The 72089-nt window shown below is 32.5% G+C and overlaps 5 protein-coding genes, 2 long non-coding RNA genes and 1 other non-coding gene across 8 annotated transcripts; 5 read left to right on the forward strand and 3 right to left on the reverse strand.

The window, feature by feature from the left end:
• The first annotated feature begins 7399 nt into the window (after positions 1-7399).
• Positions 7400-7921, forward strand: LOC120580494 (uncharacterized). The gene is made up of 2 exons (XR_005646202.1): positions 7400-7535; positions 7636-7921. It is a non-coding gene; the product is annotated as an uncharacterized lncRNA (long non-coding RNA).
• Positions 7922-14757: 6836 nt separating this feature from the next.
• Positions 14758-15311, forward strand: LOC11435466 (uncharacterized). The gene is made up of 2 exons (XM_024783451.2): positions 14758-14833; positions 14920-15311. The coding sequence occupies exons 1-2, from the start codon at positions 14758-14760 to the stop codon at positions 15039-15041; spliced, it is 198 nt and encodes a 65-aa protein (XP_024639219.1). The 3' UTR covers positions 15042-15311.
• Positions 15312-17783: 2472 nt separating this feature from the next.
• LOC11429991 (uncharacterized) lies at positions 17784-18473 on the forward strand. The gene is made up of 2 exons (XR_003012032.2): positions 17784-18008; positions 18113-18473. It is a non-coding gene; the product is annotated as an uncharacterized protein (transcript).
• Positions 18474-24550: 6077 nt separating this feature from the next.
• Positions 24551-25164, forward strand: LOC120575759 (uncharacterized). Its single transcript, XR_003012031.2, has 2 exons — positions 24551-24755; positions 24860-25164. It is a non-coding gene; the product is annotated as an uncharacterized lncRNA (long non-coding RNA).
• A 3201-nt stretch (positions 25165-28365) lies between these two features.
• LOC112422131 (uncharacterized) lies at positions 28366-30462 on the reverse strand. The gene has a single exon (XM_024784898.1). The coding sequence runs from the start codon at positions 30460-30462 to the stop codon at positions 28366-28368; it is 2097 nt and encodes a 698-aa protein (XP_024640666.1).
• Positions 30463-33248: 2786 nt separating this feature from the next.
• Positions 33249-33798, reverse strand: LOC11433555 (histone H4). The gene has a single exon (XM_003615044.4). The coding sequence runs from the start codon at positions 33716-33718 to the stop codon at positions 33407-33409; it is 312 nt and encodes a 103-aa protein (XP_003615092.1). The 5' UTR covers positions 33719-33798; the 3' UTR covers positions 33249-33406.
• Positions 33799-54872: 21074 nt separating this feature from the next.
• LOC11429992 (putative pumilio homolog 10) lies at positions 54873-59693 on the forward strand. Its single transcript, XM_003615046.3, has 5 exons — positions 54873-56364; positions 57057-57219; positions 57917-58080; positions 58488-58743; positions 59089-59693. Exons 1-5 carry the CDS (start codon positions 54914-54916, stop codon positions 59191-59193), a joined length of 2139 nt encoding a protein of 712 aa, XP_003615094.3. The 5' UTR covers positions 54873-54913; the 3' UTR covers positions 59194-59693.
• Positions 59694-63967: 4274 nt separating this feature from the next.
• Positions 63968-66477, reverse strand: LOC11433048 (annexin D1). The gene is made up of 5 exons (XM_003615048.4): positions 66316-66477; positions 65858-66003; positions 65024-65242; positions 64593-64805; positions 63968-64504 (listed from the first exon to the last, which is right to left on the reverse strand). The coding sequence occupies exons 1-5, from the start codon at positions 66389-66391 to the stop codon at positions 64208-64210; spliced, it is 951 nt and encodes a 316-aa protein (XP_003615096.1). The 5' UTR covers positions 66392-66477; the 3' UTR covers positions 63968-64207.
• Between the last annotated feature and the right edge of the window lie 5612 nt (positions 66478-72089).

The raw sequence follows: 72089 nt of genomic DNA on the forward strand, positions 1-72089 counted from the left end.
CCATCAATATCAGATGTTTCATTATATTTTAAGGAGTGTTCAAGGTTAAGACAAGATTCTTTTATACTTCCAATATTTAAAGACTTTAATTTCTGAATGCTAAATAGAAAGCCAAACATATCTTGATATATTTTAAATTGTTCAAATTTACTTTGAAAAGAACCAATTGCTTGATCTATATGATGTACAAAAAGTAGTCGAATTTAAATGATTATTCGGGAGATTTTAAAACTTTATTGTACTGCAATCTCATCAAATTATTTCTTTCTATGAATAATACGTTTTTCACGAAACTTGGGTTCTATATCCATTTCACGAAATTTATTTCTTTCAAATTCATCTTCCCTATACTTTTCAAAAAGAGCTAGTAAGGATAAAGAATGTTAGTCTAATTGATTAAGGGACGTATAACTTGTTGGCTAAATTATACCAAAGATTCTTTAAATTATTTAATTATAATAAGTTGATTCTTTAAGTCTTTCAAAAAAAAAAGTTGATCCTTTAAGTTTTTTCGTATTAATTACGTGCTTTAAATTATTTAATTGCAACAAGTTAGTCATTTAAGTATTTATTGTAACACTTAAATCCTTTAAATTATTTAATTATAACTTTAGATCCTGAATAACTTATATTTTTAATATTTGAAATCCTTATTCTTTCAACAAAAAAAAATTCTGAAATCTTCAAAGTTGTCATGGTTAAATAACTTAAAGGCTTCATTAGTACGAAAATAACTTAAAGGATCAACTTATCATAATTTATTCACGTAAAAAAACTCAGTGGTACGAAAAAAATTTAAAGGACTAATTTAATACAATTAAATAACTTAAAGGATCTCTAATGCAATTTAGTTTAACTTATATTAGTTGTTGTTGTATTGTTCTTCTTGAGATGGGGAGGTTTCCAATGTCGATTCTTAATTGTAGAATTTCTTCTTGAGCTGATGTGTAGTAACGAAATTTAAGTCCAAGTAGGATAGATTAACTTAGCATGAGATTCAACCGAGAATTGTAGAATTTCTTCTTGAGCTGGTTGTGTAATGCATACTTTGTATCAGATATCCATTCAAGGCAAGATTTATGTTTGTTTCAGGGGATCATTGTGTTGATTAAATTGTTGTTGTTATACAGAAAGTGTAATTGGTGTTCATATAGCTTGTATTTTGTGACTTTTGGCATGCCTTGTGCCTTCTATCTTGTTATTTAATAAAATCTTTTCTTTGCTTTTTTTTTTTTTTTTCTATAGAAAAAAGAAAAAGAAGATGAATATTAGATAATATAATGTAGCTAAGTTGTTAGAATTTCTCTCTCAATTTACCTAATGGGTTGAAGTTAATGTTGTATTAACTATGCCCAAAAAGATAAGATTTTAGTGATTTTATAAATGATAATATTGTTGGAAGGTGACAAATCTTAACTATGCCCGAATGTTGATAAATGTTATAAATGAGATTTATGGATTTAGGGATTTGGGAATTTCTAACTCCATCTTTCATTTTAATCCATGTCCTTTAATTCGGTTTAGTTTCTTTCACTTTAGTCCCTAGGATATATCACGCATCTTGCTAGTATAAAACATGTGTCACCTCATCATGGGCGGATCCAGTTTGCAACATGGTGTGGCAGTTGCCACACCACACCAGATTATTTCCCAATTTTTTTTTCATACACTGGACTTAAATAATTATATATATAATATAAGTCGCTAACATATCATAAGTTTCTCTCTTGGCCTAGTGGTTTTATGCTTGATGGGTGATTTGTATGACTTGTATTCAACTCCGGCCGAGTATGTTAAAATGCTCTCACGCAAACCATTTTTCTATATTGTTTAAAGTGTCAATGTTCTACTTTGTTAATATACATAGTTTCTTTGAAAGTTTTGCTACACCAATATCAAATGTCTAGATCCGCCTCTGCACCTCATCAGTTAACAGAAATTTTTAACGTCAAGGACTAAACTGATTACGGAAGTGCACATCCAAGGGTTATTTTATATTTAATCCTGAGTCAGGAGCCCTTATGACAACGAGGTGCAGAGTCAGTGACCAAAATAACTATTTATGGAACAAAAAATATATGAATATGGTGACCAATGGTTTACGATGTTAGTGTTTTAATTATGTATTAATTCATTAGTTGTATACCGTCTGATCAATTGTGATTAGTAGAATTGTTAGTATATACACCCTCTGATCATAATTATAAGAAAAAAATGTATGTTTTACCTAATTTATTGAATGAACCTAAAATGCGGATTTTGCTTTTATAATAATGACCAGATGATATAGTTTATTTAATTTTCCATCCAATTGTGATTCCTCTCTCCATCCCATAATAAGTAAGTCTTTTGTGAAAAAAAATTGTCCTAAAATAACTTATTCATTTCACTTTTCAATGTAATACTACCTCCGGTCTTATTTATAAGAAAAAAATTAACTTTTTAGATTCATTCAATAATTGATGTACCTAATCTAAAAATAGACCAAATACATCAACTATTCAATAAATCAAAAAAGTAAATTCTTTCTTATATATAGAACCGGAGGGAGTATTAATTACTTTTTCCAATTATAGCTATAATTAAAACTCCCTCCGTTTATAATCTATCGATGTTTTACCTCTTTGCCACAATCTAAAAATATATACTTCCTAAAAAGGTAAACCAAATTAAACAAACTCCCTATTACTACTCTAAAAATCGCTACCCTATACTAAATAAAAGATAAAATCTGAAAAAGTTGATGAACGAAATTGACAAGTGCACCACATGGTAACAAGTAATAAAGTAAAGTAAAATTGAATAGAATTGTAGGGTTGAATTACCCTACCAAATGCAAGATTAGGTTTGTGATTCAGATAATTAACGGTGACTATGGAATCTTTTGAATCTCCCTTCGTCTTTGTTGGAATTAAACTTTAAGAAATAAACAGTTATGTGTGCTACTTATGATTTAATGAAACAAGCGAATAAAACTCTCACGAAACTTCTCACAACAACTATGTGTTGGACTAACCGAGGTTATGTACGACAATTGTCGAAAGAAGGCGGTATTAAAACGACCATAATTTAAACATGAACTTCCTAACCTCTATAAGAAGGGGTAATTAAAAAAAACCAATGGAATGAATAAATTTCCGGCTTGTCAGTGCCTAATTTTATCATAGGGATCATTCTTCATGATTACACACTTAGTTAACCAAAGCATTAAAGAACATGCCTAATCTAATTTAAATCGAGCACAATAAAAACATAAACTGAATGAAAACTTTATTTATAATATCCAACAAATAAGAAGGGGTTCATCATGAAACCTTAATCAAGAGGTTTAGTTGTGTTGGGTATTTATATTGGTTGCATTATTGCTAAAACAAATATTCATGTATGTGTTGTTGGAACCAATGTTCCAACATGTTACAGGTATCTATGTGAGATGTTGGATACGATGTTCCAACATCCCAATATGGTTCAGTGTGTCTGAGTTCATGCTTGTTTGTACGCGCGCCTTATCTTTAAAAGGAAACAACTTTTCCTTATCTTGTTGACCAAGTAACGCACATATCTTTATAGAATCAGTTGTGTAATATTCCTAAAGTTGTGATTATATTTTAGAAAATATTTAATGTTGTTTTGGACGCTCCTAAAGATGTTCTGACATTTTAGGACTTTCCATATTTGTCTCTGATTCTTGTTTTGCAGATCAGCTGGACGATCTGTTTTGTTCTGAAGCCCAACAATAATATTTGACCCTTGCTGCTTCGGTATAAAAGGAAGACATCAAGACCTAATGAACCATTCAAGCCGTCATTCTAAAGAGTTTAGCTTTTAGGGTTTTGAGTATACATGTGTTCTATTCTTGTATCATGTTGATGCAAGTTTAGTACCTTTTATTGTGAGCCTTTCTTGTATCGTTTGGGATACATGTTTAGGACTGTGTGTTGAGTTGTAAACACTTGTGTTCTACACCAAAGCTTTTAAGCAAGGTTGTAGTTTTTGTTTGATGGTAACTTCATCTTTGTGTTTGTTGTTTTTAGTCTAATAATCACAGGGGCTGTGGTTGATTGTTGGATAGTGAGATGGGATCTCAGATCTAGGAGTTCCTAGGTTGAAATCAATACGGGTAGGTCCTAGGTCTTTAGTGTAAACGAGGAGTTTGCTGAGAGCTATAGAATAAGGACTACACCAGTGGATTTCCTTCCTGGCTTGGTAGCTCACAGAGTAGGTGTGTTTATCACCGAACTGGGTCAACAAACTCACTGTGTTTTTACCTTCTTGTCATTTATTTTTCTTGTTTTTATTTCTGTTTACTTCATGATGTTGGAACATTGAGCATAACATTATAAACGTCGAACCATCTCATGGAACATATTAAAACAAGTACGCTAGAATTTCAAGTTATTCATGGCAACAAACATCATAACAAAACAATAGAAAAACATACCCTAGAGAGGATAAGAGAAGGAAGAAATCCTGCCTTGAAGCTCTAATGCTTGACCCTTGCCTTGAACCATTAGTGTTCTATATGGAAAATAATGAGTGCAAGGGCATCTATTTATAGCAAACGATTGGGTAGGGTTTAGGAGAAGAAAACTGAGCTTTTTGCACCGATCCAGCTTGGAAAACAAGTTGCAGGTAAAAAATCCACGCAGTCGGGCGCTACTGCCGCATGGAGTGGCACTAATGGTTCTCAGGGACGTAGCAACACTGCCTCAGGCGCTAATGGCTCTTGAGGCTGCCCCTGATGTGTGAAATCTTGCCTTTTTCTCCCGCTTTTGATCGTTCTTCCGTCTGAAAACTCCTAGGAACTTGAAATGAATTTTCTTCACTTTGTATTGTCTTAAAAAACCTTCTAAGGACCATTGACTTCAATCTTCATATCCTTGATCCTTCATGTGATGTCTTGATTTTTCAATTTACATGATTTCACTACAAAACACTCAAAACACCTATGAAGTTGCATGATCTAGGATAAAAGGGAATTACAACTGGCTCAAGTGAAAACAATACAATATATTCCTTAGACCATTGACAACTACTCCATCTCTCAACTTATTTGTCTTACAATGCAAAGAAAAGTACAACAAAAAAAAAAACATAGCGAAAAGTATCATATGATGCTTTGTCATCAGCGTACTACTTTCATCGCTTCAAATTCAATATATTCCACTTTGCATTTATGATAATGGTAAATGAACTAATACTTGACAAGAGTAGTTAAAACCTTGTCTCTCCTTCATTTATACATTTTTTTAATAAGTGTAAAATGAGCAAATGACTCACTTAATTTGGGACGGAAGGAGTAGTACAATTGGAAGTATGAATGTTAAACCAGTTAATTAAAATCTTGTAAAAAATAAATAAAAATTGTGAGGTTCAATTCCGGTAAAGTATTATTTTATTATATCTAACGCTTTACTAACATGTGGACACTGTTGGGTACCTTCTTGCTCAATAATATTCAAATCAGCTAAAAATGACCAAGATTAAATTGTGTGATTCACCTTTACTGTTATTAAAAAAATTATTTGTAAAAGATTGTAATTTATGTTTCGTAATGATTATTTTTTAAAGGGATAGTATTGATTATGATACTAATTATTCAGCAAAATGATACTACAGTAGTGACCGAATTTATGGTTGTAGTGAGGGAATTAATGAGTCTCATCCTACTCCTTTTTTTTTCTTCAGATAGATAAGTGGAGTTGTTGCGGCTGTAAAGATTTTCTCTTGAAGATTAGACTTGGAGATACTATTATTATATTTTTATATGTAACGAATGAATTTATTAATTTGTGTATACACTGATAACAGTATCTTGCACTTATGTTAAGGAAAGTATTTAATTTTCCTGTAATTCGACTCAGCTATGTTAAAAAAAAAACCGGTGAGTTTTGTTTGTGGTGATGATGTTGAGGAGCTCGTATGTTGCTTTTTAGTTGTGTTGGTTTGTGGTGCTTCGTGGTGGTTTCTATGGTGGTGTTGATATTGAGTCTTTTGTGGTGGTGTCCGTAATAGTTTTTGGTGGTGATGCTCGTGGTGGCTGATGTTGGTTTTAGGTGGTGATGCTCGTGGTGTCTGGTGCTTGTTTTTGGTGAGGATTAATGGTGGTTTTTGTGGTGGTTAATGGTAGTTTTGGTGGAGGTGGCGGTGCTTGTGGTGGCTAGTGGTGGTTATGCTTTTTGTGAATTTTCTTTTATGAGTTTGATGTGGCTTGTTTAAGGTGAGGTTACATGGATTTTTGGTAGGTTTGATGATTATTTTAGAGATGTTTTTCAACGATTTCGTACAAGATTTGTTTATGCTATTGCACAGACGTTTAGACTTTGGTTTTTGGAGATGACTTATTGGTTTGGTGTCTAGTTTTTATTGGTTTCGAGGGCCTCGGTGGTGGATGTTTTTGATTCGTTTGTAGAAGATTGTATTTGATACATGAGTGTTTGTTTGGATGTTCCGCATATATACGAAACACTTTTCCTTTGTATGTTGCTTTTTAAATCTCCTAGCCTAGCATTCCTTGTGCTTGCTAGGATTCTTTTATGAGTTTGATGTGGCTTGTTTAAGGTGCGGTTACATGAGTTTTTGGTAGGTTTGATGATTATTTTAGAGATGTTTTTCAACGATTTCGTACAAGATTTGTTTATGCTATTGCACAGACGTTTAGACTTTGGTTTTTGGAGATGACTTTATTGGTTTGGTGTCTAGTTTTTATTGGTTTCGAGGGCCTCGGTGGTGGGTGTTTTTGATTCGTTTGTAGAAGATTGTATTTGATACATGAGTGTTTGTTTGGATGTTCCGCATATATACGAAACACTTTTCCTTTGTATGTTGCTTTTTAAATCTCCTAGCCTAGCATTCCTTGTGCTTGCTAGGATTCTATTTGTTTTAAATAAATTTCATTTTAACTTCTTAAAAAAAACATCCTGTATAATATAATAAAAAATTATATTCTCTCCGTCTCAAATTATATTATGAGAGAGATAAATTAAAGAATTAAAGGCTCTCAAAAAAAGTAATAAACAGTTAAGAGTATAATAAGAAAAATAACATTAATATTTCACTAGTATTGTAAAACGACTTATAATTTGAGACAATTTTTTTTCTGCGACTTATAATTTGGGACGAAAGGAGTACAAAACATTATAAATTTAGTTTTAGGTCTCTTGAGTGGATTTGGTGGAAACTATTAACAAGAACAAATTTATTATAAAAATGAAAAGATATCAAAGTAATGTCATAAATCACTTTCGCTTAAAATTGTGACTTTCTTGTCATTTATGATAAACAACTCAAAATGTTTTCTTATACTACTAATGCAAATAAATACATTTAACAATAATTACAATTTTAAAAAAGGCTTCTTGGTACTCCGAAGTGCTAAAAACCATTAAATCGAAATCAACAGACCATGGAATTTTAGTTATAAAACAATAAAAAAAATTATTACATGTAAAGAAGGAAAAATATGGCTAAATTTTCCATGTTTGTTTATGCTTTGATCAACTTTCTTTCTCTATTTCTTGTTGAAACAGCAATAAGTATGCTATTTTTCACACCAATTTGCAATTCTAAAGTTTTTTTACCCATAATATTTTATCACCTTTTAGTAACATTTTTTTTCTTATATGTCATGTGTAGCTAATATTCGTTGTGTTTCTGATGATGATTGCCCAAAGGTAATAAAACCTCTAGTTATGAAGTGTATTGGTAATTATTGTTATTTCTTTATGATCTATGAGGGTCCATAATCACACAATTGAAACAAGGGGAGTAAAAATCAAACAATTGAGAAATATAAGGGGCGACTAGAACATTTAAGTCTATTATTTATAATAAGTCATAATATTTGTTTTGGTAAAAAAAAAAAATATTCATAATATTTGTATGTATTGCGCTCTTTTTCCTTCAACATGCTTTATGTCAATTGGTTGTTCTGTTAAGGTTTTTAATGAGGAAGATGTCGGTTTATGTTTAGCTTTGGCCTACTTCCGCCAAGGAGTCGTTACAATATTGTTTGAATGTTTGGTTACATTTGTTGTAAATGGAAGTACCGACAAATATTTATTACACACTAACACATCTTCCATAGCTGAGTAACTCCTTACTATAATATATCATATAAATGTTACTAAACATTGCTTCTAAATTTATTTTAATTTTACTAAAATAATTTAGTTAAGTTAGACCCAAAGAATAACAGTCGGGTAAATAAAGTTACCGCACAACAACTTACTAGTATACCAAGCGTAGTACTTCACAAAGGCAAACTCACATATTTCGATATTAGTTTTGAAGGACATTATTCTTTGGTTTGGAAAGCTAATTCACTTAATATTATACTTGAAATATTTTAATTAAGTTTGATATCACATATTCGTGTATGTTATACATGTGTTTCTTAAAATGCATGACATTAATGTTCGTAGATAACAAATATATAAAAGCATTTAAACACATATAAACTAATTAAACATATATTTTATGCATCACATTCATCAAATAATGATAAATTAGGTAGTATGATTATGATATCCTAACACGTAAGAATTAAATAAATTACATTCATATTCACAAATATCTTTTGAATATATTCAACGGATCATATCCAATATTGAAACTATTTCAAAATCAATAAGATCATAACAAATAAAGCTGAAAATTATGCAAAACTTTTAAAACTAATTCAAAAGATCATTTAGGATATATTGAAACTATTTAAAATCATGATCTTTTAAATTTAAATTAAGCTAAAATTTATGATAATATTTTGAATAATTTCAAAAGATCATATTGGATGTTGAAACTATTTCAAATCTTGATCTTTTAAATTTAAAACAAATGAAGCTAAAATTTATGGAGTTTTTTTTGAATAAATTCAAAACATCATATGAGATGTTGAAACTATTTCAAATCTCGATGTTTTAAATTTAAAACAAATTAAGATAAAATTGATGCAAATCTTCTTAATAAATTCAAAAGATCATATCAGATGTTGAAACTCTTCCACATCTTGATCTTTTAATGATCTTATAGATGTGTGTAACAATGTAATTCATTTCTCTGAGAATGATCTTTCATATTTGTCCATCTCTTTCTTAAGCACCAAGCAATATAAGAGGAATCCTTAAAAGCCTTAACAACCAGAATTGAATTAGTTTCTTGAAGAAAAAAAATTCCAATGGTTATCATAAGCAATTTCCATTGTTATTATAACACCAATAAATTTAGCTTGATAAGAGGATGTTAAGCCTGAAGGGTCATCAATGCAACCTAGAAAATCTGTATCATGACTTCTGAAAACACCTCCATAGGATGCCAAACCAGGGTTTCCATTTGAACCTCCATCACTATTACACTTTACCCAGTTAATGATAGGAGGATGCCAAAATATTTCCTTGATGATTTTGATTTTCACTTTTAAAGTCTTCCAAATAGTGAAACTTGTGATTGAGTTGGAAGAAGATTGGGTTGTGTAATTACATGATAAAGAAGCATTTGCAATTGTCAAGGAGATTGTTGATTTCTAGGGAATAAACTTGTCATTGAATATTTGTGGTTTATAGCGAACCATATGATGTTGATTAAGTTGATCAAAGCATACTTTATCACAACTTTGCATTGAGGGGACCACTTCAAGTCACAAATATTCCAAATATCCTCAATTTCAATGAATTGCAATATTCTGTTTACGGAATTTGCAAACCAAGACAAAATTTGAATTGCATAGGAACATTCAAAGAATATGTGAAAATATGATTCAACATGCTTGAGACAATGATTACACATAAATGGAATTTGGCATCCTTTCTCCATAAGCTTCTCATATGTGGGTACCTTATCTTGCACTAGTCTAGAGACAAATGATACTGTTAGGAGAAAATATCCTTACACAAAATAGCTTTAGACCATGGAAAATCTTGAAATTGTTGAAGCTCATATGCATCTCTTAACGCTCGCTCTCCATTTGTAGTGTGTTTCCTCAACAGTTGATCAATTTTAGGCTCTAGGAGAATGATGACTTACTGCACAAGTAAACGCTTAAAGGGGAACTTATGGAGTAATATGTTGGAACAAAATTGGATTTATACAATGCCTATAAAGTTTTGATGATAACAAATTATTAAAGAACAATTGGATATACTAATATATGTTCAAATATGAAGGACCATAGATTGAAATTCAACAAGATCTTAACATGTATATGAGCATCAGAAGCATAAGAGAAGCTAGAAGAATTGGTAGGAGATTTTAAGAAAGTTCAATCATGGGTCAACACTTCAGACCAGAAGAAAGGAAGTTACTCAGAAGCTGAAGATCTGCACCAGACTCTGAAGACCATCATACTCTGAAGGACATAAGACTTTGAGGGACCTAGAAGCAACAGTCAGATTTGTGTTCTTCTGAAGCTATCTCTATCAGACTCTGATAGTACAATTTGTCCTCTTCTGACCATGTGCAGATACAAATAAAGAACCTCAAGGACAAAAGAAATGAACGGATAATTCCAGTTGCAGCAAAGGAATTTCAAATGTCTTTTCAAGACATTATCCATATCAGAGAAGGATATGGGAGAGAAAAGAGAATCGGGAATATTCGTGGTGAACACCACCAACAAAGAAAGAAAGACAGAAGCAGGTTCTCTGCATACCTATGAAAAATGTCTTATGATTGGAGAAACCGAAACACCTCGAAGTATTTCATTCAGAATCAGAAAAAAGAAAGTCAAGACTACACTAAAAAGAATGAAATATAGAAAAATCATAAAGATATGCAGCAAAGACTATTATGAAGGAAGCTCTAATGATGACAAGCCAGCCTTGCCATAATAGAAAGTGGACCCTAGGCCATTCATTATACCTTGTCAAATAGGAGGAGTATTGGAAAAAGGGCAATATGTGATCTAGGATCCTTTATATATATATACTATGGCATTATCAACTTTTCAACGGGTCCAAGGATTAGAATTACAACCAGCCAGAATAAAGGTGGGGTTGGCAAATAGGAAGATTGCTCGACCATATCTGATGGTAGAAAACGTACCCATAAAGGTGAACAATTTATCCTTCTTGATGGAATTTTTTATATTAGAAATGAAGGAATATTGTTTTATACCAATACTGTTAGGAAGACTGTTCTTAGCCACAACAAGGGCAAATATAGATGTCGACAAAAAGGAACTGGAAAACGAAGTGGGAAAGAATACGAGATTTTTAAATTTCCGTCAATGAGTCGAGGAAAGATGAAGCATAAAAGCAACAACATGAGTACTAAAAAGCGGACCAGCCTGGATGATGAAGATGTAAAGGAAGACAAGGAGCCTGAAGGATAGGGGGCTCCCGAGTGCAAGTTGGACACAACCTATTTCGTCAAGCTAGTGAGCTGAAAGAGCTGAAGACACAACCTATTTCATCGCAACTGAGACGTAAAACAAGCAAGAGGCAACCCATCCATTTGTTTTTCTACATTTATTTTCCTTTTCAATAAATTGTTACGCGTCACTTGATGCTTGTTACACAAGCAACGGAAGCAGTTTCTGATTCTAGGGTTTATGTGAATATGTTATTTGTGAATTAGAGAGAATTGAGAGAAGAGAAGGTTATAGAATTGAAGAATGTAATTGTAATATTGATTCTAATGAAAATATACAAAGGAGGTAGCTTATATACAATGTCTAGTTAAGTTGCTTGAAGCACAAACAATGTAACAAACTCTAGATCTTATTTGCTAACCTCTAACAAACATGTAACAAACATCATAACAAACTAAAAACAAAATGTGATTAATCACCGATTGTGATTATCACTAAAATTAAACTTGAATTAAAACAAACTAACATCCTCCCTTAATTCAAGTTTCCACTTCCTTCATTCCAATCAAGCTTCTGAGCTTGATGAACCTGTCAACCTTCAATGCCTTAGTGAATATGTCTACAAGCTGCAGCTCAGTAGAGCAATGAAAAATCTGCAGTGCTCCCTTGTTCACCGATGACAGTACGTCATTACTAGTTTTTTAGTCATATTTGTGTCCTTTTTGTAATGTTTTGAGAGTCAAATGCTTGTATACATGGTTAAATCAGCTCAAGATTCATAAAAGATAAGTTTTGCACAAATTGGAAAAAAAATCAAAGAATTTAGCTACCGGATCGTGCCACGATGGACCTGAATTGTGGCACGTTTGAAGCGTGGAATTTACCTGAAGATACTGGAAAAATCGTGGCACGATGGATATGTAACGTGCCACGATGGTTTAGTAAATTTGCTGCCACGTCAGATTAATGAAGGAATCGTGCCACGATGGACGCGAAACGTGGCACGATGATGGGCTTTTCAGAAATCCTAATTCTTTGTCTATAAAAGTCAGATGCGACCAGAAGCTTAGGGGAGATTTTGGAGACCTAAATAGAGCATAGACGACACCAGGAAGCCGAAGAACACGCATTCGATCTCACCAAACTCATAGTTGGTTCTGGTTTATGTATGTTCACTATTTTCTATGTATTTGATTGTTTAGTTATGAGTAGCTAAACTCTTAGATTGATTAAGCCATGAGACGAGTCTTTGTGATTTGTCAACCATGTAATTTGTTAAGAACTCTCTTTGACATCAATGAAAACCTAGTCTTTATTCAGAATTATTTGTGTTTATTGCTTTTCGTATGATTGTATGAATGACTATTAACCCTAGTTTCTTTCAATCACATAAATTGATCTTAGGAATTGAATGACTACTAACCCTAGCTTTTAATCATGAAATAGTAATTCTGTTTAATTCAACATAAGAACCTAGAGATAGGAAATTGAGAGTTATGACTTATGAATTAACGTTCTGACATAACTTCCACGGTTATTCAATCGGCTTAAGAGATTAAAAGGTTATAACTTAGGAAAGGGTTTTGAGTCAAGAGATTGATCAAAACCACTTAGTTAATCCGTCGTAAACCTAGGTTATTTTCTTTGAGAGATAAGAGAGGCAAATTACTCACAGTGAGCAATAGAGGATTCGAAAGGCTTGATCATCTGTTTTAATCCAATTATCAAACCATTTTATTTTCTGTTATTTACTTTTTATTGCAACCAAATCCAACTGCCTAGGGCAACCCATAAATTTAATACATCCTTTATTCTAACGCTTTTAATTAAACACCAAGATTTGATTAAATAATTGATTTTACAACAAGTAAAAAGAATTTGAATTTACAGGGATTCAATGATTGGATTTCCCCTAAATCCCAAGACAAATAAGGGTTTATTCGCTCATGATCATATTAAACATGAATAATAAATACAATATGATTATAAATAAGATAAGAGAAAAATGAATTAGATTGAAGTTTCCAAATTGAAATTAGAAGAATTCAATAAAACCAAGGAGCTCCGTTCCCTTGAACTATTCAGTTGATAAAAACAATGCATAATATATACAAGGTATGGATTCGAACCCTGAACACCACCAAAAAAACCAATGAGTTCTCGATGTTTACTGGTGAAGAGTGGTGTCCAAACATAGCTATTTGGTGCCTTTCTATAGAAGAAGATGTCATAATACACGGGTGGCACTTCATTGACTTTGTGTTGGGTGATTTTGGTGACTTTAGTGTATTCTAGATGAAAGAGAAAACGGATCAAAATCGGAATATGAGCGTAATACCCCATTTATTAGGAATTCACAATACACCGATGGGAATCCTTTTTTGGAGAAACTAGAATCGTCAAATAAATATTAATGGGTTAAATATGTTTTTGGTCCCTATAAATATGTCAACTTTTCATTTTAGTCCCTCTAAAATTTTCCTTCAACTTTTAGTCCCTATAAAATTTTCAATCACTACTTTTGGTCCCTATTTTTAATTTAATTTTTTTTTTAATGAAATTGTGCAGAAATGTGTCAAATATTCTAAAAAAAATTAGATTTTTTTAACAAAACACAAATTAAATATGAATTTTTAACCATAAACAATATAAAAATTCATATTAAATTCATATTTTGTTAAAAAATTATTAATTTTTTTTGGAGTCATTCTTATAATATTTTGAATTATTCTGGAAAATTTTATTAAATAATATGAATTCTACATATGAGTTTACTTTAAAAGAGGGACCAAAAGTGAAGATTGAAACTTTATAGGGACTAAAAGTTGAAGGAAAATTTTAGAGGGACTAAAACAAAAAATTGACATATTTATAGGGACCAAAAGCATATTTAACCCAATATTAATTTATTGTGTATAAATGTGAATCAAAGAATTCATCTGGTTGGGAATGTTGAATAAATAATGCAACTAGAAAATTTTATACTCATACCCTATCGTTAAATAATTTTATAAATAAAAAATCCTACAACGTGTTCAACTCTTGCAAAACTATGTCATCTCCCTGATTTTATATTATTAATAGTGAATACTTTTCTATGTTCCAACTTTTTTTTAGTTTCTCTCAAAAAAAAAGTTTTTTTTTTAGTTTCCCCTTTCTATCATCAAAGGTTAAAATTTAATTTAAAAAAATAATTGTAATGATTAAAGTTTTTACGTTACCATTTTAGTAAGTTTGCTAAATGACAAAATGCAACATATTGATATACTTAAGAGACATTTAATAAGTATTCAAATTTTAGGGAGATTTATTTACAACTTTGTAAACGCTAAATTAATTAATTAATTTATATCAAAAAATCATTCGCTTTATACACTATAAAGTTATCAAATTATATTCAATTTGTTACATGCAAAGAGATAAAAATATGACTAAAACTTTCGATTTTGTGTATGCTACGATTATATTTAGTTTCTTATTTTTTGCTGAAAAGAACGTTGTTGGTAAGCTATTTTTCATACTTTTCAAGTTACTTTTTTACTTTGTAGTACGTATACAATATTTTATCTCATTTTAGTAATATTATTTTATCTTTTTTTTATTTTTTATTACAGCATATATTATTGAATGTAAAACCGATAATGATTGTCCAATAAGTCAATTGAAAATATATGCATGGAAGTGCGTTAAAAACGGATGCCATTTGTTTGATGTGATTCCAATGATGTATGAGTAATAGATCCAAGAGAGTACACATATTCCATGCAATGAAGAATGAGTTATTTCGACCAAAAAAAAAATGAGTTATCAAATGACAAAAAGATTTATGCAATGTGTATTGTGCTAGAATATTCCACAATTTCCATTTAGTTATTGTGATCGCACCCAATAATTGTATTTTTAATTTATTTTAATTTTCTTAATTTCACAAATCTTTTAATTATGTCTTTGTACTTTAAGATGTTGGTATTGAAATTAAATAAGAAACTAAACAATATTATAGTAAGATTATCGTTCCAACAAAAATTGGGGATTAATTATAAGAAACAGTTATCAAGGACTTACAAAGTTTGTTGGTGATAAAAAGCATAAAGACCATTTTGGAGTTTTTCCATGTTCAAGTTAAAACTAAAAGAATTTATGAAATAGGTCTTGGAAAATGAAAAATTAAATAATAAAAGTCAAATCAATCTTAAGACGTAACTTTGATTACATTTGTTGAGAGATACTTATATGGACACAACACCAAATCAAAATCTCCTAAGCACACAATCATTAAAATATATATCATTTAGTTATTTCTTTTTTATGTGTGTATGTCTAAATGACAAATATTTATGTTTTTGACCAAGCAAGTGCTATAACAAAATGAGTCAGAGAGAACTTGGTATGTTTTTCAACACATTCACCATGGCTCTCATGAAGGTTGTATTTCTTTACTATATATGTGTTCCTTAATGTATTTCTTTATTTAGGTTGTGGTGTATGAATCTGGCCTTTGTTTGTAACCATCAATAGTACATATTAATGAGAATCCTTTGTTTTCATTCGGATATTTATTTTGCAAGTGTTTCGCAAGTGATGTTTGTTCTTTACTTTATCGTATCTTAATGCAAGCTAGTCTACTTGTGGCAATCGGTTCATAGCCAAAGGTCGACTTCCCTCGACCCTACTATGGAGGCATTACCTGTAATATTCCAGACTGCTTTAAGCATTATCGAATAACGTTATAAACCAACACCAGTCTTTTAGACGTGTTTTGTCCTCACTCACATGTTTTCTGGGAAATTTTTCAAAAGGTCACCCATCCAAAGACTACTCCAAATCAAGCACACTTAAAGGTATGAGGATGTTCATCCCCCAATATGAGAATGGTCATGGAGATAACACTATGTTCAGTTCAATCGGGGGTGCTACATGCATATCTCCATGTTTTTGGCATTTGTCACATGTCTTAGCATATTCTTTAGAATTTGTGTTCATGCCACTAATAACCGGCTGATAAGTATTTCGTTGCCTAAGGTCATACACCCAAGTCTCTCACGACTATTCCTCCATGTGTTTCCTCGAGGACATTGTTACCTCCTTCCTTTATCAAGCATTTAAACAATGTTTTGGAGCGTCCTCTTTGGTACAGTTGTCCCTTAATAAAAAAAGAACATGATTGTCATTTGATGCAGGCAGCCACATTATACCATGGTGGTCCTCTTTGCAGACCTCTGCTATGAAACCATCTAGGATAGGATTCGACAAAGTCTCATGTATAACTATCTTGTTTTCACTTTTCCTTTTAGAACTTGCTATCTTAGAGAATTTGTCAGCCTTTAGGTTATTCTCTCGTGGAATGTGTCTGAGCCTTACCAACTTGAATCTTCAGATGATTTATTTAACGAGGCACAAATATCTTTGCATCTTTTGACCCATAGCCTTGTATTCCCTATTTATTTGAGAAATCACTACTTTTAAGTCCGACTTGAGCAGTATTTCTTGAGTCCCTATTTCTGCTACGTGTTGGAGTCTGGCTAGGCATGTTTTGTATTCAGACTGGTTATTTGTATTCACAAAATTGAAGCGGATGGAGACTTGGATTTTGATGACTCTGGCCCCACACCCCTTGACTCGATGTACACAATCTATCGATGGAATGATTATGGTTTTTCAGATGTCATCGTTGTCACGATGTCTGCCAGAACCAGAGCCTTAAGGACCTTTTGGATTCATACAACACATCAAATTTTGACAGTTAAATCGTCCATTTTGTAATCCTTCAGGCATGGTTTGGCATGAAAAACTTTTTCTGAACTGGTTGGTCGTTTCAGACCATTATCTGGTGGACCACACAGTACTGTTTGAGCCTTCGGTCCTGGTAGAACTTCACTGGAAGTAGATCGACTTCTGGACATCCAAAATCTTCCTAATAAGGGTTATGCTAACTATTTCTGCTGGAACTGGTTGGTAGAGAATTAGGGTTTCGTTAATATGGGAGGCATGGTTTCATCGTCCCTTAATTTAATTTCAGATAACGATTTCATCCTTTGTATTTTTCACGTCATTTTTGTCCTTTTGCATATAGACTTTCAAACATCAAAATTTAAAATTCATATGAAAACCTTGGTGAAAGACCATATATTTGGACACTAAGAGCTCATACTAAAATAAAATCATAGGCTTGAATTCATATAAAAATTGATCAAAAATATGAAAAATGCCGTAAAAAATATAAAGGATGAAATTGTTACCGTAGGTTAAGAGCAACAAGAGTAACTTTGCCTAGATATTTCTATTCCTATATTATAAAAATAAACGACAACACTCTCTGATTGTGCTATTTTCGAAAGGTTGAAAGTTAATTTTGCCTCTCATGAAAGGTTGAAAGTTAATTAAAAATGAATTATTTTTAATGATTGGCAAATTTTTTACCTTACCCCTTTAGTAAGCATGATAAAGTGACAAACACGATACATTGATCTACAAAAGAGACATTTAATAATGATTCTAATTTTAGGGAGACTTATTTACAACTCCTTAAGCACTAAAAATAATAATTGTTTTTAGGTCATCATGCTCTTTATAGACTATAAAGTGGTCTAATCATATTCTATTTTTTTTCCGGCAAAGAGAGAAAATATGGCTAAAACTTTAAATTTTGTGTGTGCAATGATTTTATTTATTTCCTTGTTTCTTGTTTCAAAGAACGTTGCTTGTAAGACATTTTACCCACTTTTAAAATTCTCTTCTTTACTTTTTAATTTGTATATATTTTATCTCATTTTAGTAACATCATTTTATCCTCTTTTTTCACTACAGTATATATTATTGAATGTAAAACTGATGCTGATTGTCCAATAAGTAAGTTAAATATGTATAACTGGAGATGCATTAAAAGTTCATGTCATCTGTATAAAGTCATTCAATTTATGGTATGAGTACCAGGACCAAGAGAATAAATTTACACCACGCAATGAAGAATGAATTCTTAAAATAGAGAGAAAAAAACAATTGTTGAATATGCTATTTCGCAATTGGCATTTAGTTATTATACTCTCACCCAATAAGTGTATTTTTTAATCATTTTTATTTTTCATAATTTCACAGACCTTGTAATTATTGTTTGTGCTTAAGATGTTGGAAATGAAATAAAATAAGACACTAAAGAATATTATAATTAGATTGTTCTCTTCTGTCTTAAATTTGGATATATCACCATGGCCTCCTTTTAAACATTTGACATTTTCTTTCCCAAAAAAAGTTAACCCAACCGAAGGAAATAATAATATAAGGTGCGGAAAAACTAGTATTTATATTAGTCCCTTTATTTCACATATTTTTTAATTTCTTTCTCCCATATTCATGTTTTGGATTTTATTTATGAGATGTCATATTCATTAGTCATGTAAAATTATGTTTGATAAACTGATATTTTTAATTTAGATCATAAACACTTTATAACTTTTTTTATTTGTTTTATTGATCAAATATAAACATATTATTTAGAAATCCGTTGTTTATGGTTCAAATAAAAAATGTCACATGATTATTGCAAGTCATAAAAAATAAGCCTCAAATAGAATTGTGTGAAAAAATATCAAAACTTGTGAAACATGGAATTAAAATATATTATTTAGAAATATTAAGACTAAAATTCTATTTCATTTAAAAGATGGAGGACCAAACCAAAACCCTTGCAAAAAACAAAAACACAAACGAAAAAGTAAAATTAAAGAGTCTTGTTTATACAGGTGTTTTTTGTAAACAAAAATGCTAGTTTTAAAATGTTACTTGCAGGATCAAACGAGAAATCTTAGGACATGTGTAATGTTTTTCCATAAATTGTTTGAGTGTTCATGATGTTCATAAGTTTAATGTAAAAAGATGAAGATAACTGTCTTGTTCGACATAGTCAATAAGGTTTTTAGAAACTAAGATAAACAAAAGCCTTACAAGATGAAGGTAAAGAGATATAAAAGAAAATAGTTTGCATTTCATTAATAAAGACGGTTCATCAAATCAGTTACATACGTTCTTTTGACTCTTTTCTCTCTACGCTTGGATAATTCGAGTGTGAAGAAATTTTGCATGTGATTTGTGACCCTAATTTCCTATTAAAAAAACTACTATATATACATAAGAAAATAATTTACAAACCAACGGTCCAAAACTATATGTCTTCGACAGACTTGACCTGCTTTTCATGTGTGTTGGACCTTTGATCTTGCCTCTTTATAGAGGATTTGAATTCCTTCCGGTCGAATCCTTGGACTTTGAAGAATGCTAAAATATATCCTATTGAATCACACTTATATTCAATCTACACTTGAAGGAACTTCCTTTTCGACAATAACTTTCTCCTGTTTAAAACAAACACTTGGAAATATAGGCTAACAAATTGCCCCCCAAAAGTGTCATTTTCGACTGAATTTTTAAATGAAAGAGAAGATTGACATTTTTGAAAACTTATGTTTCCAAGAGAATATAATGACATCATCCTAATCATTAATGTATTCAAACTTGTCCTTTCAACTCACATCCTACAAAAATCCCCTTTATGGCGCCACTTTCTCATAAAGCTAGTGGGACATGCCATCATTTCGAAAAACACAACTGTCATCAAATAGCTTCAGCATGCTACCAATATCTCTCAATATTCGACCACGTAGAATCTCCTTACTGGAGTAGAATTCAAAAGGCTCCTAAGTTTCTTTTTCTTCAGAAAGTATGAAATCCCACTTCTATTCCCTTTTTCGCTTTTCTTGCAATCTTATTTCTCTTGCTTCCTCTAAAAAACTCAAAGAACTCCATTGTTCCAGAAACCTATAAATCCTTTGAATCTTCCATTTTCTTCATAATCAAAAGTTATGGCATCATCATCTGCTCAAAACATTTTTGTTCCTATGAGGATGTTACCTATGATGAATTTTTTGATTCCGATGAAGAAGTTTGTCTTGAAAGAGAAAAACAAAAGAAGCTTATAATCAAACTAGAGCTTGAGGAGGGAAAAATTCTATCAACTGTTGTTGAGTTGCAAAATGAGTAAATGTTTTTGACTCGTAAACTAGAAAGCATGACCAAATCTATTAGGATGTTGAATAATGGTTCTGACATGCTAGATGAAATCCTTCTAGTTGGAAAAGGGTCTAAGAACTTTACAAGAGTAGGATTCAACTCTCAATCTCTAAACAAACAAGGTGAAACTTCTAAAAAGGTGTTTGTTTCTCCAGAAAGTAAAACTGAGTTCATAATGACTAATAATATGTATAAAGATCCTGTTTATTTGCAAAAGAAACAAAACAAAGCTAAGTTTGCACCTTGGAAGTGTCATTACTGTGGTAGGAATGGTCACATAAAACCCTATTGTTTTGAACTGTATGGTTACCCTAAACAACCGCTTCTACCTAAGTCTAAGCATGCTGAGGTTAAAGAATGGAGACCTAAAGTTGTCAATACTTGTCATAGATTTCACACAACAATACTTGTCATATAGTTCACACAACCCCTAGAACCTCAAAGAATCGGTACTTTGATAGTGGATTTCTAGGCACATGACTGGAATCAAGAAGTACTTGGTATACATTAAGCCTTATTTAACAAGTTTTGTCAATTTTGGTGATGGAGCTAGAGGTGAAATCAAGAGAGTTTGTAAGTTGGTTTGTACAGAACTTCCTAGACTTCCTAGACTTTATGATGTTCTACTTGTGAAAGGACTGACTGCCAATTTTATCAGCATCAACCAATTGTGTGACCAAGGACTAAAAGTTTTGTTCGCCAAGTCAGAATGTTTGGTGACTGATGAGAAAAATAATGTTCTCATGAGAGGAGAAAGGTCAAATGATAACTGCTATTTGTGGAGTCCTAAAGAAGAAAGTAAATTTTGTGAAGTATGCCAATTCAGAAAGCAAACCAAGATGGCATAACCAAAGTTGTGACATCAGACCACTTCAAAAGTTCTTTGAATTTCTTCTAGATCCAATTGGGGGTATTGAGTACTGGTAGAAAAAGAAACACTCATGACATGAGGTTGTTGATGGTTACTCAAGTTTTGATGAGATGAATTTTGCCAAAAACATGTGTTTGTTTGAAGATATTTATCAAAGACTTCTAAGAAGAACCGCTACTGCAAAGATCAGAAGAGACCATAAGAAAGATGTCATGATTCAAAAGTCATGGATAAATGCTTAGCATAAGGAACTTGAGCAGTTCATGACAAATAGGATGAGGAATTTGGGCCCTCAACCTAAGGATGTAAATGTGTTGTGGATTTACATGAACGGATCTGATGAAGATGATGCTGATATCAGAAACAATGATGTAAATGTGTTGTGGTTGTTGGAGAGAAGTTCATGGTCGCTCAAAAATATGTTGATAACATGTTAGGTAAAATGTTAGAACAATGTATTCAACATGTATTGTCTGAACTTGATATTGTTGATGTGCAGGCAAGACAAGTGGTTGACACTAGTCTTATTTCTCAAAGGTATGAGGATTGGATAGATAGTGCTAATGATATATGTCTTAGTGTTGAAATTAGTCCTAGCTTTTGGGTCAACAAGAAGCAAAATTGTGCATATTTGTGTTATGATTGTATTGCTAAAGGAAGCAGTTATCCTTATTTAATCTGGATAAAGTCTACATCACAAGAATATAATGTCAAGTTGGATGTTATGATATTATACTACCAAAATCTAGGAGTTGTCATCATCTCTGAAAAACTTTCTCTAACCAACAAGAGCCAACACTTTGACACCCGTCATCACTCTATCAGAGAGTTAACTGAAGAGAAGATTGTCATTAGAGCGTGCAACAGACACATTCTCTTCCCTCCATTTAGTGGTGCACGCTATTTTAGGGAAATCCTTAGAAGCTTTCCATAACTTCCTACCAACACGCCATCAACCTATTTTCACCTCTCTCTCTCCCCCCCCCCCCCCCCCCCTCCAAACTCAGAGAACTAATCTACATTCCTCCCAATCTCCAAACGCTCCCCCTCCCACATACTTCAAAACTCTCGTTTTTAATCAAGTTGATTTTTGTGATGGATCATGAAACCAAGATGTCTAAAGCGTGTGATTAAAATTCTAGCTAGAATCAAACTACCCCAACTCCTTCCATGACACGAGCTACCCATTCTATGGAAAAGGATGGTCCATCATAAGTTATGACCGATATTGTTCCTATTAGGGTTGTTCCAGGTCATGTTCCCACCAAGAAAATGACCAATACAACTACTGCAAAAAAGGCTAATCCTTCACATGTAAGTGAACCCTCTCATCACTTTGTGTCTGTTTAGTTGCTTACTAGAAAACATAAAAATGTTGTTTCACCTGTTAGTGTTAAGAGACCTCATTCTATGACTAGTTTGTAAGTTGATCCCTTGAGTATGCCTGATGTCAAATCAAATGCTGGTACTTCTGATAAAAATACTCTTGAGTCTGATGATATTGTTCAATCATTTGAAAAATACTCTGGATCTGTTGAAACCATAAGTCAGACAAATGTTGTTGAGAATTTGGTCATTGCATGCGTCGTGCCACACAGGAGCACGCCTCCTCGCTGGGATCACGCAACACGTGTTCTTCCCCGCTTCTAATCACACGTCGCATAACCCGGAGACGTTTATGGAAAACATGCGCCTATATAAGGGTGAACTTGCTTCACCCTCAAGGTACACAACACTTCTTACACTATCTCTTTTAGTTCCATTAATGACTTGAGCGTTGGAGTGCTAACGTGCCTGCAGACACCTTTCGTTCCACCGCAGAATATTCATCACTGTCGCACCGGAAGTCGTTACCAATCATCAGAGCATTCTCTACCATCGTTGCAACTCAACCCTTCTCACCGAAGATCATTGATCTTCCCAAAGTCTTCACTAATCTTCAGATGTCTTGATTTTCCAATTTGCATGATTTCTTCGTGAATTACATCAAAACCACCCTAGAATTGCTATTTTTTTGGAAGAATAGAATTACATACTCAAATATAGAAAACATTACAAATGTTCCGAAATCATAAGCAAATGTTATAATACTCCTCTGTTCTGTTGGTAAAATCTACTGGAAATGACTGAAAAACATACTAAGAATAACGTAAAATGACCTGTCATGAAGTCCTACCTAAGCGGTATTTATTGAGTCCCTATTTATGCTACGTGTTGGAGTCAAGATAGGCATGCTTTGTTTCATTTGGTTATTTGTACTCATAAAATTGAAGTTGAGGAAGACTTGGATTTTGATGCCTTTTTTTTTTTTTTTTCAATAAGACTCTGGCCCCGTACCCCTTGACTTTTTACGATCTGTATATGTACCGTACACATTCCATCGATGTAATGATTATGGTTTTCCGGATGTCGTTTTGTCAGGATGTCTGCCAGGACCAGAACCTGAAGGGCCTTTTGGGATTCATTCCACACATCAAATTCTGATAGTTAGATCGTCCATTTTGTAATCCTTCGGGCATGGTCTGGCCTTAAAAACTTTTTCCTAAGTGCTTGGTCGGTTCAGACCATTATCTGGTGGGCCACGAAGTACTGTTTGAGCTTCTTAGATGCAGTGATGAAATCAAAGGATAATTTTTTCTATATGTTGGTAGCATGCCTTCGGTCCTGGTATAACTTCACTGAGAAGTACACTGACTTTTGGACATCCTCAGTCTCCCTAATCAGGGTTGCGCTAACTATTTATGTTGGAACTGATAGGCAAAGGATTATGCTTTCCTCAATATGGGAGGTATGGTTTCTTCGTCCCTTAATTTAATTTCAGATAACATTTTCTTTCTTTATAGCTTTCGCATCATTTTTGTCCTTTTGCATATAGATTTTCAAGCTTCAAATCTAAAATTCATATGAAAACCTCAGTGAAAGACCATGTATTTGGACACTAAGAGCTCATACTAAAATAACACCATAGGCTTGAATCTTAAAAATTCATATAAAAATTGATCAAAAATATGAAAAATGTCGTACAAAAGATAAATAATGAAATCGTTACCGTAGGTTAAGGGCAACAATAGTAATTTTGCCTAGATATTTCTATTCAAATATTATAAAAATCAACGACAACACTCTCTGATTATGCTATGTTCGAGCTATTGAATTTTTAAATTTCTTCTTTATATCATGAATGGTTTAAAATTAATTAAAAATAAATTATTTTTAATGATTAGCAATTTTTTTACGTTACCCCTTAAGTATGATAAAGCGACAAACATAACACATTGATCTACAAAAGAGACGTTTAATAATGATTCTAATTTTAGGGGGGCTTATTTACAACTCCTTAAGCACTAAAAATAATAATTGTTTTCAGGACATCATGCTCTTTATATACTATAAAGTGGTCTAATCATATTTTATTTTTTTTACAGGCAAAAGAGAAAAATATGGCTAAAACTTTAAATTTTATGTTTGCTCTGATTTTATTTATTTCCTTGTTTCTTGTTTCAAAGAATGTTGCTAGTAAGACATTTTACCCACTTTTAAGATTCTCTTCTTTACTTTTTAGTTTGTACATTTTTTATCTCATTTTAGTAACACTATTTTATCCTCTTTTTTCACTACAGTTGATATTTTTGTATGTCAAACTGATGCTGATTGTCCAAAAAGTGAGTTAAGTATGTATACCTGGAAGTGCATTGATAATGAATGCAATCTGTTTAAAGTCATGCAACAGATGGTATGAGTATCAGGCCCAAGAGATTTAATTTACGCCATGCAATGAAGAATGAATTCTTAAAATAGAAAAAAAAATTGTTGAATATGCCTTATACTAGGATATTTCGTAATTGGCATTAGTTATTATGCTCTCACCCAATAATTGTATTTTTTTTAATTATTTTTATTTTTCATAATTTCATAGACCTTGTAATTACTGCTTGCGCTCTAAGAAGTTGGAAATGAAATAAGCAAGACAATAAAGAATACTCCCTCCGGTCCTATTTATAAAAGAATTTTGAATCAATAAAAGTTGATGTATCTAGTTAAAAATTCAGTCCAAATACATTCACTTTTGTTGACCTAAATTTCTCTTATAAATAGGATCGGAGGGAGTACTATATTAGATTGTTCTCTTTCTCTTATGATTGGATGTATCACCATGGCCTCCAATTTAAACATTTGAACTTTTCTTTCCCAAAAAAAACGAACCCAACCTAAGGAAATAATATAAGGTGTGGAAAGACTAGGATTTATATTAGCCCCTTTATTTCACATGTTTTTGAATTTCTTTCTCCCATATTCATGTTTTGGATTTTATTTATGACATGTCATATTCATTAGTGATGTAAAATTGCAAGTCATAAAAAATAAGCCTCAAATAGAATTGTGTGAAAAATTCTCAAAACTTGTGAAACACGGGATTAAAATATATTATTTAGAAATATTAAGACTAAAATTGTATTTCATTTATATTAAGAGAGATTTTATTTTTTCTGAATCAAGAGTAAAGGAAGGCATCAGGATGAGGCTTGATGTCCCAACTATGTTAGCATCCAAAAAAATTAAGAAAGGGAAAATTGTACATGATTGAAGACCAAACCAAAACCCTTGGAAAAATCAAAAACGGAATCCAAAAAAAAAATAAAGAGACCTAAGAAAAACGGTAATTTGGAAACCCATATTTCTCTCTAAAAAATACTCCCTAATAAATAAGGGTAAAGATTCCTGCCAAACAATATTTACGATTCTATGACTTTGGTTTACTAGTTTGTCCACGCAATAGTTTCCCTCACAAAAAATATGAGATGAAAGAATTGAAATTACACCTTGAGTACAATTATGCCAACGGTTGCGAATAGTGTATGGAACTAAGGATGAGTCCCTAAAAACCTGCAAAGCACTCTAAGGATCACCTTCCACCTATAGATGATGCCAATGATGTTGAACCGCATATTCCAAAGCAAACATGAAGAGTCTAAAAGATCCGATTCAAAAACAGAAAGAGGACTCATGTTGCAACTTCTGTCTCTCAGCAACAGGATACATGCACTAATTGGATTAACACACAAGAAATCGACATTTTGTGATAATATTTTGGTGAAATTCTATACACTGCAGTAATCACAAGATCTAGCAGATACCAGATTATAGCATGTTTTATAATCAAATATATAAACTAGATCAAGTTAAACCAAATGATTGATCTCAAATGGATAATAAACTACAATTAATGCAAAATAATTAAGAGAAGTCTAAATGTAGTCCTAGCTCAAGTCAACACATAATTCTATTGACATGCTACGAACTGCAAATCGGTACATGCATACCGGTTCATGATACTTTTGCGGATTGGTTTGCACAAATTCCTCTATAATTCGTGGAAACCGGTGAATCGACATACCGAGAGAAGTGGTTGTAGATCAAAGAAAGATGAATAAGAGGTTTAGTACGAGATAAAAGAGAAAGAAAAACCTCTGATGGAACAAATAAATTTTGCAGGAAAACCTCTCAAATTGGGATGTAAAAATTTAGTGATTATTAATAAATTTAAGTTTTGTTTAAAGATTCTAGTTAAAAAAATCTTTTTGTTAAAAATTTATTGATAGCTTACTACACTTAATTAGATACTATTAGTACTACGAACCGATGCATACCGAAACTCTATACCCCAAACCATACCAACGCAAATTACGAATTATGTGACTATGGTCAAAACCATCATTGGTCCAGATTTAACATCCCTATTTTTCTAAGTGTATTTATTTCTTAATATTATCTATGTTAAGTCATTTGATTGTAAAAGACACTTAGATTTTGCTGAAGTCTTTGTTACATAACTAGTATTGAAACAGAGTATTTAAGTCTTTGTTACACTCAGGATTTTCAATATCAGTTAAGACTCAAATTTGGAATCAATCAACTAGTTAAGTAGTATTGAAGAAGAGATTTAACTAAGTAAACAAAGATGAGCAAGGAACAGGAATTGATAAACAATTATACACAGCCACAAGAGTAAGAACTAAAACAGATCTATAAAGATTCAACAAGCTAAGATTAATTCACTTCAAACAGATCTAGTACCCTTGGCAAGAAACACTTAAAGGAGCAATGATTTGAGCAGTAGCATAGCATCAATAAGGCTTAACCTACATGAACAATAAAGCTTTTTCGTCTGATGTAAACTAGACTTAAACCTCAAATTAAAACATGATTTAACAGAAGTTTGAAATTGGAATAAGAATTAATGATACCAGAGAAATCGTTTTCACGAAAAAGGGAAACAAAAACGAAACAGGTTAGCATCTGCCACACCAGTGAGACTGCAGAATCATCTGTCAGTTTTCATTCCCAACACGGCAAATGTGATGCTACATCCATTAGCAGTTAAAAGAAAGTGAAAAATAATGTAGAATAACCCTAACTTCTAATGCACAAGATCTTGGTTAGAACCAGTGCAAAATATGCTCCTAAAATTATTTTAGTCAACAGAAAAAAAGTGATACTCTAGATTATGCTCTTCGAATAACAAAATCAATATCTTCATTGACTTCAATATTGCCATGATCTACTAAAAGACTCAAGTTCGGTCCCTTCACATTTACTCACCGCTACTAATTACTACCGATGAAAGCTATTATGGAGCACAGTTTGTACAAGAAAAAAGGCATATTATACGGAGCATTCAGAAAATCGTGAGAAAAATGAAAGATGATGCAGAAAGAAATTGACAGCAGAGGATCTAGATCCATTCTGATTTTTGTCCAACAGATTTAAGATTTGAAAATCTGTGTTTTGACTGTACAAGAGAAATTAAAGTTACATTAAGTTACTCATGATGAAATTAGGAAAGAGTTATGCTTCACTTCAGATAGGAAGCTCAAGTGTTAATAATATAACATGAGTTTGGCATTAGATTCACTTCATGATTTACATAGCAAAATATGTGTTACTCATGCCAATACTACCTATATACAACCAATAACACAAGCATATCAGTTAATAAAAATATATAGATTAACTCATTAAAACTAGTATTACTTATTCCTTCAATTGTTTTCAACACAATCAAGAGTATGAAAAGAGCATCACTGTCGTGAGTTTCATGAAGGGAATTCAAAAACAAAATAAAGTTTTAAGAAGAAGATGATGGTGGTTGTTGATTCTTCAGAACACTAGTGAGGAGTTGCCTCAACTCTTCATCCCTCTTCTCCTTCGAATCTATTAATCGTAACATCTCTTCCTGTTGTCTTGCCAGACGCCTGAGTTCCTCTTGATCCTTCAAGTATTGCTCTTTTAACCAAACCACAAGTTCATGATCACTTTCTTTTCTTCCTTGTCCTTCAACCGTTTCTTTAGCTTCTGCTTGAGCAGAAATATCCGGGAAAAACTGAAGATCTTGCTCCGTAACAGTTACATTGTTGGACGAAGAGACTTTTTTTGTGATAGAAAACCGTTTGCTTTCACCTTGAGTCTCAGATAAACAGACTCTGTCAATCATCCTTGCTTCTTTGTTCCCATTTGAATCTTCATAATCTTCCTCCAAACTCCCTGTTAAAAATTCAGAATTTGCTAAAGAGGATGAAGAACAATGGTTGACTAAATTTTTCGATTTCAACACATGCGTGCAATCCTCAACAGATCTGGAAGGAGCAGCAATATTTTGAGCAGCTATCATACAATCATGGGCAGAAATTTCAGCAGGAACATCATCACAAAAATTTTGATAATTAAGAATGTCAACAAGATTGGGAGGAAATCCAGGTGGAACACCAACATCATTAATACTTCTGTTAGTTTTTCCAACATGAGCTCTGTGTTTCCTTGAGCTTTCACTTCTCTTCCGCTTCACAATGTTTTTAACAAAATCGACATGACCCAATATTGATTGCCTCCACCACATTGCATAACGTGTGGTTACATCTGCCTCATAAAGTCTTGGTGGGAAATACAAATCTGTATCAAATATAAGCCTACAATAGTTTTTCCAAGCAATGAATTTAGTCTCATTAAATCTAGGCACATAACTTGGAACATCTTGATCCATTCCAAATTGCATAGCAACTCTATGTGGCAAATACTGCTCTATAGAGTCAAATCCAACAAGCTCAGAAACTCTCAGGCATATAACAAATGAGAGCATTTGTTTATCCAAATCTTTCTTAAATGGTACCGAAATTGCATCATTTGGATAAAATACACCACATTCATCTGCATATCTAAAATATGGACGCCAAAGAAAATCATTGATAGCCAAGTCTAATTCCAGCTTAACATTGTCAATTTTCAAGGCTTGTACCCTATGCCATCTAAACAATAAAGGGTCTCCACGGTTGATCAACATGGGTTGCGGTTGTAATTTTTTGAACCTCTCCCACACCCAAATTTGAACCAAGTAAAACGGTGATTGAAGAGTAACTTCTAAAGGATATCTATCACCACCAACAGATAATTTTGACAAATCAACAATGGTTTTCTTAAACACGCTTAAATCCTTATATATGCTAGCTAAAACAGCCGGTGCCAAAGCAATAGAATTTCCTCTAGCAAGATGAATAGCAATAGGAAACAAAGAACTTTTCACCAACATGCATTTTCTAGGAAAAACAAAAATTGATAACCAAGCAACAATGAATGCTTCATGTTCAACTTCACTACCTTTATCCATGAAAACATCCATCCATAATGATATTCTTGGCTTACCTGTTTTAGTCTTTTTAAGTTCCTTTCTTGCATTGATCATCTTCTTTTCCACCACTCTCATTTCTCGGTCTTTAACATTCGCGAAAATAGGATCACCAATGACAGGGTAACCCCCAAGAACCATAACATCCTCCAAACCTACCGTCGCCTCACCAAACGGAAACACAAATGTATTAGTCTCACAACACCATTTCTCCACAACCCCGTAAAGCAAGTTTTGATTTTTCAGTATGCGGCATTTGGTACTCATTATAGCATCAAAAATCCCAGCTTTCTTCCAAACCGGTTCATATTTGAGCTTAAGTTGATCAACCCAACAACCCCATTTCGGTTGTTTTTGTCGCCAACCAATGAACTTGATTGTTAAAGGCCACTCTTTTGGGTCAAACACGTAAGACATTGATGATGGGTTAAAGCCAAAAGGTTGTTCATGAATGGAATTTGAAATGGGTTTTAGAAAATGGGCTATTCTGAAAGTTGCTTCACTGTGACCATCTGGTGAGAGCATGAAATCTTCCCTCTCCTCCATTATTGTTTCTTCAAATGGTTGTTCATTCATCATGGCTATGACACTGTTCTGCAAAAAGCTTGAATCTTTACTAAGAAACTGTGAAACAAAATGGTTTGAAGGTATTTTGTAAGAAAAATGGTTGCTTAGTGAAATGGCACCTTGTTTGGCACAAAGAATGTAGTACAGCAACACCAGAGCATCCTTGCATATGAAGGGAGAATGGTAAGTCAAACACCCAAATTACCCTTTTTTTGGTTGTAATGCGAAAATCCCAAACCAAATAAGTGGTCATTTTAAATTATGTTGAAGGGCATTGTTGTATTTGGCAGCTTGGTATTTCTGTCCTTTACTTCTCTTTCCTGTGTGATGGCATTCCCTTTTTTGGGTACAGGCAGGTGACAAGGTGTGATGACACTTTTTTTTTTTTTTTTTTTTTTATAGATAAAATAGGAAACACATGTTTAAATTCATATTGCTTGTTAGTTCCACATTTGATATATAGGGATTGAAATTTGAATTTTAGATTCTCGACTTCTTCACATTTATAGTGTGTTCACTCTAGTAATATTGATATTGTCAACTGAGTTACGTCTTACATATAAATATATGCACTTCTCATAAGTTAAATATATTTTTCATTGTGGATAAATTAAAATGCTACTTCCCTTTACTTAATTTTATTTGAAAACACGGTCATAAAGTTCTTTTTTTTTTCTCTATAGACAAAATAGAAAATATCATTTAAAATTTACACATAGAAGGTTTTGAGTTCCAACTCATCAAAGATATAGAATCTATTAGCACGAGTAACTAGTCATAATCTTGTAAGGAGTTTTTTGGGATCAGAGAACTTAACTGTGAAAGTTAATCTTAGCATGGCTTTGAATAGGCTTAATAAGTTATATCATGGTCGATTGTTAGTTCTTATCTTTAACATGTTACTCGAGGTAATGGGATTTTACACTCATTTTGCAAGATTAGCTTATACAAAAAGAATATTGTTGATACATAGCCAAGAGTAAAAACTGATCGAGTCTATAAAGACTAAACAAGCTTGTAATGTCTTGTGGCATTATTATGGTATGTATTAGTCTTTTCTTCTTCTTACGTTGTAGAGTAAACCATTTTCCCCAGCCAGAATATGTTCAACAAAACAACCCCAAAGTTTTCCACGTAGCAATGAAAATAATTTCAAATAACTACTTAACCGCAAGATTTTCAGGCCATTTTTGAATTCATACTTTACAATGTTATCATAAAGCTTTTCCAGATTAAGATCAAACAGGAAAATAGGTTCTAGCATAACACTTTAAACATGGTTTCATGTAGCACACAATACACAATGTACAAAAAATTATCACATACTAGTAGTAGTAGGTATCATTTTAATGACTAAGTTTACTGTAACGTTAATCAACAAACTTCAGATATTCTTGACTCTAGTGAAAGAGAGATGATTTACCATTGTGGGAGTTGGATGGCCATTGTGAAAATTAGCGAACCATGAGTTATAGTAATACATTGGATGGTCAACAAAACATATGCTTATAGTTAGTGGAATTAGAATAAAATGGTATGTGATTGTGATAATGAGAATCATAGCTTGGAAAACATATAAATCCAGGCTCAATTTGCCCTTAATTTGGTTTTTCCAGTGCCATGTGATTAAAAGTTATAACTATTAACAAGTTCAGTCTTCATTGCCCAACATTACTCATTTACAATACCAATCTTCATTAACCTTAACAGGTTCAAGAAACATATTTTGATTATTTTCCATGAATAGAAAACTTGGAACAAGAGCACCATGGGCCGACAGAATTTTAACACACAAGAAATGGATATTCTGTGTTAATATTTTGCGGCCTAAACCTTTTGAGAATATTTTGATGAAACACTATAAGCCACAATAATAACAAGTTCAAGTAGATGCAAAATTAGGAATTTGGACAAGGAAAAAAGACAGAAAAATGGCTTGTGTAAATAAACAGAGAGCAACAGTTATGCATAGCGAGTGATATAGTACAATTAAGTTGAGCAGGGAACAGAAATTGAGCAACAATTATACATAACCAAGAGTAAGAACTAAGAACTGATGCAATACCTAAAGATTCAACAAGCTATTACTAACACTCCAAATCAAAAGGGTAGCATCCAATTGTTATACTAACATACCAAATCAAAAGTTGGTTGTACAACACTGATAAACACTGATATCAAACATGTAAGCTAGTAATATCCAAATCACTGTGTTGGATGGACTGAGAAGACAATTTCAAATATATGCCAGAAACAACTCCCAGGTTAATCCATCCTTCACAATGTTATCATAAAGATTCTAGAGATAAAGATCAAGCAGCAAAATAGGTTCTAACATAACTGAAATATAGTTTCAATTTCATGTTTAATAGGGTTCAAATATAGCTTAATCACCTAATTCAGCTACTCTAGACTCTGTGTCGCTATCGGAATTTGATCAGAACAGGAATCAACATTGATGACAATAATGATTTTGGACAACACATAAACTCGCAGCCAATTCCCCTTATTTTTGTTTTTCAAGTGCCTTGTGATTAAAATTAACAGATTCAATTTTAATGTTCATCATTACTAATTTACCATTCAAAAATTGATTAACCTTAACAGGTTCAAACAACATCTTTCTCAACAGCAAGAGCCGGGCGCTAATAGGATAATCACAAACACACAAGAAATCAACAATTTGTGATAATATTTTAACAAAGAGTAATTACAAATGGATAAAAAATAAATAAATAAATAAATAAATAAATAAAAAGGAGTACTGAATCAGAGATTTAAAATTCAATAAATTAACAAAGACGAAAGGAACAATTATATATTGGCAAGAGTTAGAAAAGTGATACAGTACTAAAAGATTCAACAAGCTATAACGACTAATTACTAATTCACTTTTCTTACTACTAATTAACAATACCCTAACCTAACCCCCAAAACCATAAAGGGTCCTTCCTTGCCTCTTGAGCGCATAAACAACATCCATAGCAGTAACTGTTTTGCGACGAGCATGTTCAGTGTAAGTGACAGCATCACGAATAACATTCTCAAGAAATATCTTGAGAACACCACGAGTTTCTTCATAGATCAGACCACTGATACGTTTTACACCACCACGCCTTGCAAGACGACGAATCGCGGGTTTGGTAATTCCCTGAATGTTATCTCGAAGAACTTTGCGATGACGCTTTGCACCACCCTTTCCTAAACCCTTTCCTCCTTTTCCTCTTCCTGACATTGTTGATTGCAAGATCTTGTTTCGAGCTTCGAAATTTCGATTTTAGTGTGTTGTAGTTGTTGTTGGTTGGTTCTGTTTCGATGTGTATGAGGGTTTGTTATATAGAATTTGAGAAGATAAATGATTTGCCGTTGGATTGGGTGGTGATCCGTGTGAAGGACATATTCGATGATATGAACCGTTGGATTACAAATGATTGGCTGGAAAGGGTGTCACGCGGATCGCCAGCGTGGTTTTCAATTTTCGGAATGGCGCTGAGCAATTTTGAAGTACTATCACTTACCGCTCAGGTTTATCTCCAAAATAAAATTTGGTTGAGTAAATAGTCAATTACCCCTCTGAAATTAGCAAAACTTCAATTATCCTTTTAAAATTGCACAACGTTAATCAATTTACCCCTGCGTCAAATATTTATGTTAGTCAACATAACGTTTTGCAAATACCCTCCTGAAGTTTTGCATTTATGTGCAAAATGTCCCCTAAACTTAAAAATTTATATTTTGTTTTCTTATCCTTAAAAGTGATTGCATTATCACTGAATTGTGGAGTATATTAACTAAGTTTTGACGATATACAACCATATATTGACAGTATTGTAGAACAAATTTGCAGTATTTGGTAAACCCTACAATAATATTCAAAACTCAAGAATATTTACAAAACAAACATAAAAGTATTTCTTTGTTTCAACATCAAATGTTGTTTTTTCTTTTTCAAGTTGTCCTTAACCCCATTAGAGATCAAAAGGATGGTGGCTATCATGTTTTTTTATTCTCTTAAAAAAACATAATGAAATATACATAATATAATATTATTACCATTCCTTTGTATACCGTCAAAACTTAGCTAATATGTTCCACAATTCAGTGATAATGCAGTCACTTTTAAGGATAAGAAAAAAATATATAAATTTTCAAGTTCATGGGGCATTTTGCACATGAGTACAAAACTTCAGGGGGGTATTTGCAAAACGTCATGTTAACTAACAGAAAAATCTAACGGATGGGGTAAATTGATCAACGTTGTGCAATTTCAGGGGGGTAATTGAAGTTTTGTTAATTTCAAGGGGGTAATTGACGAAAATTACAATTTCAGGGGGTAATTGACTATTTACTCAATTTGGTTGTGTAACGCCCCATTTTTATTTAATTATTTTTAGTTGATTTAAAGTCTTTTATATGATTTTTAAATGATTTACGTTGATTTTGTGGTGTGGTATATTTTATTAAATGACTATTTTATTATTTAATAGAATAGGTGAGAAATAGGATTTAATTGGAGTTTGGGGGTTATACGAGAATTAAGTAAATTTAGAGGGAGTAAAGTGAATATTGGGAGATTATATTTATTAAAGAATTAGAAAATAGAAGGGGGAAGCAGTTTTTACGTACAACAGAGAAAAGGAAGAAAAGTCAAGAAAAAGGGAAGAGAACCAAGAAGGGCTGCGATTTCGATTATCTAAGGTAAGGGTGAGGCTAACTTACATTAATTTTAGTGTATATGATTCTGATTATGTTTTAACAAAAGTTATGAATAAATTTGGAGAATTGGGAATTAGGGTTATGATGAGAATTGATGATTAAATGATGGAATTAGGGTGAATTGATGTAGAAATGATGAACAGACCTTAGATGTTTCATATATTGATGTTTAGAATCAGTTTTAAGGTTAGAACAATGGGTTTGGGTGAATTTTTGAGAAAAACTGTAATCTGGCCGTACTGTTATTCATCGCTCGCCTCCCGAGTGATGAACCTCGCCGTAGCGAGTGATGAAGATCATCGCTCGCCTCGCGAGCAGGAGTTGTTCGCCTCGCGAGTTGCATTTCGCAGCTCGCCGTAGCGAGTGTGGGCAGAGAGCTTGCACAATTTCGCATTTTTGAGCTGTGAGTTTAACCTTGGATGTTTATGAGGGCCTGAACATGTACCTTAATGATTAGGCAAAGTTTTAGAATGAGATTGAACTCGGGAATGAGACAGAATGAATCCTTGAGCGTTTTACCCTAACTCGCCGTGGCGAGTAGAGGCTCTCGCCTCGCGAGCTAGTGCTTGACAGACTGCCGTGTGTAGGTTTCTCGTGGTTTTGTCGCACGAGTAGTTGTGGGTTGAACTTTGGGATAACAATGAAAGATGTATAGGATATAAATGATGATATGAGAAGCTGGTTATGACGAATTGAGGTTATTAATATGATAAACTTGTATAAGTATTACTTGATTGTGAGAAAATGTTAGACATCGTTGAATTGCATAAGATACTGTTATATCACGCTGTTGTATACTGTTGCGTTGCTGTTGATTGATTATGATTGTTGATGAATGCTGGTTTATACTTAACTGCATTCAATTAGAATATACAATGTGTTGGTTCGGTTGTAAGTTGTGAGTTGTCGTTATAAGAAACGGAGTCATAGGTTGTTGATGTTGACCAAGTTGGGGAGTGAGTTATAGTTATTGTGCACGGTCGTTGTCGTTGCCTATGTTGTCGTTGCCGTAGTTGAGTTGTATGCTGATATACACAAGTTGAGTCCTTCATGATTAGGGCACGGTGGAGGGCTCATGCCCTGGAATGCTATGTCATTCAAATCGTTGAGGGCTCATGCCCTGAAATGCTATGTCATTCAAATCGTTGAGGGCTCATGCCCTGGAATGCCTTGTCATTGAAATTGTTGGGGGCTTATGCCCCGGAATGCTTAGTCATTCAACCCGTTGAAAATAGTACCACGTTGTTGCTGTTGTTAAGAGAGTTGTTGTCGTAGATGTTGCCGAGTGGAGTGTTGTTGAATGAGCTGTTATAGTTGTTGATAAATACTGATGTGTCGTTGTTGTTGATTAGATTAGTAAGTGTTATTAAAATTGTAGAAGTATGAATATTATTATTGGATAAATGTTGTTAATTATGTTATTTAATTAAGTTGATGATTTATATACCTATTATTATTGTTTGTGAATCTCACCCCTTCTGCTTGGAATTGTTGCCCTTCGTATGGGTAACTTGCAGGTATTGAAAGGTAACTGAAGTGGTGGCTCATGTGTCCTAGGGCTCTGATACGTAACGGGATGGGAATTTGTTGTCATGTTTTCATTCCTTATGTGTCATTATGAACTTGTTGAATGTGGATTTTTATCTTTAAAGATATTTGGTTGAGGCCATGTGCCAAGGGTTATTGGAAGTTGTTTTAACATTGAAAAATACTTTCCGCTGCAATGAACTGATATTTTATCAAAGTTGAATTTAATAAATAGTACTTTATTCTATTTATGGATTTTTGAAAAGCAGTGTAGCATGCCCGTTAGGTGTTAAACTCTGATTTACTTTTATATTTATGTTGTTGGGAAAACGGGGTGTTACAGGTTGCATCTATTTTTTAATAAAAAACGTCAACAAGTGTCATAAGAACATTCTTTAAGCATATAAAAGTAGCAATTTTTGTATTAGAAATTGTACGAGTATGATTTTAACAAGTGTTTAATTTATATTTTCAATACATGTTTTTCTTTTGTGGGTTCCTTAAACAATATCCTTAGGGCACTTGTTAACAAGACCCTTTTTTAATCTATGAAAATGTTAACACGTGTTTCTAGGGCACTAATTAAGAAAAACTAATATAAAAATTTTACATTGGGAAGTGGTGAAAAGTAAAATATTCAACTTTATGAAAGTCAAAAAGTTGTTGTTTTTATGAAAAATTACTATTTTTACTTCCTTAATTAGTGTCCCGAGAACCCCAGTTAACATGACCCTTTAATCTATCCAGGGGTGTTCGTGGGTGGGTTTGGATTGGGTTTGGCTAAACCCAAGACCCGACCATATAATATACTCCGGTTTGGATGCGGTAAAAAGTCCATCCATTATATTAATGGGTGGGTTTGGACAAACCCACTAGTTTTCAGTTTGGTTTGGGTTGGTTTATGGTTACCCGATTTTTTTTTTTTTGTGTTAATATTACTAAATGATGCGTCCTCGTATCTTTTCTCATAAAAATTATTCAACTTTTTTATTTTCTTAAAAAAATTGTGTAACCTATTTCACTATATTTTAGCATTATAAAATAATAAGTTTTTATATTAAATAATAAATTTCTCTTTCAAAAAAAAATTAAATAACAAATTTCATCATAAAATACTTACAACAAACTAAAGTTGGATGACGTAAAATTGCTTTAACATCAAAATAACTAAAAAGTGCAAGATCATAATTTGCAACTATATCATGTTTTGATTTTCAATATAGAGGATGTGTTTTGTCAATTTAAGAAATTAGACTTTAATTTTCAATATAGAGGATTTGTTGTGTTAATTTTTGAAATTAGACTTGATTTATAACCATTTTATTTAAAGAAAGATTATAACCAAAATTTTTGTTATTCTCCTTCCTCCCTATGAAAATGAAAATAAAAATATGAACATTATTGGGTAAGTGAGTTTATTGGGTCTGGGTATGGTTTTACCCAAAACCCGTAATTTTTTGTGAGTTTATCATTTTTTAAAACCATATCCACCCAATCACCCAACCCAACCCACTTTTTTTAGATTTTTTTGGATGGGTTTGACGGTTTTTTTTTTGTTGACCCAACCCATGAACACCCCTAAATCTATCTACAATCTTACAATATAAACAAAGAGAACTGCTATTTGGTACATGAGTTTCACCACGAATTTTCACGGACACGTGCGTGAAAATTATAAACAATCTTAAACAAACGAGTCACAACCTCTCATTCGGTTAATGACTCTGGGAGTCATAAACTCACCCACCTTCTATTCTCACATTCAGTTCAAACCTTTTTTTTTCTCTCATAACAACATTGTCCATATCTTCCCATGTCACCTTCATCTTCCTCATAACCTTCACATTCAGTTCAATCCTTATCCTATCTCATTAACAATTCTAATTCTTCGTCCATCTATGTCTCAAATTTCATCTTCTTGCATGTGTTGATAACAATGTTTCATCTAATCCAATGTTATGTCCTCTCTCTTCTAACCTATTACCCATATATGACCTCATTTTTCTACTTTCCCAGTTCTTCCACACAGGGTTAATTTATATGAAAATAATTACTCACTGTTAAACCCAGATTATGAATAATTCTCATTGTAAAGTAACATTCACTTGAATTGAAATTATTTGTTGTTTTGAGGGGAGAATTTAAATTATTTGTTGTGTTTGATCCGATGACTACAGTAATGTTAAAATGGGTTTCATTTTTTGGAAAAAAAATAATAATTAACTTTTATGTTTTTTTGTTGTGAATGAAGATTGTGAAAACTGAAGTTGAGAAAAGAAAGGGAGTAATTTGGACAATTGAGAGAAATTAAACAATGGAGAAGATGTGTTTGTAAAAAGAACGGATCAAAGGAGAGAGATGAAGAGAAGACATAGAAAAAACAATAAAGTGGTGATGTACATGATAAGTCAAAGTGTTGGATGGTGTTACCATTTTTGCAGCGCGTGGATCTATCCGTGAAAATTTGTGGCGATACTTCCATACTAAAAAGCATTTCTCATAAACAAATGATAGCTCTTTCATTCTATAGTACATGTAGCGGTTATTGGGCTCTCAAAAAAAATGTAGCGGTTATTGGCCTAATGAACATTTATTATTTTTCTAAGTCAATGTGATTCTAATCAATTAATTTTGACCATAAAAGATTCATTTATTTGTTTGACTAAAGAATCATTTCATTTTTAAAGGTTTAATTGCACTTTTGACCTCCTATATTTTAAGAAGTTACGATTTTAGATCTCTAACTAATTAAAATACAAAACAGCCCACTATGTATTGGATTTTTGACAGTTTTGGCCCCCTAACTAATTAAAATACAAAACATCCCCTATGTATTGGATCTTTGACAGTTTTGGCCCCCTAAACCAATTTTGACTCGGTCAACGCTGACGTGACACTTTAAAGCCGCCACGTGTGCATTGTTTTAATTAAAAATAAATAAAAAAAGCCACATATAAATTAAAGAATTAAATAAATGAAAAAAAACAACAAATAATTAAAAAAATAAAAAAGAAGAAAATTGTGTTCCAAAATCTGATTCTAGCTCTTCTTCCTCTCATCTCTCTCTAAAACACTGATTCAAGAATTTGCTCCATTGACAGAAGCATGAAAAAAGTGGAAAAATGATGAGTAGCTCAATGCAAGCACGATAATGAAATAATGTTTTATTGAACGAAACGAAAGTTTCGTTTTTATCAAAAGAAAAAGGAGCATATCACATGCACTTTGACATATATAAAGGGCACAAAACAAGGCAGCTATATTAGTTGCATGTTGCTTATAGATAACTTGAATTGAATTACACCTCCATTGTTCCCTAACAATCCAATAGCCTGATATATTTATCATATAAATTCTTTTTTTCCTCCCTTACTATGTCGTTTCCTATCTGTATATTTATTATAAATTGCTCAGTTATTTGTTAATTTGCAGTTATAAATACAATATTATCAATGTCAGCATGAATAATGCAAGAATATCTTAATAATCTTTAATAGTATGAATATCTATTCTTGAATCAGTTAAAAAGTGTTTTAAAACTCCTCATTCGAGACACAATAACTCCTACATGTTACTTTGAATGCATGAATAAGAACTCCCTGTATTATCAATTTGATGATCTCCCAAAAAAAATCAGAACAATCACATACTGTTTTCATTATTAAAAGTATAATGATAGTTTCTATTTATATTTCCTCATCAACTATATTCCTGAATGCTACAACTAGTTTACCTGTGTTTGAAAAATTAGAATGTCACTTTACTTCCTCGTGTTTCTGGTTACAATTCGAATACGAGAGAGATTCAATGGGAGCAAATCCATGGCGGTGATAAAACTTCAAGATTTTGGAACAAAGGGTTTTGGAGAGAGAGAATCAGTGTTTTGGAGAGAGATGAAAGGAAGAAGAGGGAGAATCAGATTTTGGAACACGATTTCCTTCTTTTTTTTCCTTTCTTTTTTATTTTTTTTAATTATTTGTTGTTGTTTTTTTATTTATTTAATTCTTTAATTTATATGTGGTTTTTTATTTATTTTTAATAAAAAAATGCACACGTGGCGGCTTTGAAGTGCCACGTCATCGTTGACCGAGTCAAAATTGATCTAGGGGGCCAAAACTGCCAAAGATCCAATACATAGGGGGCTGTTTTGTATTTTAATTAGTTAGGGGGTCAAAACTGCCAAAGATCCAATACATAGAGGGCTGTTTTGTATTTTAATTAGTTAGGGGCCAAAATCACAACTTCTTGAAACATAGGGGGCCAAAAGCGCAATTAAGCTTTTTTTTATAGGGAAAAGAATCATTTCATTTGTTTCCTGTTTAATTCCAATCAGTTACTAGTAATTACCTAATTTAGAATTTGTTTTAAAATCCCAACAAAGCTCAACATAAATCATGGAATACAAATATCACAAAATATATACATTATTACAAAATACAAATGTGTTGTCATCGGCTACAAAATAAATTAGTTCCTAGGATTTTCAACAAAAAAAATTAAGCCATATATGATTAAACTATTTAGCACCTAATCTCAACACGTTAAAATCTTTTGTGTGTCTTCTCATCCTATCACTGTTTGTCTTCCTCTTTGTGTCGTCATCGTCACCATAGCTCTATTATTTTGGTTTGGTGAAGTATGAAATCATATTGTTCTTATCTTTGATTCTAGGTTTTTTGTCATACCTCGTTGTTTCTTGCAATTGTTTTTACTTTTGGTATTGTAATCGTTTTGTTCTTTTCATTGTAATTCGGGTTTTGCTTTTTTCTGGCATTGAATTGAGGCTTATTTAGGTAGTTTAACATTGCTATGAAAGAAAATAGTTTTAAAGGTATATTTGCATCGATTTTTTTTGTTTGGACGTCCAAATGCCAATTTACATCTAGAGAGCGGTAAATATAGAAGATGTAAGAGAGGGAAGTGATGATTGTAATAGCTAGATGATGGAGAGCATGGAGAAAAGAGAATTGTTGTTGATACATTGCATAAGGCTGAGACACACGAGTAAAATGGTGTTGATCGATTTGTTGGATGTCTAAATATATCACAACTGATTTGAATAATTCTCTTTTGTTTTCTTTATGTCTTTTCTTCCATCTACAATCTACACTATAAACAAATGAAAACCTTTCTATTCTCAAATACTTGCATCAAACACAGATTGTGACCAACCAATTGCACACTACTAAAGCACTTGGATGCTTAAACCTCCTTTTATGTTTACAATTAGTGATTCAATTGCACACTTCAACAATTGACACATGCTACATTCAAAAGATGTTACATTGATGCAAAACAGAATTCATATACCTCAAAATCAAGTTCCCTAATCTTGCAGCATCATGTAGCAAGCAAACACAACAGTACAATATCATGAAATAGCAACAATCCTACCATCCAAGAAAAAAGGGAATATAATATGTACATTGTACATGATAGAATCATACTTCATGTAGTTTTTGTAACCTATAATGGCCAAACCCATCAAATTTAAGTCCTTTGATGGTGACTACGCTTAGTGAATCTTTAATTATTAATCATCATTCAAGCTACGAATTCCAAAGGTTTTTCATTCTAAATAACATAGAAACCAATGTAAATTATTGTTAACTTGACAAACTAGAGCAAATTTTGGTTCCAGTTGTCTCGGGTCGTAAGTTCAACAGATAGATATATTGAAATTAGAAGATCAATCTATCCCAAATTTTAAGCCACTTTTGAGTCCATATTTGACAATGTTTATTTTTAACCGCAAAATTTATTAAAAATTGTATCCCTGCTTAAGACGAACAGAGATCAGTAAATCAAAGATTACAAAATAAAGACGCCGTATATAGACGGAACACCTAAACAAAACACCATTAAAGACATCAATACACACATCACTTAACTAAGTCCTGCCTTCAACACCCATGAGAACAACAACCATCAAATCCAACTTCACCACCTAAGTCAAACTCCATCGCGAACGACCACTAAAGTGAAAACGAAATCCATAACAACTCATCGCCTGCTACTCACCCGAAAAAAAAAAACATCCCTTTAAATCAAACACCCTCTTCTCATCATCGGAACAGACAAGTTTTGGATTGAGGGGGAGGCGCGGCAGCAAGAAACTAGATCTAAAGAGAGGTAAGAGAGAAAGTTTATATATATATATATAGAGAGAGAGAGAGGGGAGAGAGAGAGAGTTTGAATTCCATATTTGCCAATGTTATCACAAAGATATTAGAGATAAAGATCAAAGATAAAAGTAGGTTGTTGCACAACCTTAACCATAGCTTAATGTAGCACATAGACACATGTTGTACCAAAATAATCAATATGAAGAAGTAAAAAATTTCCCGTGTCAGACATTTGTAGTCAATATAATGTGTGTCATACAAAATTCAGAAAAGTAAGTTTCATAAGAATGCAAAGAAACGATTGAGTAACCAAAACCACCATGGGCATGTACTCATATGAAGTGATGGACAAAGGGTAATTGGAGTATCACAAAATTACTTTGATTATTAATTAATAGATTATAAAGTAATTTTGTACATTCTTATAGAAATGACCAATGGCAACAACAATCGATTCCACTTCAATCAACTAACAACATGGACATGAATTTCAGAGCTTCTACTCACTAATATTCTCTTAAAGCCTTTAGTACGATATTTGTTTTTCATCCCTTCTATTCTTCATTTTCTTCTTTCCCTCTTCCCTTTAAGCTTCAAGTATGCATTTTTTTCTTCCCATACTTTTTCAATTTGTACTCTTCCCCCGCGTCAAGGAGAAGAAGAAGCTTTAGGATTATATTGCAATAAGTTAAACTTTTGAGTAATTTGAGTTATTTCATTTAAAAATGTTGAGTCCAATCATGCCAAAATTTAAATTCTGGGTTTTTGAAGTTATTATTATTTGTCTGCTTCTCAAATTTTCCCTAAATTTAGTGTAAATTTGACCAATGAATGTCTTCCAAGTGTTTTTCTGATTTACAGGTAATCGTTTCTTTAATGGGTACTTTATTTCACAAGTAATGATGCAAAGTTCTTCTTGGCTTCAATGGTTTTTTTTTTTTTTTTTTTTTAAGAAGCTAAAATGGAATATATTACTGAACGCCTGAATATTTCAGCACAAGAAGTGCTAAAAACCCAGCTGAAAAATATCAAATACAATCAAAGAAATCTGGGGAACAAAAACAGGAAAAACCAAAAAAGAGAGCTACCCTGTTACATAATAATTCCCAAGCAAGGTAAAAGATTTAACCACCAAGAATAGTAGGAGAAAACAAAACTAGGACGATTAGCTTTCAGCCACCAGTAAGATTGAAGCTTAACTTTATCTAGCAATTGATTAATCGAAGCTTCTGTTTGGTGAAAAACCCGAGCATTCCTTTCAAGCCAAATCACCCACACACAAGATAACCATATAAGATGAAAAGTGGAGCGATTGTTTTTTGAGAAGCCTCCTAAGGTGCCAAATTAATGCAAATGGTCTGGCACATGTTCAGGAAACACTATGTGGTAACTAAGCCAATGAGAAATACAATACCAAAGTTTACCAAAAAAATCACAGGAGAGGAATAAATGTTTTGCATCCTCCAGCATACCGCATCCACCCACGCATAACTGAGCATTTGGAAGTAAAATGTGTCTTTTAATTAGATTGTCCGTTGTTGGTAATCTATCCCGCAACAGGCGCCAAGCAAAGAGACTAATTTTCAGGGGAACTTCCTTGTTCCAAATTTCTGACGTGTGAGTTGCTGACAAGTTGTTGCTGATTGGTGTTAACAGATGGTTATAAGCACTTGTGACATTATAATTGTTGGAAGCATGTAAGTGCCAAATCCACCTGTCATAATGATTAGGCTGCAAAACAATATTAGTTAAAATATCACAACACTCCCGCACCTTCTCCTCCTCCCAAGCAAACAAACGACGCCGCCACTTCCAAGCTTCCCCCTCTTCTCCCCACCCAAGCGAATACATTTCAGCCACCGTTGCCATTTTATTAATAGCAAGATCAAAAAGACGGCCAAAACTATTCTTCAACACTAATCCATCAATCCAAGGATCCCACCAAAATAAAGTATGAGCACCGTCGCCTACCTCCCGCCCAACATTATCATCAAACCACCGCCCACCTCCCACACCAGCCCCATTTTTTATATTTATTAAATTATTCCACCAAACAAAATTAAATCGCCCATCCTCTGCGATTATACCTCCTACCTCCCCATATTTACCTGCTAAAACTCTATACCACAAACTCCTATTTTCAACCCGCATACGCCAACACCATTTACCAAGTAATGCCAAGTTAAACTCCCGAATCCTCCGCACTCCTAAACCTCCATCCTCCTTTTTGGAACAAATAGTGTCCCAGTTAATCCAAGAAATTTTCCTAACCTCCTCACAACCCCAAAAAAAAAAACAATTAAAAATAGATTCAATAGAGTAAATGATACCTGCGGGAGCTTTGAAGAAGGAAAGAAAGTAGACCGGAAGAGAGGACAAGACAGACTTTAGAAGAACTAATCGGCCACCCAATGATAGATTTTTACTCTTCCAACCCGATAATCTGGATTTAATACGGTCAATCAAGGGTTGCCAAAATTTAAATTTGCGAGGATCACCACCTATAGGCAGCCCCAGATAAAGAAAAGGAAATCTGCCCAATTTGCAATGAAGAACAGAGGCTGCCTCAGCCAACCAAGAATCATGAATATTAACACCAACTAACATACTTTTGTGGAAGTTCACCTTGAGACCAGATGTCGCTTCAAAGAGAATGAGAAGAGCTTTCAGAGCTCTAATATTAGCCCAACTTCGATCCCCAATTAACAAGGTGTCATCAGCAAATTGTAAATGAGTGATGGAAACAAGATTATTATTAGTCCCCACCTTGTAACCAGAAAAAAGACCAGCCTCTACTAAAGCATTCATCATGACATTCAATCCTTCAGCAGCTATTGAAAAAAGGAAGGGAGAAAGAGGGTCACCTTGCCTCAACCCCCGTTCAAATTTGAATTCATCAGTTGGGCTGCCATTAACAAGAACAGATGTTGAGGCCGTAACGCATTCCATAATCCACTTGCGCCATAATGTTGGAAAATTCATTTTTTTCATAACTGCTTCCAGGTAGAACCAATCAATAGAGTCAAAAGCCTTCTCAAAATCAACTTTGAATAGGAGCAAATCTTTTTTTAGGCGCTTAACATCTTCCACAATCTCATTAGCAATGAGGATGCCGTCAAGAATCTGTCTACCGTGAATAAAAGCTGATTGGGTTTCCGAAATAACACTAGACATAACACTTCGCAATCTGTTTGAGAGGACCTTTGAAAGAACTTTGTATAAACTTCCAACCATAGAGATTGGTCGAAAATCATTCAGGCGCTGAGGACACTCAACTTTTGGAATTAAAGCAACAAAAGTACTATTGATACCTTTTGACAACTTCCCATTCCTGTGAAAATCTGATATAAAGCGCATAAAATCATCGCGTAGTTCCGGCCAGAAATCTTTAACAAAACCCATATTAACACCATCTGGTCCAGGACTTTTGAAACTGTCACAATCCCAAATAGCTTGCTTAACTTCCTCAACTGTAAAAGGTTTGGTTAGCTCTCCACATTGACCTACATTAAGTATATTAAAATTAAGATTCTCAATGCTAGGTCTTTCGGCTGCCACGGATCGAAAATGAGAAGAGAAATGGTTAAAAACCAGTCCCCTAATTCCTTCCACGCCTTCAACAGTGGTGTCATCAACAGATAAAGAAAATATGGAATTTGCTCGCCGCCTAGAGGACATAATGCTATGAAAAAACTTAGAGTTAGCATCACCCTCTTTCAACCAAATTAATCTAGATTTCTGCCATTGCATGTTGGTGTTAATGCGTGATAAGGAATGAAAATTTGCTGATAGAGAATGAAGCTCCTCAATTTCTTTCGGTAAAAGATCATCATCCTCCCCTTTTGCATCTAGAAAAGCAATACGATCTTGAACATTGGTTAAACGACCTTCAAGGTTTTGAGTGTGATTTTGATGCCAAGTATTCAGGATTCCTTTAATCAACTTCAATTTTTCTTTAAGGACATAGCCACCCCATCCCTCAACATGAATTGATTGCAAATAATCTCTAACAAACTGTTTGTAACCTGGTAATTCACCCCAACACTTCAACATTCGCCTAGGGCGAGGGCCCCAATTATCTTCATCCACAGAAAGCAAAATTGGGCAATGATCAGAAAGACCGCGATTTAAGGCTCGTTGCATTAAAGTAGGCCAACAAGCGCACCAGTCTTCTGAAAGAAGAAAGCGATCAGACGGCTCATAGAGACGCCATCCCCTCTAAACCAAGTATAATTTCTACCACAAAGAGGAAGATCTAAAAGGATATTACTATCAATGAATTGATTAAAATGAGAATAATCTTCAACAAAGGTAACCACTATTCTGCTTTTGCGTTCAACTTGAGACCGGATAGCATTAAAATCACCACAAACACACCAACTTGATTCACGAAAATTTCCAATAACCAATCCAAGTTGATTCCAAACATCCTGACGCCGAAGGGGTTCACACGGAGCGTAAACATTTGCAAGAGAAAAATCAGCCCCATTTTTCAACATTTTACCTTGAATTATAACCACATGAGCCATGCTCCTAGTAATCATGACATCAACCTCATTAGTGTCCCAAATAGTTAAAATGCCGCCGGAAGCCCCCACTGATGGTTTGTAAGAGAAACCGTAATTTGAATTACCCCAAAGCGAAGAACAAAAAAAATCACTAATAATTTCCAACTTAGTTTCTTGAACACATAAAATCCACGGACGATAAAATTTCACCATCTTTTGAATTTCCTTTTTTTTCTCGAAACTCCCCAAGCCTCTGATGTTATAAGAAATAATTTTCATTTTGACCACCAACTCCTGAACCAACACAACACGATTTAACAACCAGCTGAAAAGGCATCAACATTCGCATGGCTGCCCTCCACACCAATGTCACCTTTCATTATCTTCCTCTCTAATTTGTTAGGCCGCGAGAGAACTTGAAACATATTAGAGCAATCACCTTTGAATTGTAAATTAATTGCCTTACCAATATCGACAATATCTTTACCTCCACCATTAGATTTATCACGCAAAGATAGCCAAATTTTCCAATCTTCCCCCGACGTTGTTGAAGAGGATTTAGCATCCAAACATTCTTTATTTTTGCTGTCAAAAGAGCAAGATGGGGCTGCTGTTTTCTTCTTTGTTTTCTTGAGCATACGAATTAGATTTTGACGATCTTTGAACGACATGCGAGCAATTCGTCGAAGGCTAATAAGGGAAGGATTGTGGTTAGCTTTATGTCATTGCTGCAGCACCTTTTCCTTTCTTTTATGCGAGAAAACAACTCCGACATCTTCAAGGTGGCGATCCTTAATCCATTCGGAGCTCCATGGACCCGAAATTGAATGAGATTTGCGTGTATTGGCACAAGAGGCTGCCTTTGTTGATTTCATTTTACTTGCTGCACCTGTACGGATATCATTGGAATGAGCACAAGGCGAAGATGATTGTCCTCTTGAAGGAACAGACAACACGGGATCAATATGTAGCAGCCCTGGTTTTTGTTGAATATCAAATGATGCTGAAACATGGCTGTTTTGAGTGACTGAAGGTGCAGCAGAGTGGGCTGCTGTTTGCTTTGCAGCTGAGTTCTGCCATACCTCCTTGAGATCGTGGACTAGTACATCAACTAAGGGTTCATCAAAATTCAAATCATCAAAGTGTTCCGAAAATTCAGAAGCGGAGTCAAAAGCTTCTTCTTCAAAACAGACATCACTAGCAAATCCCGCTTCTATTTCTTCCACAATTTTAATACTATAATGCTTGTCATCAATCAAAATATTCTCCACCGCATTGATAGTATCAAGACATTCTGTGCTAACTAAAATACGGGCAAAATCTAGCCTCTCCAAATTAGTAGTGCAAGGATCAATTTTTAACATTCTTCCGCAAGAGGAGGAAATAAATTCAAGGAATTTAATATGCCAGACATGTAAGGGAACTCCATAAATTCGAAGCCAAACACCTCTTTCAGGCACATTATCCTCATTCGGAGACCAAGCACGCATGTTAGAAAAGAAGCAATTGTAAAAATCAGCAGCTGCATGGTAAACGGACATCATGTCTTCTTTACCGGGGCAAAATAAAATCACATTATCTCCACCTCTAGGTACTACACGAACATAATCAAAGCCAGCATCAATGATTTTCTGTTGAACAATTGGAATAAAATCCCCATTCAGCACTTTAGCCAACGCCCCTTTACTTGCCCAAACAACATCTTCATTATCAGAATGAAACTTGCGCGTGACGTTAGCTTCACCATTCACCTTGGGTGCATCTTCAATATCACAAGCTACGCCACTTAACCTTACTTGCTCCCTTTCCTCCTCACTACCCTTAGCATTCAATTTAACCTGTTCAAGTGCGTATTTTCTAGCCAACGCCATTTCTTCCTTCTCCAAAACAAAAAAACCTCCCTCATTGTTTTTATCTCCCTCATTAATTTTTTCCTCCACATCAATTTTTTCAATATTTTTCGACTTATTTTTTCCTCCCATAATATTTGATTCTTTTATTTCTTTTTTTCCAACATCGGCATTAATTTTCAACTTATTTTTTCCTCCTACTGCAGCCGTATTCTTACCATCCTCCAATCCATTCAACAGTTCTTTTTTAACCTCACCAAACCTATCAAAGCGTGCAACATTCGCCCAAACTTTATTCTGACCAAAATAAACATTATTAAGAGCTTTCTGAAGTTTTGTGACGTCCTTCACATTGACATAACGCACAAAACCATAATTTTGGCCACGGGCATTCCTATTTCTAGCCACATAAACATCCGATAGAATACCACAAACCTCAAAAGCCTTACGAATATCAACATATAGCGCCTGATCAGGTAAGTTTGTGACATAGAAAGAAGCCCTAGAGGCAGAATTATTACCTTGCGAAGTGGTAGATGGCGAAATTGAAAAAGAAACAGGTCTGTAGTGCAATTCATGTCTGGTGCAAGATCTTCCCCGTTCAGTCTTGGAATGATGGCGAGAAGGAGCATGCTGATAAGTGCCTGGCCGTGAATGATGATGATGTGGTCGTGAATGATGAAAGTGAGACCGAGAATGAGAATGCTGAGCGTGAAACCTTCTGCTGCTATATGGAAACCCTAATTCTGAAGCAGGCACACGTGAATCACAAGAGAAGTATCGTGAGTCGCGTGAATGATACTGATGACGTCTTCCTGAAGAGTAAAACCGGTCCTCCCTGAAGCCTCCATGCCGAGAAGAAATCCTAGGTCTGTCTTGTCCTCGATCACCCGGTCGGATCGCTTTCCGACGCTTGTAGCTCACCGTAGTCCAATCCCCTGAATCCCCTCCCCTTTGTGCCACCCCGGCAGGCTTCCCATCCCTCCCATAGGCCGGCGAAAGGTGCCGACGCGGTTGCCTGAGTTTTACCCCAAGGCTGCCGCTCCTCTCTCTCACGATCGCTCTGCTCTCTCTCATTTTCCCAATGCTTCAATGGTTCTTGCCTTATTTTAAATTACAAAGTTCAATTGATGGAAAATTTGATTTTAGTAGAATAAATTAAATATTATTTTCCATATGTGCTTATCACGATACACACACACACACTCTCCTTTGGGTTTTTGTTGTATATCAGTAGATACCACCCTCATAAACCACTAGAAGAAAATGCTTTTCAATTTTTCACGTCTTCTAGTATGAAAAGAAGACTAGAAGGCGTAAAAACCTAAAAAAACTTTTTTTTTTGGAAGCACATGTGGAAAATAAAGTTATTTCACGTCTTCAATGTTTTATTTATTTTACTAAATTCTAATTTTTTTTTGTAAATTGAACATGGTGATTAAAATAAGGCAAGAAATCATTATCACCCTGAAGTCAATAAAGCACTTGACGAGGGACTTTAATCCATACACCCAGCGCCAGACACACACTCAGGTGTGGATTCGTCTTATGGAAAATTTCCACATGAATATTGGTGGGAAAGAACTTTTTCAATGGAGTCGGTACTCCACTTTTCTTGTTGTATCTATGAAAAATAGAGTATTTAGCCACTTTGGGCGCATTTTGGTGAATATGGATCTTTGTAGATGAGTTTTTTTATGATGTTTTGGTAAAAATAGAGGGATATACATTTAATTTTTATGAGGTTTTGGCCGCATAGAGGGATTATTGGTCACTAACTATCGGTAGTTCCAAGCAAAGAAAGAAACCAATAAGCTTGAGCAGGACAAAAAGGGCAAGGCTCCATATATAGCACCGTAAGCTTGCAATTCCAATGTATGTTGCCAAGAATGATGGTGTTCACACATCTCAGATTCTGTCACCAACTGCTGAGAAAACTGCCATCGTACCATTACCAACATTGGCTGACTAAGCAAAGAACATTGAGCACCCCGATTGTGCGAAGAAGGTTATAAAATGCAATCCTTATGAGTGGGTAGCAGATTATATATTTCCTCTTGGATCAATTTTATAAATAAATGCAATACTTTTGTAATTTCTCTTGGCATTTATTTATTTAGGGTTATGATTTGGTCCTTCTCTTGTATATATTTTTTCTCTTTTTAATAATATGGTTTTTCTATTATGTGTAAATTTGCACATGTTAATAAGTTCAAATAGAAATTTTATATTGAAACTTGTACATTTAATATTAAATACTCACTCCGATCCTTATTATAAGAAAAAGTTGATAATAGGGACCAGAGGGAGTATAAAACTTTTGAATAAATAATTGTTGTTTTCCAAGAAAAAGTTACTACTATTATTTGTTTTAACATGTACAATGTTGCACATGTTAGACAAACCCTTAATAATATATTTATGAGTGGATAGCAGATTATATATGTTTCTTGGGAGTCCTGAGTTGGCACGTCCCAGTTTCACCCTGATGATTAACCACACTCTTAGGTTATCCAAAATAATAACAAAAATAAACAAAAACGTAAATTAGATAATTTTCTGAAAAAAGTTATTGATGCAAATAATCTTAACATTAAATTAGACAATAATTATTCATGTCCCCGTGAACTTAGCTCAGTTGGTAAGGACAATGCATATTATATGCAACGTCCGGGGTTCGAACTCCGGACACCACCAACAAAAGACAATAATTATTCATGCCAAAAAAATAGAAATTATTTAAAAATTGAAATGGAATATTTAGTGTATAAATCAAAATAATGTATGTAGTTTGTTGAAATATATTATCGCTGATTTTGTTTTTAAAAACAGAAAATTAAAATAAATTATTGGATATAATGAGTATTTATAGACGTGGTACTTTGAGAAATTTATGATACATATCATATAAAAATGAGTTTTTTTTTTTAGTAAAGTTTTTTTAAAAAAAGTTGTTATTCTGACGCATTCAAGATGCATTCTACCACCACATAAACCACCGCATTCAAAGCACCGACAGTCACCTTCTGATCAGGTACGATCAGAAATTATTTAAAATTGAAACGAAATATTTAGTGTATAAATAAAAATAACGCATGTAGTTTGTTGAAATATATTATCGCTGATTTTGTTTTTAAAAATAGAAAATTAAATTCTTTTAAAAAATTATCGGATTTAATGAGCAGGGTCATCCCCGTGAAATAGGAGGCTCGACTCTCTTTTTAAAATAGGCCCCTAGTAAAATAGAACATAATTTTTTTGTGTAGCTCAATTTCATTAAAAAAATCAGAATCAGAAGAAGTTCTAAACATGAAAGGAATTAAAAATATTAAGTGAAAGAGATGAAATTTATCTAACGGTGTCGTTTGGATTTGTCACTCCTCAGTTGTGAAAAAAGGTAAAACGAATGGTTTATGCGAAGGAAAAAAATGATTGTTGTGATTCTTTCAATGAAATAGCTTCTCACATTGACTGAATAAGTGATTATACAAATTAGGGGTGGTTTGATAGGATCTGATTTATGTACAAAAAGGAGAACTAGAGTCTAGAAAAAAAACTCAAACGTGTACTAAAGAAAGAAAAAAATATAACATATATATTTTTTATTTAAGTGGGGGGGTGATTATTAGATTTAATTTTTCGTTAGAGACCCGTAGAATTTGAAGGCCCGACCTGGTTGAGCACCTTGCACACCCTCAAGACCGGTCCTGCTAATGAGGCTATTTACGATACATATAAAAAAATAGTTTTTTTAAAAAGTTTTTTTGAGTAAAGTTTTTTTTAAAAGTTGTTATCGTATTATTAGGTACCGTTTGACCCGACTTTTTTCCAGCTTTTCTACGTTTTTAAGGAGAAGTTAGGCCAAACACAATATCAATAAAGTACCTTCGAAAAAAGTACTTTTTTTAGAATGCATAAAATTGAATTGAATGAGCTTTAACCAAAAGTTGTTGAATACTACTTCAAAAAACTATTTCTCCCCAATTTATTTCACAAGTACCTCTCTTCAACTCCCGCCGGCAACCTTTTGTTTTATTTTTTCAATATGCTTTTTTCTTCCATTTTATTATTATTATTTTTTTTAACCAGTCCATTTAATTTTTTAATGAGGTTCCATTTAAGTTTATTATCTATTTTTTTAAGGAATTTTATTATCTTTTTATCACTTATATATTAATTTCAATATCTTTTGATCATCACAACCTCACAAATATTTGTATTCACGCTGTCAATGAATGACACCGAATATTTTTATTCCCTTTCTTCAACCACGGAAATACACACACACGTTAGCGTTTAGAGTAATACTTTATGTTCCTCTTTCTGTTTTTTTTTTGTTATGCTAATGCGTATAATTTTTGTTAGTGTTGTGTAATGCGTATAATTATTTTTATAAAATTTTGATTTTAATTAAAAGTACAAGTGTAGTTGCCTAAAAAAATTATACTTATATATAATTTACACATTTGTATTGTAACAAACTATGCATATCTTTTTCTTATTAAAAAAACTAAACATATCTTTTTCAATGACACCAGCAATGTAACAAATATAATATTATATAATATAAATTCTTATCTTTTTGACCAACACTAAAAATATGGTATTCTTATAACAAAATTTGTTATAGAATATAATTGGAAAAGATATTGTACAAATTTGTATTCATGTTACACAAAATAAACGTCATTGAGTAAATATAGTATTGGTAAAAATATATCTTTTATATTTTAAACATTTTTTCCCTTCAAAAAATATTTTAGACATTTTTTTATTTATTATGTTAATTCATAATGAATTCAAAGTTTTTTTATTTATAGACAATGCATAAATATATGCAACGCCTCGGGTTCGAACCCCAGACACCACCAAAAAATAATAAATTCAAAATTTTGTACAATATTTTGCCAAACAGCTTTTAACTCAAAAATAACTTTAGAACTTAAAAAAAAAAATAAAGAAACCAAACAGCTTTAGCCTTTTTCTTAGAGAGCTTTATTTTAACTTTGTTTTAAAGTAGCTTGTAGACCGAAGAAAAGTCTGACCAAACGGTACCTTAGATGCATAATAAACAACCTCTGAGAATTATTCAAAAAATTTATTCAAAAAAAAAACCTCTAAAAAAAATACATAATAAACAAAAAAAAAAAATTTAGATAAAAAAATACATTTACCGATTCAAGTTAACAAAAAAAAAAAAACATAAAAAAAATACTCAAAGAAGAGTGAAGTGTTATTAGTTTGTTGAGAATTCCGATCAATAAGGTGCAAATTTGGTTTTGACTGACCAAAGGATTTGTTACCCTATTCTATTCATAAGCAAATGTCTACAACACAACAGCACACCTAGCAAAAGTGGTCGCGCGCAGCTCTGCTCCTGATTTTTAGGAACAACCTGACGATTTCTCACTCTCTCTCTCACACCAAATACCACAAACAAACCCTTTTTTGCTGTCTCAAATATACACTTTCTTTTTTCATCTCTCTCTCTCTCACTCTCTGCAAATAAAAACAAAAACACTGATTCACTCATTATGGCTCTTTTGTTATAGCGCACACAAACACTACCGACCACTACTACTGACACACACACACACACTTTCTAACGATTCGCACACTCTCTCTCTTGTTTGTTACCTTTTCATCTCTCAAATTCTGAATTAATCAAACCCTTTGAATTCATCATCAATACAACACAAACAGAATGAATAACAGAAAAGATCATGAACTTGTTGGAAAAAGAACAAGGTTTATGATGAATAACATTAACAACAGCAACAGCAACAATGGTTCTTCTCATTCTCATGATGTTACTGTTCCATCATCACTCATGTCTCATCTTCAGAATCAATCAATCTTTAACCCTCAGGCTCATTCAAATGGGTTTCCTTTTTGGAGCAGCGATGAGATTATCAATAACAATGATCATCATCATCATCAATTGTCTCTTGATCTCTCTGCAATGACCCTTTTGGATGAAGATCATCATCAACAACATTCTCAACCTAGCAACGTTGTTAACAACATGTCCAGAATCAGAGGTAATAATAGTAATAACAATCTTGTTGAACCATTCACTAACATGCCTTGTTTTTGGGAATCTCATGCATACAACAATAACAACGTTGTTGATGATGAAACAGTAACAGTAACACACCCACGTTACCAAAACATGGGTGGTGGTGGTGGTAGTCCAAAAGCCTCAACTTTTGGGGTTTCACAAAATCCACAAGGTTTAGTTTCTGAAAATATCAAGTGGGGTATGCAAAAAGGTCACACCTTTACTGGAATATCTCAAATGGGTTCTTCTATTGATCTTGGAAACAATGTTCCTTATGGTAATGGAGTTTGTTATGGTAGAGGTAGAGGTAGAGTTGTTCCGGTTCAGCTGCAAAACCCGTCTTTTTCTTCGCCTTATAACCCTTATGAACAACATGTTGTGTATCCTTCACCAAGAGGGTCTTCTTTTGGAATGGAGAATGATTTAGGATCATGGGATGTTACAACAAATCCTATCATGTACACTACTACTCCAAATGTAAACAATGTTCCTTCAACACCACTTTATTTTCCTTCTAATAGGGGACTTCAACAGCTTCCTCAATCTCTTTATCCTACTAGACCTATTGAGGAACCAGTGGCTTTTAAATGTGATAATAGTTTTATCTTTCAAGAGAATGACATGAAAAATGAGTGCAATAATTCATTGTTGGCTGGTAGTGGTGTTGGTGGTGGTGGTAGAAAGTTTTCAGTTTCACACTCACAAGAGGCGGTGATTCCTCAAGTTTCTCATTTGCCTAGTAGAAGTGAAAATAGTAGTAGGAGTTTTGTATTTGATGATGATGATGTACAACAAAATTTGATGAACTTTGGTTCATGTTTGCCTGAGCTACAGAGTTATATGTTTCATATGGCAAAGGATCAGAATGGTGGCCGTTTTCTGCAGGGAATGGTTGAGAAAGGAACTGTTGAAGATATGGAAATGGTGTTTAATGGAGTTATTGATAATGTTGTGGAGCTTATGATGGACCCTTTTGGGAATTATCTTGTGCAAAAATTGCTGGAGTTTTGTAGGGATGATCAAAGGTTGCAGATTGTTCTTATGTTGACTAAAGTTCCTGGTCAGCTAGTCAGAACCTCATTCAACACACATGGGTAATTTAATATATCAATATATATGGTTTTTTCTATATATATTATCCAATATAACACTGTTCTTTTTATCTGTAGAGCTGCATAATTGATTTTGTCACATGCCATTCAGTGAAATTTTGATTCTAAGTTGAAATTAGAATTGTAATAGTTAAAAGGTTAAAATTGATTTTAGATATGTTAAATTGATTCTTTATGTCTAGATGTTATTTAGTAGAATTTATTTTGTCTCTAAAATTGATTCTAATTTCAAATTATAAATTTTTTCCAATACAATTGATTTTTTCCATGAATGTAATGAAAGATGACAATTTTACACTCAACTCACTTTTATCCGGAGTTCAACTTAGCATAATTGATTTTGCCTCCATAATTACTTATAACTTAAAGGTAGAATCTGAATTTTTTACCTCTACAATTGTTTCTTAAACTCTTGTTTATTGTTCAATCCACTTTTATATAAATGTATCAAAACATAACTTAGTTTATATTTTACTCATTTTTAATCCTCATCAATTTTGTAAAACAAATTTTTGTCCCTGCATGACCAAACATACTAATATCATTATTTTGTTCTGTTTTTGGAGATTTTGTCCCTGCATGACCAAACATACTAATATCATTATTTTGTTCTGTTTTTGGAGATTTTTGTCCCTGCATGACCAAACATACTAATATCATTGTAAATGTTTCAGCACAAGAAGTGTTCAGAAGCTGATTTCTACCCTCAAATCAAGGAGGCAAATTGCATTGGTGAGGTCTGCAATTCTACCTGGTTTTCTTGATCTTGTTAAGGATCTGAATGGAAATCATGTCATACAACGTTGCTTGTCATGCTGGAGTGTTCAAGATAATGAGGTATAATTGATTTTAACTTCAAGCTAGAATTTGAAAATTTTGCATCCTACCATTGATTTTTATCCTTGAATTTACTGTTCAACTAACTAATTTATTTCAACAAAGTTTAAGTCAATCAATTTTCTACAATATTCATTCAAAATTAGTTTTTGTCAGGCAGAACCAAACACACTGATTCATATTCTGTAGTAGAACAAATTAGATATCATCATAGTTATTCCAATTTTCATTTAAAGTTTCATTCTTCTATACTCTCCAATCTGATCAAATACTGTTTCTGAGATTTTGCATATTTATAAGCTTTTGTGTTGTGCTACTCTCTTTGATGAACATATTTGTGAAGCCATTCTCTTTAAAGGAAAATATTTAATTCTTTACCAACTCCTCTCCCCCTAACAAAATAATAACCATTAATATTTGTCCATAGAAAGACATTTAATTCTTTTAAGAGATAAGAAACAATGTTTTTTTATTGTATTGACCATTGAAACAAGCCTAAAATTGAAGTTACAAGTGACCATTTTAAATTTATTAACCACTGTGATTGAAAAAATTTACATCCTGCAAAGTGACTAGACTTGCTTTGTTATATTTATTAACTTCTGATTCATCCTCAATTTTACTCTTGACCTGTGTATTTGATTGTAATTAATTGAAAAAATTTCTGAATTTTGTTTTCCTCTATCATATATGACAGTTTATTTTTGATGCTGCCACAAAGTTCTTGACTGATGTTGCTACTCATCAACATGGCTGCTGTGTACTTCAACGCTGCATTGATTTCTCAAAGGGAAAGAGTCTAGAAAAGCTGGTCAAAGAAATTTGCAAACATGGCTTTTCCCTAGCTCAAGATCCATATGGGTAATTATAATTTCTTACCTACATCTCTGTGTGAGTGTGTCTACAAAACAAACAAGTCTTAATATATTAAAGTCCGTTTGGATAAGCACTTTAATTCAGCTCTTATACTGAAAGTGCTTATGTATAAGTTATTTTTATAACAATTAAACTATAAGATGTTTACATAAGCTATCTTGTAGAGCTTGTAAAAATAAGCTGAGATGAGCTTATGGACATGTCATTGGCTATTTTCATAAGCTCGATCTTAAACAGGTTCATCGGTATGTATGTTAGTATGTGATCTCAGTTAAACTAATCCAACAGTTCCTAATAGTGATTTAAATTTAATTGAAATTTATGTCTGTTAATTGCTCTAAATTTTGCATGCTAGACATCAAGATAACACATTCTCAATCATTGTTTTGCAGAAATTATGTTATTCAGTACATTATAGAGTTGCAGATTCCAAGTGCTATGGCCAAACTTACTCCACAGTTCAAAGGGAACTATGTAATCCTCTCTACACAAAAATTTAGCAGCCATGTGGTCGAAAAGTGCCTCATATATATTGTAGAGACTAGAGCAAGGATTGTCCAAGAATTGCTTTCTGTTCCTCACTTTGAGCGTCTTCTGCAAGACCCTTATGCCAACTATGTTGTTCAGAAAGCACTCGAATATACCAAGGTATAAACTTTACTCGATTGCATGCGCACACACAAAACACGTTAGTAATTCACTCTTTTTGACATACTCTATAACGAGTTGAGATTCTCTCCGGATTCAATAGAAGAGAGGTAGACACATACTTTAAATGATTAATAAAACTGGAGAGTCTCAACCCCTCTTCAACACACTCTAGCATTAGTCTATATTTTATTAAGTTGAAGCATTTTTCAATAAGTGATCAATTTATGAGAAAGTTGGGTTGACTTTTTTTTTTTATAAATTGACTAACCATAATCCTTATTTGTTATTAGTCATTTCTAAAAATTGATGCTTCTTTTTCTTGTCTCTTTTGTGTTGATACAGGGCTCTCTTCATGCATCTTTGGTTGAAGCAGTTAGAGCTCACAAAATCTTGCGTACAAGCCCATATTGCAAGAGGATTTTCTCAAAAACCCTGCCTAAAAAGTAATGCCTAATAAGTACTCACAAGACACTATTTGTTGTTGTTCCTTATCACCATTCTCCTAATTACCTCCAATTTGTTTTCTATGTGTATCTTAGCTACTAAGTCTAGCATTAAAAAAAACCTATAAGCCTACTACTACTAGTATATGTTGTTGTGTAATGTGTGTTCAGAATCTGAGCTTCATCTGATGGAAACAAGTTTGCAACTTTTTGCTTTGAAAACAAGTTTGCAACTTGCCTCTCATTTTCCTGGTGGAGCCAGAATCTGAAAGTATAAGAAGACTATGTTTAGTTTTCTTAGTGCTTATTATGTTGTTGGTGCATTTTGTATTATTCAGTTACCTTATGGATGTGTTGTGTGTGATACATCCATTATGGTATTGTTATGAAACTTTGTAGATTGTGTACATTTTCTTGGATGTTCTCTTTGAAGAAACATTTTGTTCCAAGATTGGGATAATGTACTTTTTGAACTCTGGATAATAAAATTAGGAGATTTTATGACTTTTTTTTTTGCAGCATAATGATGATTTCTCATATCCATGTGATTGGTTTTGTGTCTTTATTTTTATTTTTGAATAGAGAGGAAACATTGCATCTCTAAATAGCATCACCAAGATATTGAGAATAGTCCAAGATATAATGTACTAACTAGGGCGTGGGTTTTTACATTCCTTTGTCTTCTAATAAACAATTTAAGGTATACCCCACAACTAATCAAAATACCCTTACCATTTTTATCTTTACAAAACCTTTACAGTTTTTTTTTTTTTTTAAAAAACCAAATTTATCTTTTTTATTTTTTATAATAAAAAGTTTAGATGAGTTGAATTTCAAATGATCACCATAATTAAGGTAGTCTTCAAGGTTTAAAATTTGCCAGAAAATAGTAGTAAAGTTGAAGGCGTACTTTTTACATAATGATACTCAACTTAATATCAACTACATTGACAACTATTGATTCTAGTGCACCTCTACATAGACCATAATATATTTTTTGGTACACTATTTACCATAAATACCATTTATAGATTAATAGTTTAAACTTTGAGTCAAATTTATAATTTTACTGTACAATATTCATTTTAAAAATATTTTTTTAACAAAATTATAATTAATTGTATCATTGTTTTTTAGAATTTATTTAAAGCGATCAAAATTAAACCGCATAAAATTTGACGGGATCCGTGGTTGAGTGATATTCCTTTTAGTGTTAGATTTGGTAGGTTATTTGAGTTAACTAACTATCATTTGATGTAAGTAAGCTGATATGGTAGGTTATTTGAGTTAACTGATACCCTTGGTTGGGGGTGAGAGGGAGAGACATGAAAGTGGCGTATGTTGTTTGCGTGGGAGGATGTGTTAGGGGAGTGTTGTGCTTTGTTTCTTGATGTTGTTTTGTAGGTTGATGTGGTGGATACTTGGAAATGACATGTAGATCCTCCTAAAAGTTATACTATGCACGGCATCTATAATTTGTTGACTACGGTGGATCAACCTGTTCACTCAGTGTTAACAAATTTAATGTGACATAAACAAGTTCCTTTGAAAGTTATACAATTTGCTTGGCGTCTTCCTCGCAACCGAATTTCAACCAAAGACAACTTATTTAAGTGTGACATTAGTGCATATGTATGTTACTATAGCAAAAGAATAATGTATGAGTTGTTAAACGAAAATAATAGAATTCTATTAGTGCATATGCCTACAAGTATTAATTCGACCAATAAAAATGCCGAAGCTATTAGGTTAGATGCTACAATTAGGGTTTGAAACTCGACTCCTTCACTTACACTACGTGGATTTTCAATGTGTATCCGCATTTCGCCCGTTCAAAGAAAACTCACTCATGTATGTGAAAAAGTGCATATTTCAAATTTCAAATTCTAAGTTGCGTTTGGCAACAGATTTTTCTAAAAAGGAGGTAACAAAATGGAGGTAACAGATTTTTCTAAAAAGGAGGTAACAAAATGGATAAATTGCTAGAGTTTTGTAGTGATGATCAAAGGTTGCAGATTATTCTTAAGTTGACTAAAGAGCCGAATCAGCTAGTCAGAACCTCGTTAAACACACATGGGTAATTGATATTTTACTAATATAGAATTGATTCTAATTTGAGACCATAACCCAAGTTTTTGTCTCTATAAATCAGTTTTATACTCAAATTTATGTATGTTTAGGAGAAATGTTATTGATTAGAATTGAATTTACTTATAAATTTGATTTTAAAGTGTCTCCAAACATGTTTTTTAGATTTAAAGTGTTTGTTCAACTCACGCTACATAAGTGTGTCTAAATATATATATATTTTTTTAAGGAAAGTGTGTCTAAATATATATATTTCTTATTTAATTCACTTTAATCAAAAATCAATTTTATTTAAAAATAAATAAATAATTTTTATCATTGTAGAACCAATCAAAAATCAATTTTATTTAAAAATAAATAAATAATGAGGTATACTATTTCTTTTCTATTTTGCTTATTTTGTTTGACTTGTATTACTTTTAATGTGGTTGATGATTCTTTTACACTTAATAATAATAATTAATGAATTACCCGTTCCGTTTTAAGATATATGTCGCAGTCAACCACTGCATACATGTCAATACACAACTTTAACTATTAACATCTTTAATTATATATAATAAAAATTATAAAAATTTGATATTTTAAAAATATTCGTTGAAACAATCAAACAACATCTTAAATGCTAACATTTATATTTATATGTTAGTTAAAAAATATGATCAAAGTAAGCTAAGTAAATAGTATACATTGTAATATTGTAATATTGTGACATGTATTTTAGAACGGATGAAATAATTTATCTAATGTTTCTAGGATTTTCATATTTAACTAACATATGCCTATAAAAAAATATTTAATTGTTTATGACATGGTGACCAATGTAAATATTTAGCTTAAGAAAGTATTTATTATTGACCATTGAAACAGGCTTGAATATTTAGTTACAGGTGACCCTTTTCAAATTTTTATACCAAGATAACTCAATTTTACTTGTTATTTAATGTGATGGAAAAATTTTCAAAAAATGTGATGGAAATTTTTTACATAATGCTAAGTGACTAAAATTTCATTTTTTTATTTTATTTATTAACTGCTGATTTATAATCAATTTTCCTCTATGATATATGATAGTTTATATATGATGCTGCAACAAAGTTCTCCATGGAAAACAGTCAAGAAAAGCTGGTTAAAGAAATTTGCAAACATGGCTTTCACCTAGCTCAAGATAAATATGCGTAATAAATTAGTCTATATTCTATTAAAAAGCAAATTTTTAAATGTGATCAATTTATGAGAAAGTTGTGTTGATTGTTATCTAAATTTTGTTATCTAAATTGACTAACCACAATGGATGTATTGAAGAGTATATCAAAATGTGTGTTATTAAACACATAGTTCATGCGCGCGCACGTGCACACACGCCCTATTTTATTATTTATTTTTGGGGGAGGAAACACCTTCGACTTTACATTTCTTAACGGGGGCTTCAAACTCTATCGTAAAGTTAGGCTGCCCGTAGAATACATACACATATTTTGATCATATATATTGAAAATCAACATTTTTATATAAATTAAAGAATTTAATTTATATACACCGACAATGTAATTTTTTTTAGACATGCATCCAATTAAATCACGCCATGTATATTTGTGGAGATTTTTTAGAAACTAACCTATAAAGGTGGCGTGTAATTTGATTGAATGCACGTAAGAAAATGTTACACTCATGACACAAAAATTAATCTCTTAAATCAAAACCTAACATCATTTATTCTGATTGTCATTATGAGACTATGCTTATTTGTTAGTATTTTTCATGTTGGAATTGTGATGCTTCTTCTTGTCTTTTTTATTTTGATACAGGGCTCTCTGCATGCAGCTTTGGTTGAAGCAATTAACAAAACCTTGGTTCCAAGTCCAAGCCCTCCATATTGTAGGTTGTAAGAGGATTTTCTCATCAAGATCAAGACACTTTATGTTGCTGTTCCTTATCAGCATTTTCGTACACCCAATCTCTATGTTTAGTTTCTTAGTGTTTATTATGTTGTTGTTGCATTGTGTATTATTATTTACCTTATGGATGGAGGATGGGTTGTGTGCGATACATCCATGATAAGAATTGGGAGATTTTATGACTTTCTTTTAGCGTATATATAGATGGTTATTAAATTATGTTAAATTTAGAAGTTAGAACCTGTTTGGATAAACAAAGTAATTTACAGTTTATACCATAAATGCTTATTATGTAAAAGATAAAATAAAGTCCAATTATTTTGATATTAAGTTATAATGTTTTACTATTCTAGATAGCAGATGGAAATAAGGTGTCATGAACTGTAGGCTAAGGTCACCAACTATGTTGGTGCATTGTGATTTAGGATATTATGTGATTGACATTCAGGGCGCAAGAGCAACACTGCCTCAACCACAATTTTGAGGCTGTTTGAGGTTAATCACAATTTAAAATATTGTTGTGGTTCAAATATTGTCGAAATTGCTTATATAGACGTTGTGATTGAAGTTTGAACTCCAACTCCTCCACTTGTGTGAGTTTTCAATGACTTGTTATTTCGTCTATTTATCACCTCTTCTTCCACTCTTGTACCCATATTCACCTTGTTTCATAAACTATTTTAGAATCTATATCTTAGAAATAAAAAATAAATGTTTGCCTGCATTTTTCTTCAAAATTCAACACTCAAACATAACTTTAATTTTCAGGCTATTGATCCATGTAGGAAACAATTGCAGAAGCCAACATAACATTTACTGTCTATATATTTTATTTAAAGTAACCACAGGTTTACTATCGTGATTTACAAAAGCTAATTACGATTACATTATTCCATGCTTGGATCAATTCCAAATGCTTCCAAAATCATAACAACACATAAGAAAGACAACCATGCTGAAAACACAACTTGTAAAAGCACATAGTATAGTGCCTCAATGAAACGGGAAAACACTCGCACACAAACATATATCTCAAGCATCATTATGTCCTAAAATTGCCAGAAGCATTTTCTCATAGTCACCGGTGGTGTCCTTGACAATGGCCCGATCAAGAGGGATACTGTTCCTCCTTTGATACTCCTCAGCTATAATTTTCAAATCAATCTCAGCCCTTGTTGCCACCACCCTTGTAAGAGCTCCTTCATCAGTTCCTCGCTTGTTGATAGCCTCACGAATTATCTTCGCAAAGTACCTCTCAGGAAAAACCAAGCACTTGACAGTCGATCTTAGTAAAGACAGGTACTCATTTTTTGGATCTTCTTTCAGATCCTACAACATTGGCTCAAAAAATTATTACAGTTTACTCAAATCAGTTTCAATAAAACTTGAAAAGTGTGAGAACTACTAGTCTACTAACCTTGTTTATATCTTTTCCGAATGCATCCTTGTAGTGATTCAAAGTAGCATTAATTTGTGCTTTGCTCCTTGTAGCTAAAATCCTGATGAAATCGTCGTCGTTATAAGCCTTCTTTGAAATCTTCTCATGCAGTATTTTTGCCTCGGCTTTTGCTATAGTCAAGTTGACTTCATCTCCCTCATAGCGGTAAGAACTAACCAGAGGTAATAGGAGCTAGACAACCAAAAATAAACTAATTTTGAATTTTTGACTTTTGAGTGACACAAACATAAATCAAACAAAAAAAATTCAGTTCAAGTTTTTAAAAGTATGATCCTGCATTTAGTCTAAATACAAAATAAGCCAAGATCAGATATACGCAATAGTTATCATCAAATGTTCATTTCAGCTTATAACTATCAAATTTATGCACAGAAATCAGTCAGTAGTACCTTACGGAAGTCTCCGGTTGTGTGGTAAGCAACATCTTCTTCAAGAGATTTCTTATGAAGAGCATGATAAGCCTTCTTTGCAAAAAACAATTGATCAGAAGATCTAGTGCAAGCTAGTTCCACCAGAACCTGATTGCTCGATGTCCATCTTTTAGTTGCTTCGTTTGCCAAAAATGCATCACGTTCAGCGGATTCCAGTGTCCAAAGATGAACCAACCTCTGATGAAGAGAAAATTCAAAGTGCATATCAATTTCACATAGCCAAAAAATTATACATATATTATTCTTGTTACAGGATAGTTTTATTGTATGTTTTCAATACCAAACAGTTTGGCTTGGCATCACGCTCCCCCCTTAATAAACATAACATCTTTTTGGCCCTAAAGTCAGGTTTTAATCAGAATTGGGTTTTGAAGTTTCAATTACCAAAACTCAAGAGCTGAAATTACAATTAAAATTACAATGAAAGTGTCACAAATCACTTAAATGTGCTCATCCAAGTATACACAGGCACATCCTGGAGTCTACCACTGAGTGAGATTCCATAATTCGAAGCCTGATTGGATTTGTTCATTTGAACATTCATAATTACTTATGAAACTGTTTGAGAGAGCTGATAGAAACAACTTATCTCATAGTCCATAAGCTGTTTTCACCTTATTTCCATAAGCTCTCCAGGATAACTTAGGAAACCATCTTATAGCTTATATGAAAACAGTTTAACTTATTTTATCTTTTGAATTAGAAATAGCGTGCTTAATTAAGTTGTTTATCCAAAAAGGATCCAATCCATTTAAATCTAAATCCAAATTAAGGGTTTGGCCCTTAACTGACCTCAAAATCACTGGTAAGCTCTTTGTTCAAGGCCTTTATGAGATCTTCTTCATAAGTCTTAGCGTAAGCTTCTCGGATAACCTTCCTTTGTACCTCATTCCGATGACCCAAGATCGATATAATCAGGTTTTCATTGGTTCCCCAACCTATAATCATAAATCAAAATTGATCAATTGGAAAACTAACCAAAGTTAAATCACATTTAACCATAAACATGGTTAGTACTAGATCAAAAAAAATTACAACGCAAGATTATTTAAATCTGATTTTGTGTGTAATCTGAATCGTCATCCGATCTCAAATTAACTGTCTCGGATCTAAATCAACATCATATTATACACAGATCGAACAATCAAATAACTTACAAAGCAAGTAAAACAAAAATATGATTATGGTACCACGTAAATATGATTAATAAAACTAAGTAACATATTACATGGATCATCTAATCTAATTACCTGAAAATGCTTTGCGGAGCTGTTCAACGTCATCGGAGACAGGGGGAAGAGGATGAGGGACGCTCAATGTCGACATTGTGAATTATTGTCTCACTCACTTTCAGACACTCTTTGCTCTGTTTTATGATGTGAAAAACAATAATGGGACAGCGCAGCATATAATAATAGTGTATGAAAAGTCAAATTTAGGTTCCCTGCCACGTGTATGTAATAATTCATATATGCTCATTTTGTTCAGTCGCCACGTCCCATGTTATCCTGATTTCTCGGCTAATTAAAAATAATAAAGGGAAAAAAAGAAAGAGACTCTTTCAAGAGACTTTTGTTCAGCGCAGCATATGATGATGTTTTCGTACATAAAGTTAATTTAAAAATTTATTTTTTCACTATAACCTCATTATATTACAATTGCTTAAAGACTCTTTCAAGAGACTTTCAAACGCTCAAACACACTTGCAAGAGACTTTCAAACGCTCAAACACACTTGCAAGAAACTTACAAACAATGCTACATCACAACTGAAAGAGACTTCCACGGCTTAAACACACATGCAAAAGACTTATAGGTGTTTATAAATAAACAAGATATGCTCTTAAACTTGATATACATTCAGAGGTGTAAACTGAACAAATCAAAACACACTCTAAAGACTTACACTTCAATAAATGTTTTTAAAAATTCCTAAAATAATAAGGAATATTCTTCAAAGTCACGCAAAATATAGGGACCAAAATATATTTAACCCTAAAATAATCGAGACCCACTAATTGCCACATCATCATTCCGTTAGAGAATTAACAGCAAACACTAATTCTTCAAAAGTGCACAAAATGTAAGGATTAAAAACATATTTAACTCTAACTTTTATATACAAAGTTGTGTAGTTTTGACTTTTATATCTGTTTGAATTTTGTTGTGTGGGTTCCTTTAACAATGTTCTTAGGACATTTGTTAGCAATATTTGTAAAATTAAACTTCTTTTTAACTAACTTGGGTTGACCTTGTGGTGTTGACTTGGAACCTTAGAGTGTATTTTTCAAAATATGAGGTTTGATTCCATATTGTCAATTTGAATGGATTAATTTAGTTCTTTTTTAAATCACTCATTTTAAGGCAATTATTATTAAACGAGTAAATAGTCAATTTCTCCCTGAAATTGTAAGTTTCGTCAATTACCCCCCCCCCCCCCCGAAATTGACAAAACTTCAATTACCCCCCTAAAATTGCATAACGTTAATCAATTTACACCTCCGTCAAATTTTTCTGTTAACTGTTTACGGCTATGATCAAATACCCCCCCTGAAATTTTACACTTATGGCCAAAATGCCTCCTAAACATAAAAATTTAGATTTTTTTTCTTACCAAAAATCATACATTTAGTTCTTCAAGTAGTATATTGTACCTATTGTCATAAAAATTCTATTATCAAGAAAATGAATGAATATATGCCAAAGAAATTATGGTTTTGTCATCTGCAGCCTTTTCATTCATATTTGGGTTAATACTGCTTTTCACCCCTGTAATATAGGTCATTTCCAGTTTTCGCCCCTATAAAATTTTCGGTTTGATTTGCATCCTTCTAAAACTTTTTTTTTTCTTCTGGAAAACACCTCTCCTCCATTCAACTCATCAAATGCGCATATGTGACGCTGACTTGGCTTTTTTTTTTTTATTTATTTATTATTAATTGTCGACATCGGATTTTATTTTTTAAAATATTTGAAAATTAATTTTCAAAAATAAAAAAAAATCAGAAAAATATTAAGATTTTTTTCCATAAAATTTAAAAATCGAAAAAAAAAAGTTTTTTTTTCAAATATTAAAAAAATCAGAAAAAACGATAATAGTTTTTTGAAATATCGGTTTTTTTTTAAATTTAAATATTAAAAAATTAGAAAAAACAAATTCGAGGTTTTAAAAAAAAGTCATATTTTTTTCCCAAAAAAAAAAGTTTTAATTTTTTTTACAAAAAAAAATTATGGGAAATGTTTTATTTTTAAAAATCTGGATACAATTTTTTAAAAAATTTAGAAGAAATTTAGATTTTTTTTCGAAAATTTTATTCCAGATTTTTCTAAAATTTTTCAAAGATTCTGGAGTTTAATTTTCAAAATTAAAAAAAAGTTAAATTAGAAAAAACAAATTCGAAATTTAAAAAAAAAGTCATATTTTTTTCCCGAAATAAAAAACAGTTTTAAAATTTTTTCTACAAAAAAAAATTTTGGAAAATGTTTTATTTTTAAAAATCTGGATACAAATTTTTTAAAAAATTTAGAAGAAATTCAGATTTTTTTTTTTTTTTCGAAAATTTATTCCAGATTTTTATTAAATCATTTTTGAAATTAAAATTTTAGAAAAAAATTATTTTCTAATTTAAACAAAAAATAAAAAATTTGGAAAATATTTTTCGTAATAAAAAAATTTCTGAATTTTTTTATTTTCAAATTTTTAAAATTTATTTTATTTCTAAATTAATATAAATGAATTTATATTATAAATTTTTTTTAAAAAAAAAGTCACAAATGCCACATGTAGCCTTAGAAAAATAAAATTATTTATACAGTCATCACGCCACATAAGCATATATGCACAGTCAACATGCCACACAGTGTACCACATCAGCAAATATGTACAGTCATATGGGGGAGGGGTGTTTTCTGGAATAAAAAAGTTTTACAAGGATGCAAATCAAACCGAAAATTTTATAAGGGCGAAAATCGGAAATGACCTATATTACAGGGGTGAAAAACACTATTAACCCTTCATATTTTAATTTATCAACAAGGAGCAAGATAATTTTTTTACAAAGAAGGTAAAACTAAAAACCAAACATTAAAAAGATATCAAGCTGTTGAAATAAACCAAGACAAGAATGCCATAGCAGCAGAAAATTGATATCTATCACATAACTTTGTAGTACAATGTGATATACCGGCTTCATGTAGAAGGTCTATGACATAATCTATTTAACATGCTGCAGCTAATAGATATGGTATTTCCTGCATTATTAAAATTATATCATTAATTAAGTTGCAAATTCACAAACCTAAGCCTTGTTTCTTCTTCCTTCTACAGATATTAACCTATGAATTTTCTTTATGGACACACAATTATCAAAGACTTGTGTACTTTATGAGTGCATACTCTAACATAATTACCAACTTGTGTAAAAAAAGTTTTCTAAATATGTATATATTTAAAACACATGAGAGTAACATACTTTCCATAAAGATTTATGTGACAAATAGCTGCATAAACATACATTTCATAAAGATTTATATGATCAATAATTGTTAATTGTTTGCCTTTAATATCTTTTGAGTCAAGGATAAAAAAAATATAAATTTTCAAGTTTATGGGGCATTTTGCACATAAGTGTAAAATTTCAGGGGGGTATTTGATCATAACTGTAAACAGTTAACAAAAAAATTTGGCGGAGGGGATAAATTGATTAACGTTATGCAACTTCAGGGGGATAATTGAAGTTTTGTTAATTTCAGGGGGTAATTGACGAAACCTACAATTTCGGGGGGAAATTGACTATTTACTCATTATTAAACTCATGTGGTATTGTATGTATGTTGGTTCTATACTTTTTGTGTAGTATTGAAACTTGTTATTTTAATAAATACTTTCTCCGATCCTATTTATAAAGGACATTTGAGTCAACAAAAATTGATGTATTTAGTCAAAAAATTTAACCAAATACTCATTCCGTTTCAAAATATAAGTAAAATTCACTTTTTAGGTTCATTTATTTAATGATGTATGTGGCCACATACATCATTAAATAAATGAACCTAAAAAGTGAATTTTACTTATATTTTGAAACGGAGGGAGTACAACACATTTTGTTGATTTAAATGTTTCTTATAAATAGAAACCGAAGAACTATATAACTTTTTAATAAATAGTTATTTTCAATAAAAAAAGAGTAAATAGTCAATTTCCCCCCTGAAATTGTAAGTTTCATCAATTACCCCTTTGAAATTAACAAAACTTCAATTACTACCATGAAATTTCACAACGTTAGTCAATTTACCCCCTCCGTCAAATTTTTCTGTTAGTGAACATGACGTTTTGCAAATACCCCCCTGAAGTTTTGCACTTATGTGCAAAATGCCCCCCAAACTTAAAAATTTATATTATTTTTTTCTTAAAAACAAACAATTAATAATTAAATATTAAAACTAACTATTAATTTTGGAATTTGGAAAAACTACATGCATATATACATCAAAATAGGCTCCAAAATAGGAAAAAATATGTATTTTTTAAAGTGACAATAATGGGATGATTTGTGGATTAATATTGGGGGTTGTGTAGTTTAAATGATTTGAACAAATTGTTGAAGGAGTTGGAGGAGTTAAAAGACTAAGATGGTGAAGGAGAAAATATAAATTTAAATCTGATTATTAATTTGTTTATAAACCTCTAAAAATAATAATTTGTCTATTAGAAATAATCATTATTGTCACTTTAAAAATAAACATTTTTCCCTATTTTGATGTATATATGTATGTAGTTTTTCCAAACTCCAAAATTAATAGTTAGCTTTAATATTTAACTATTAATTGTTTGTTTTTAAGAAAAAAATAATATATATTTTAAGTTTGGGGGGCATTTTGCACATAAGTGCAAAACTTCAGGGGGGATATTTGCAAAACGTCATGTTCACTAACAGAAAAATTTGATGGATGGGGTAAATTGACTAACGTTGTGAAATTACAGGGGAGTAATTGAAGTTTTGTTAATTTCAAGAGATAATTGATGAAACTTACAATTTCAAGGAGAAAATTGACTATTTACTCATAAAAAAATTACTAATTTTAGTTGTTTAACACGTTCAATATCACACATGTTACAATTTTTTTTTAAAATTGAATTGTAAGTTCTCTCGTGGGATAGATGGATGGATGGACGATGAGTTGCTACTAACTAAGAGGTGGTGGTCCAAGGTTTGTGGATAACATTGTCGGCACGTATATTGAAAAAAAAAACTGTTTCAAATGTGACTGATTCGTTTTTTCTAATAAAAAATGTGAATGATTATTAAAAAAGATGAATGACTATTTTTTATAAGAAAAAATGGAAATCAACATTAGGGTCTTTAATGACAACCTTGGTCGCAACAGATACATGGCAGAAACCAAATAATACAGGGTCATCAAATTCAATTCCAATTTTGCATCCGTTAATGCTCAAGAAAATAGGAATCGAAAAAGCTAACGACGAAGTTTGTTGTCCGTCTGTCTTTTATTCATGTTTAATTAATTTTTGTGAAAAAAATAATCCAACTATAGAGATCATTTGTGTGCATTCATATTTACTCAAACATTTTTGCACCGAGACTCATGTTATTCTTATCTACCTCCGGTTAGTTCATAGTTTGGGTTTCAATAATATGTTGTTTGAATTTGATCGTAAAGTTTACTAGATGGATTCTGAAACCCTAGAAATATAGCCTCTGAACTAAAATTTGTTCTTGTCCTAAAAAAGGTGACTTGATATTTTGCATTCTCACCAAAACTATAAGATAGTCTTTGAAAGAACGGAAGTTAATAGGGTTCTTCAATTTCTTGCAAATGCGTCATATTTATTTTCCTCCAATGTGTTTGAAAGCCGCCAAGAAGTCCACATGACTTAATATCAACAGACGAATTTAAGCCATCGACAATGATCCTCAAATTGTTTGCTTTAATTTTAATTGTTCAAGGTTTATCGGTAAGAATTAATTATTATAGATTGGAGATAATTTTGGTGCGTATTCACT

This window comes from Medicago truncatula, chromosome 5, assembly GCF_003473485.1.
Source record: "Medicago truncatula cultivar Jemalong A17 chromosome 5, MtrunA17r5.0-ANR, whole genome shotgun sequence".
NCBI classification, from domain to species: domain Eukaryota; kingdom Viridiplantae; phylum Streptophyta; class Magnoliopsida; order Fabales; family Fabaceae; genus Medicago; species Medicago truncatula.

Bases quoted from the DNA above. Each gene is read 5' to 3' on its own strand.
- LOC11435466 (XM_024783451.2), top strand. From the start codon at position 14,758: ATGCTACGATTATATTTAGTTTCTTATTTTTTGCTGAAAAGAACGTTG. The intron at 14,834-14,919 runs GTTACTTTTTTA...TTTTTATTACAG, and splicing joins CTATTTTTCATACTTTTCAA to CATATATTATTGAATGTAAA.
- LOC112422131 (XM_024784898.1), bottom strand. From the start codon at position 30,462: ATGGAGGAGAGGGAAGATTTCATGCTCTCACCAGATGGTCACAGTGAA.
- LOC11433555 (XM_003615044.4), bottom strand. From the start codon at position 33,718: ATGTCAGGAAGAGGAAAAGGAGGAAAGGGTTTAGGAAAGGGTGGTGCA.
- LOC11429992 (XM_003615046.3), top strand. From the start codon at position 54,914: ATGAATAACAGAAAAGATCATGAACTTGTTGGAAAAAGAACAAGGTTT. The intron at 58,081-58,487 runs GTAATTATAATT...ATTGTTTTGCAG, and splicing joins CTAGCTCAAGATCCATATGG to AAATTATGTTATTCAGTACA. The intron at 58,744-59,088 runs GTATAAACTTTA...GTGTTGATACAG, and splicing joins AAGCACTCGAATATACCAAG to GGCTCTCTTCATGCATCTTT.
- LOC11433048 (XM_003615048.4), bottom strand. From the start codon at position 66,391: ATGTCGACATTGAGCGTCCCTCATCCTCTTCCCCCTGTCTCCGATGAC. The intron at 66,004-66,315 runs GTAATTAGATTA...TTATGATTATAG, and splicing joins GCTCCGCAAAGCATTTTCAG to GTTGGGGAACCAATGAAAAC. The intron at 65,243-65,857 runs GTCAGTTAAGGG...TCTCTTCATCAG, and splicing joins AGCTTACCAGTGATTTTGAG to AGGTTGGTTCATCTTTGGAC.